This window comes from Stenella coeruleoalba (genome assembly GCF_951394435.1).
Source record: "Stenella coeruleoalba genome assembly, chromosome: 3".
In the NCBI taxonomy this organism is placed as follows: domain Eukaryota; kingdom Metazoa; phylum Chordata; class Mammalia; order Artiodactyla; family Delphinidae; genus Stenella; species Stenella coeruleoalba.
The window spans coordinates 126,634,215-126,695,162 of record NC_137148.1 but is presented as its reverse complement, the minus strand read 5'-3'; the positions used below and the strand labels follow the sequence as shown (position 1 = coordinate 126,695,162).

Below are 60,948 nucleotides of genomic sequence, written 5' to 3'. Positions count from 1 at the left end.
GGCTCCGGCCCCTGTGCCCCTCGGCGCAAGGAAAAGGTGGGTGGTCTCTTAGGCTCGTCTCTACTCTGAAATTCCGGCTTTCAGTGTGGCCCCAGCCTCATTCCGGCGCCCGGAGTTTCCGCAGCAGGGAGGGCGGCGAGGGACTGCCCGGACCTGCGGAGGTTGCAGCCCGAGGCAAAGGCTACCCAGGAACCGGCCTGCTCCGGCGGCGGCTGTTTACCTCTCTGCGTCCCACCCCGGTGGCTGCGGACCCGCCCAGATGGCGCAGCGTGATTGGGCGAGCGGCCTGTCAATCACTGGGGACTTTCCCAGGGGGTGGGGCGGCCCGGCCCCCAGCACTTCCTAGTCACCGGCCCTGTCCCCTTTCCCCGACCCGGGGTCCTGTGCAGTGCTGTGGGGCCAGAGACTGGCCCAGGCCTCTACCGCGTCCCTGGACTCGGGCTGGACGCGGAGAGCGGGGTGCTGTCTCCCCGGGTCCCCACCCTCAGGTAAGCCGGCCGGGCGGAGCGGGGATGGAAAGGAATGGAGTCTGGGACTGGGCCGGTCCCAGCCTCGGTAGTCCACCGGGCGTGGCAGGGGGGAGGTCAGGCCCGGACTGGTGGCCTGGGTTTCTTGTCTCCTGGGCTCCGGCGCCCGAGGTCCCCGGGCGCAGGGCACCTCCAGGGGCGGCCGGGTCCGGCCGAGTGGGGAATCCCTGACCTGCGCGGAGGGTGGTGGGCGCGCGTGCGCACTGAGTGGGCAAGCGTGTCTGGGAACTGCAGGCGGGCTGTGTGCTGGGTGTGCGGACCCGCGGGTTGCAGGGTGTGTGTGCGGGCGTGGGTCTGTTTATAGTGTGGGAGACCAGTTTTGGAAGCCGTGTGCACACGTAATGAAGAGGAAAATAACTCTTATTGGGCGCTTTCCAAGTGCTGAACTAAGCTCTTTACATGTATTAAACTCGTTTAATTGCCACTTCCATCCTCAAAACGAGTATGATTATTATTATCCGCATTTTACCGGTTAGGAAACCGAGGCACTTGGAGATTGGAGTCATACAGTTAGAGAGTTGCAAATTCAGGATTTGAACGCTGGCGTTTGACTCCAGACTCTGTGCTATATACTGTTTCTGTTGAACATATTTTGCCCACTGTGGGAGACAACATTTGGGTGCATTTGCAGGGTAGCTGTAGTGAATTTTGGGGAGCGATTTGGGGTGTGGAGTTTCTACATATGCGTGAGTTTTCCGCTGTAGAACATTTGTCTGCAAGAGTGTGTGAAGTTGTGTGTACATGGAAGTGACTGTATTATATATTCTTTAATTGTATGGGAATTTTGTGGGTGGGAATTTTGTTCCGCTGAGTGAGACTTCGTGTTTTGGTTGGAGGGGGGGACTTTTGTGGATGATGCAGAAGAATCAGCAACGTTTATCCCCACCCCCTTGCAGAATGACAGTGCAGAGAAATGTATGGATTCCTAATGCATCATTTTTATTTCACAGTGTTGTCAAAATAGAATTTAATCAGCTCTTACTCATTTTCCAAACAATGTGGTAGGGTAGAGGGGAATTCAGCACCTGATGAGAGATCCGGAAAGAGGACTCTCAATTTTTTTTTCATTCCTGACAATGGATATTGCATTAGGAGGCTGGAATGTTTATTAGCACAGACTCATAGCAATCCTATGATGTATTAATATCACTGTTTTACAGCAGAGAGAACTGAGGCAGTGAAAAACCAATAATGGTAATAATAACAGCTTACATTTATCAGCACATACTGTGTGCCAGGCACAGTGCTTTATGTTGAGTATCTCATTTACTCTTTTCAGCAACCCTAGGAGAGAGTCACTAGTAGTAGCCTCAATTTTGAGGTGAGGAAACTGAACCCCCAAAAGGTTAAGACTTGCCCAAGACTAGTAAGCCTTGAATCCTGGGCCCTGTTTCCTTTCCACTATCCTGGCTGTGTCCTGGGATCAGGGCCTGGCACTTCAGTGAAGCACTTGATCATGTCCCTCTGGAGGCTGCAGCCGTGAGTGTCCTGTGTTCTACATACTTATGTGACCCTGTTTTCTCCCACCCGTGTGTGTCCGTGGGTATGGCATGGCACTCACGCTGAGGGTTGCTGCCTGCCCCTATTCCCACATCAGGGCCTTTGGGGCCCCAGGAAGCCGTGGGGTCTGACTCATACCCTAACCCCCAGTGCTGCCTGTGACTTGGGCCCCGGATGTTCTGGGTTGGGTTGGCCGACCTGATTTGAACACCTCAGAATTGTAGGAGGTCGGCTGTCTGCCTCCCTCTCTGGGTGCTACTGGGTACTATTTTATTCTTGCACTCACTGTGATTTAACCGCAGCAGCCTGCTTTTTTTCCCCTCGGACAGGCCAAGCTTATTCTTGCCTTGAGGCCTTTGTATGTACTGTTCCTTCTGCCTGGAACACCTTTCCCCAGCTCTTTTCATGGCTGGTTCTTCCTTATCTGTCAAGTCTCAGCTCAAATGTCACCTCCTCAGAGGGGCCTTCCCTGACCTTTCTATGCAAAGTAACCCCTTTTTTCACTTTCTGTCATATTACTATTATATATATATTTTAATACATTCATCACGCCCTGAAATGATCTTGCTTATTTGCAATTGAGAAAGTATGTGTGTAGACACGGTATGTGTCAGGCATACAGTAATTTTTACTGTTTGCTTGTTTGTTGTCTTCCTCTTTTCCTAGAATAGAAGGGTGAGAGCAGGGACCTCTTTAGTCTTCACGTGTGCGTTCCTGATACTAGATAAAGAGTGTCTGGGGTAAGGCTTTGCTGGGTTTGTTCAGCAGATGAGTAGAATAGAAGAAACTAGAATAATGGTGCATTTCACAGATGAGAAAACTGAGTCCTAGAGATGGGAAGGCGCTTGTCCCAGAGAGGTAGTGGCAGAGTCAGGATGAGAGCCAGAACTTGCTTCCCAAGGCATTTTTCTTTTCTTCTGATAGTCAGCAAACATTTCCTGACAGCCCTCCGGCCTGGTGCTGTGTGGAGTGGCGTGGTACTCAGGTGAATAAGGTACTGGCTCTGCCCTCCAGGAACTCGTTGTGGACTGGGCAGAAATGTGCCATGAGCGCTAGCTGGAAGGCGTAGTGTGCCAGCACGTGCCCGGCAGTAAGTCTGACTGGGGTGTGGAGCAATTTGGGGGTGCCAGATGGTCAGGGGCCTTCTGGAAGGAGGCGACTTCAAGGCCGGGCCCAGGCAAGATGATGAGGTGCAGAGTGGGGCCTGAGCCCCTTCTGCAACTTAGGGTAAGAGGATTTGGGCTAAGGCTCTGCTGCACTGGGGGAGCTGACCACCTGGGCTAGGAAAAACCCAATGGTCTTGACTACCAGGCAGAGAAGTGTCAGTTTTTCCCCGTCAGCAGCACTGGGAAGTGATCAGAGCATTGGCAAGCCCAAGCGTGCATGAGTCCCCTGGGTGGCGTGTTAAACAGATTGCAGGGTTGCGCCCCCAAGGGTGTCTGATCCAGCTGGTGGCCGTGATGCTGATGCTGCCGGTCCAGCTGCTCTCTGAGAACCCGTGGTGTAGTGTGCCTGATTTAGAGTTCAGCACACCTGGGTGCGTGCTGTGTCTGCTTCCTCTTCTATAAGTTTATGTGACGTAAGTGCTACTTCCAGAGTGGTGTGAATTAATGAGACAGTGTGTGTCAAGCGCTCAGCACAGGGCTGGCATGGGGTAAGTGATCAATCGCTGCTGGCTGCCGAACATCATTAAATCTCATTAAATTAATGAGAAATCTCATTAAATCTCATTAATGAGGCTGATCATGAGGCTGTTGAAGGGATTTCAGTAGGAGACGATGCAGGTGGTCCGATTTTTCAGGCTTCGGGGTGACTTGCCTTTAATCCTCTGCCACCTCTGGACCATGCTGTGTCCTCTCTCGATGGGTCATCCTTTGTTTTGTCTCAGACGTCTTTCCATCCCTGTTTGGAATAGTGGCAGTAGACATGTGGGAGGGCCGCAGAGGACATCTGGCCCGAATTTCCTCAACAGCACCCAGCACCCCAGCAGGTGATTAGCCAGCCTCCGCTTGACCACCCCCAGTGCAGCGTCAGGAGTGAACTGCCTTGTAGGCGGGGCGGCCCCTTCCAGTGTTGTTACAGGTGGCTCCCCGGTGTGGGCCCACCTCCTTTCTCGTCCCTCTTTTTTCCCCTCACTGCTCACCTGACCACATGGAGGGAGGGGTGCAGGACGAGAGAGAGGGAGGGCAGTAGGAGGTGTGGTGAAAAGAGCGCGCAGCTGGCCACCAGAAGACTGGGTTTGCTTCCCCTCTGTGTCACCGCCGTCCCTGCAGCCTTGGGCAGGTCCTCCTCCCTTTGCTGGCTTTGGTGTCCCAGCTGCAAAATGAAGGGATTGCAGTGGCAGGCGTCTTAGGGCATTACTTCCAGAAAACTGTAGCCCAGTGACTGGGCTGCCCTCTATGGCTCCGGTAGTTGCGGAGTTCTTCCCACAGGGCCAGGCCTTTCTGTGCCCACCCTCCCGGCTTCTTGCTGCTGCCCACCCCCCACCTGCCCCTCCTCTTCCTGTTCCTCTTTGGAGAGTGTCTGGAGCCCCCTGGAGAGTGGCCAGAAGGAAGGCACAGGGAAGCAGGGAGAAGCGCCCCTCGTTCTGTGGGGAGCAAGGCTCCATGGCCCGCAGAGACAGACCTGGGCGGCCACTTGTGGGAGGAAGTCCTTGTTTTTCCCCGTGACCGGCCCGGGACAGTCGCTCTTCCGATAGGAACAGATGACTGGGCTGAGGGGCGGCTGGCTCTTTGTCTGGGGGCTGTCCCCAGGTGGGGCTGAACTCTCCTCTCCCCAAGGAGCCCACCCCCGAGGCTGTTGCCTGTGTCCTTGAGCACCTGTGGAGTGGAGAGACCCGGTGGCCCAGGCAGATGTGTGAGTGTGTGTGTGTGTGGTGGGGGGAGGGAGCTGGGGGCTGGGGTGTCGTGTCACCAGGGAGTCATCTACTCAGAGACCAGAGCTGGTGCTTTTAGGGCGGGCGTGGGGGTGTCCCATGAGTCAGGGGCCCTTGGTTTTGTCTCCACCCGCAGTGGAGGACGCCTGTACCGCTCTCAGCTGGCCAGCACACCCTGGTCCTGTGCCTTCCTCACGGCCAGCTTCATCTCAGTGGTCTGAGGGACTCCAGTTCCTGCCACACCCCCACTGCTGCCTCTGAGGTGCTGCCACTCCCCGCCCCAACCTCTGGGAAGAGGAGTGGGGGTCTGAGGACGGCAGACCTGACTTCTAGAAAACACGAAGGAATCTTTCAGACACAGAGGTAACATGCAGACACTTGGGCATCCACCCATCCAGCTTAAGAAAGAACGTATTTTCTGTTCATGTGAAATTTCTCCCCGATCATCTCCTTCCCCACCCCTCCAGAAGCAAACAAGTGTTCTGAATTTAGAGCTTATTCTCTTGTATTTCTCTACAGTTTTATTATAAACATATACATCTGTAAACAATATTTAGTATTGTTTTGTTTTAAAATGTTATTTAAATGCCATCATACTGCCTGTGTTCTTCTGCAACTTGCTTGTTTCGCTTAGTGTTATATCTGTGAGGTTCATCCTTGTTTGTGTCTCTAGCGGGTGCCGGTTTGTTTTGCACAGCTGTATAGTGTTAGCATTCCCTGGTGTGAAATGGCGTCGGTGTCTTTATTCCTTTTCTTCTTCATTAGGTTGTTTCCAGCCTTTGCTATTAAAATAGGCCCTCTCCAGCTTTTATCTGGCTAGTCTTGCCCCCGGAAGCTCTCTTCCTAACCACTGTGGCTCCTGTTGGGATAGTCTACAGAGTGTTCCCAGTTGGTCCTCACAGCATTTCCATAGGGGGAAGAAACCAGGAAAGTGAGGACTGCTCAGGGTCACTTGGTGAGGGAGCAGAACCAGGAGTTGAACCCATTAAACCCTCTTTACACCATATTTGGTATGAGGGGAATTCTCAAAAGTTGTCATCTTCTCCCTTGGAGGAGGGAGTTACAGGGCGGAGAAAGCCTTTGTTGGATAAACCAGCTTTGGGCATTTTGGGGTCAGGTAGACGGGAGGACAGTCGAGTCTCCCTTCCCTTTTTTTTTTTTTTTTTTTTTTTTTTTTTTGCGGTACGCGGGCCTCTCACTGTTGTGGCCTCTCCCGTTGCGGAGCACAGGCTCGGGACGCGCAGGCTTAGCGGCCATGGCTCAGGGGCCTAGCCGCTCCGTGGCATGTGGGAATCTTCCCAGACCGGGGCACGCACCTGCGTCCCCTGCACCGGCAGGTGGACTCTCAACCACTGCGCCACCAGGGAAGCCCTCCCTTCCCTTTTGTCCCAAGGTTGGGCCTAGTGCTCTTTGTCCCTGTGGCTGATAGTGGATGTGCTCCTCCTAGGTTAAGAGAGTCACAGCTGCTGGGAGGGAAGCCGGGCTTCTCGGCGCAGAGTATTTGTACCTGTGGATCCCAGGAACCCTGAGGAGGTGAAAGAAAGAGGGCTGGGGTTGCTTGGGCTGCCTTCTCAGCCCTTCTTAGGGGGCTGTTGGCAGTGGGGAGTACAGGTTGGGGACTGATGATCAGGTGGGGCTGTTCTCCTTTGTCCCTTGGGAACCGTGCCACCTTGAGCCCAGCTCTGCACCTGTTTTGACTCGGCTTCCTCTCCAGCAAAACAGGTATAAGTCCCCGTGTGAGGGCCCACAGGCAATGGGTGGGAAGCTTCGCCCTTGTTTCCAGCACCAAAGTCCGGTGCTTTTCTTCCCGCCTTTGTCACCTCAAGCCCAGCCCTGACCTTCCTGAAACCAGATCCTTTCTGGCGGGTTCCAGGTTGAAACTCTCCTTTACAGTTGCCAGGTCTCCATCTACCACATTCCTTGACTAGAAAACTTGTCCCTGGGCTTTCCCTCCTTATTTATGATTCAGTCCCTATAGCCTGTCTGTCCACGTGAAGCAGATTCATAATAAGGAGGCTCTCATCCCTGCCCGCAGCCCTCCAGCCTCATTTGGTGCCAGAACAGTAGCCCTTTCCTCTTGTTCTGGCCTTGTCAAGCCACTTAACTTAAAAACAAACAAAAAATTAAACTCTCCCTTTAAAAGTGTTACAAAATAACATGTATTCATTAGAGAAAAAACTCCAAAAACTCAAGCAATACCAAACGTATAACGTAAAAAATGAAAGTTGTGTTCTTTTCTCCTCTTTCTCTCCAGCCTGTATTTTAAAATTAATTTTAAAAATAGAACAGGACTAGATTCCATTGTAAAGAGTTAAAAAACTAGGTTAAAAAAAAAGTTTCTTTTGATTACAGTCCCCTAGCCCAAGTCCTTCTCTAGATCTGTCTACTAGCAGCAGTTCGGTGTGTATCTTTCCAGACCTTTATCTATGCACATTTAAGATTTCATACATATATGTATACATACACACACACACACATATATGCACATGTAGTTGTGTGTTGTTTAATAAATAGTATCCTATTATACATATAAATCTATACTTTGCTTTTTTCCTTAACAATTTTTTTCTTAATAAATAAATATTTATTTATTTATTTTTGGCTGCGTTGGGTCTTAGTTGCTGCGCACGGGCTTTCTCTGGTTGTGGCGAGCGGGGGCTACTCTTCATTGTGGTGTGCGGGCTTCTCATCGCAGTGGCTTCTCTTGTCGCGGAGCACGGGCTCTAGGCGCACGGAATTCAGTAGTTGTGGCACACGGGCTCAGTTGCTCCGCGGCATGTGGGATCTTCCCAGACCAGCGCTCGAACCCGTGTCCCCTGCATTGGCAGGCAGATTCTTAACCACTGCGCCACCAGGGAAGTCCCCTTAACAATATTTTATGGGCACCTTTCTGCCATTGCAAAGCAGTCTGCCCCATTCTTTTTGATGGCTGTATAAGTAGTACATTGAATGAATGCACCATAGTTTATTAAACTAGTCCTCACTTGATGAACATTCAGGACGTTTTTGCTGTTACAGAGTGTGTGGCAGTGCACATCTTTGTCCAGTCTCTGTGTATAGTGACACAGAGATTCCTGGCTTACTTAAATAGGCGATTACCCAGTCAGTTACCTCTGACCCTTTAGATAGTTGTAACCTCCTCAAGCTTACTTTTCTACAAGAGAACTTTCTTCTCAGCCAATCAGGCATACAAGCCTGATTGTTGACGTCATTGAGAAAGGACATTCTTTAGTGTGGGCAGCCAGCTATAGGAAAAGCAAATGTCCACAAGACGACATCAGTAGAAACATAATACCTGAAAGGGTGGAGGTGAAACTTGCTCTCTTTGGTCAGGCAAACCACACCTGGAGTGTTGTGTCCAGTTTCAAAGCCAGCTGCAGATAGGGTGGGGGTGGAGGGTTGAGGGGGTGGATGCGGAGGGATCTGGAAGCCAGTCCCTACAAAGGGCGATGCAGGGAACAAGGGCTAAACTGCTTTGACAGAATGCTGCAGGTTCCAAATCTCCTCAGGGCTGAGATGGAGAAGAGGGTCATCTTGTTCCTTATTCTAGGGAACCCCAGGAAGCAGAGCAAGGGTCAGTGGAAGCAGAACTGGGAGTAGCCTAACTACAGCCAATGCTGGCTGCCCAGGGGAGGCTCCTGGAGGAGGAAGTTGGTCTGGGTCACTAAAGATGGTCAACCAGAGTCCCCTGGCTCCCCTGGGGACCGGATAAGAACAGGACCGAATTTCCCCTGAGCTTCCTTTCATCCTGAGAGTCTAAGCCTTGTTGACTGCTGGCAATCAAGGGCAGACTGGTACCTGAGGCAAAGTTAGCAACACATAGAGGTAGGGACCTAGAACCTGGGGCATGTTCCTGATAGTGGGACAACAGGCAGGACTGGTGTCCTCCCCCTGAGACACAGAGCCCTGTGCCCCTCAGTCAGTGCAGGCTAGTGGAAAGGGCACCAATGTTGAAGTCTGATAGATCAAGGCTGGATTCTTTGTTCTGCCACTAACCGGCTGTGTGTCCTTAGGCAAGTGACTTAACCTCTCTGAGTCTGCTTCCTCATCTGAAAAATAGAGATTATGCCATCTAGCCGAGAGGATTGGTTTCCTTGCTGGAAAACAGGGATAAGAATTTTTATCTCTGTGTGGTGAGAAGAAAGTGAGGTAATAATGTTGGTAATGATGCCAGCCTAGTGCCTGGCATATGGTAGCACACAACTGTCAGGCCCTCTCCCAGGTTTAGTTACATGCTCTTTGGTCGACTTTTGCAGCGTTTCCAGCCAGCTGATGGCCCTGGTCCTCCCCACTGTCCCTAGGCTGATAGTGTAGAGCCTGGGTCTTGGAGGCTAAGTGGGGGCAGTGGGGCTCCCTCTGTGGGTGAGTCAGTGGAGGGGAGGAGGGGAAGAAGGACACAGAGACGTGTGCCATGTTTGAAGGACACAGTTCTCGGGCTGAGCTGGAGAGCCTGAGTGCAGGCCAGAGAGGAGGGCAGGACCTGGGAAAAGGCTGCAGACATCATCCAGGGGTTTCTCACTGCTCTTGGGGAGGCGACAGCACCCCTGATAGCACTGCAGGAGGATCGATGAGGCAGGGAAATCTGCTTGGGCATTGGGAGGGATTGGAGCTGGGGAGAGCAGGCTTTTTAAGGTCAAAAGGTTTTAGAAAGGGATGACAATAAACTGCAAGTTCTGGAAAGTTAGAACTAGAAGGGGCCTTAAAGTTTGTCTAGTCTTCCCCCTTTTGTTGTATTATTGCTATTGTTGCTAACCTCTCCTTTTAGAAAACTGAGGCTGGGTGATGGAAGATATTTGCCTTGGTGTACGTTGACTAGATCCTACGATTCCTGAGCCCCACCTGTTCCTCATATTACACCCCATGCCTGCAGCCTCTTTATTACTGAGTTGGTTGGAAAGACTGATTAAATCTTTGGCTCCTCACTGGGGAGGATGCTAAGGCGGGCTCCCTGGGTACAGACCATCTAAATAGGTGCTGTCTCTCTGCTGACAGCCATCAAGAGGGCACCGCCTGCTCTTTGATGGATGGACCTGGAGCCCCAGTTTCCCTGATTGTGAAATGGGTGAGGAGTACTGGAGGTCATCACGAAGTGCAGATGTGGACAGATTTTTGCTTTAGTTTGCGAGGTGCTTTCATGATGCCTCACTTCCCGTTAGCCCTTGGGGGACTTGGAAGATATTCCCATTTGCAATTGAGGAAAATGAGACTCAGATGATTCCTAATCTTTCATGAGCATCGCCTTGGTCCATGGGCTTCTTGTAGCTTCAGCTTCACCAGCTGTGGTGTTGTCCCAGTGTCCCTGCTTAACAGTTATTTGCAGTTCACAGAAATTAAGTGGATGCCATAACCAATCAGCTGGGCACAGTTATGGGGCTGCCTCAACCTTTTAGTAAGAACCTACTGAGTGCCAGGTACTTAGTGAGGTACTATTATTATTATTGTTTAGGAAATCTTATTACAAAATGAATACATTTCTTTGTTAAATAAACAATTGGGAAGTAGAAAGTGAGAACTCCCTTCCAATTATACATATATTATTTCATTTAACTTCCTTAATCTGACCTGCCGTGGATTCTGTTATTATTCCTATTTTGCAGATGAGGCAGCTGAGGCTCAGAAAAGGTGAGGGACTGGTCCAGTATCACACAGCCTGCAGGGGTGGGCAGAGCTGGACCAGGGGGAGGCAGGCGCAGGTGAGGCCGCAGGTGCAGTGTGTAAGGAGGGCTCCCGCTCAGGGTCTCTTGCGTGCACTTGGGCGCCCCTTTTGTTTTGCACCCTGCGTGCCTCACCTGCTTACCCCCAGATCCCACCCTACTGGGCCCCTTTCTTCCTGACTCCAAGGCTGTTTTATCTCCAGTGTGCTGGGTCCCGTCTCTTTCCTTGCCTTGTGGCTGGCTCCCAAGCCAGACTTGGGTCTCCGTGGATCCTTAGGCCAGTTTTAAGTCATCACCCAGTTTCCCTCTGGTCCAGGCTCCTCCCTGTGCCTGTGAGGGAACTGAGGTACAGAGAGTGGACAGCTTGCCCATGCCCATCAGAGCGGGCAAGAGAGTAGACATCAGGACCTCTGATTTCTTGTCCTGTGCCTTCCTCCTGAAGACCCCTTCCCTTCACCACGCTGTCACCCCCACCCACCAGCATCCCTGCCAGCCCCTGCCTTTGCCTGGGGATGAGGCTGCTGGCCACCGTGACCTCCCAACTCCCAGTACCAGAGATCTACTCAGGAGTTTTCCTCTGGTCCAGGGAGAACTTCACTTCCCCCAGAGCTGCAACATCTAACTGACCTCAGGATGCAGCCAGTGCCCAGTAGCATTAGATCAGACTAAGTTCCCAAGTGGTCCTCAGTTTCCTCATCTGTCGAACAGACATCAGCCATGCCTTCTTTCCAAGGCTGTTGTGACAGAAAAACAATGCTTGGGAAACTCTAGGTAGTTTGCAAATGTTACTGGCTATGCAAATTCGTATCATTCATTCATACCTAGGAGCTCCTACTTCTGGCACCAGCACGTGGCTGATCACAAGGCAGCTTCTGATGGGCTGAAGCATTTCAGTGCAGAAGCTGGAATGTAAATTTAATTCTGAATCTAGCCTTTTTCAACCGTCATCATCCTCTTGGGTGGCGGTTGTGATTTGGGCCCACGTTCCCACCCCCCCATCCCCTTAGCTGCTCACCTGTCGTTCTGTCACGCCGGCTCTTCCTCCTTTTTTGGGCTGGTGGCTCCTTCAGTTTCAACAGGATCGCCTCCGTCGTTTCACTCTGTCGTCGCTGTCTGGCCTGCCATCTCTCTGGGCCCTTTTTTGCCCCTAAATCTGGACTTTCTGGTTCCAGCGGGCACCCCCAGGCCTCTCAGGGTGGGCTGTGGGATCCCACCCCCCTGCCCTGAGCCAAGATCTTGTCTTGGAAGAAGGTCTGAGCTGGCTGCCTCTTCCCCACCGACGGTTTCTGTTTTCGGAAGGCAGGTTGGTGTCCACTGCTGGCGGGTCACCTGATCTGTAGCTTTAAATGTAAAGGAACCAGGCTCAGGTAGGTATGGAGTCCAGGCCAGACGTGGCAAGAATGTGGGTGGGGCCTCTGCTTTGCAGTGGGATTGCAGCACAGGAGCAGAAATGGAGGGTGGGAGCACTGGCAGACTGGAGAGAGAGCAGGCACCTTCCAGCTCCATCCTGACGTTTTGTGTGACCTTGGTCTTCCTGCTCTGGGGCCTGACTGCTGCCCTCACACCATGAGGGAGGGTCAGGTTAGCTCACGCCCCGGGATGCCTAGGCGCTGAGCTCCCGTACTGCCCCATGCAAGGCGTGTGGGTGGTCAGCGCTTCCTTCCCCTGTCCACACCCACTCCTGCGGTCTGTGACAGAGGGGAAATGTGCTGTCAGCCAGGGAGGCAGGACAGTGATGCAGCCCCGCATTCCGAGACCCCTGGGGCGCCTGGTAACGGGCTTGGCCTTGTTGCCCTTGGAGATTCCCGTCCAGCTCTGTCATCCTGGGAAAGAATCCCCTCTCCAGGAAAGGCCTAAAAACCACACAGACCAGGAGGAGAGTTCCCATCTGCCCGGCGGTCATCCTGGAACTGCCGCTGACCATCTGGGCATGAGGTCAGCAGGACGTGGAAATTCCCCATTCCTGTCTTTGTGTTTCTTTCCTCCAGAAGTCCAGACCCTCCCTTGGGCAGCTCCTCTGATCTCCAGAGAGGACTTTCTCACAGTAGACTGTTTGGTCTGGGCTCCCTCTGCCTGTAGCCTGTTTCTCCCCCTGCCCCCCAGCTGCCCAGGCTGGAGTCAGGAGAATAGCCCTGCCTGCCCCTCCGCTGCTTCCCGTGAGTCCGCTTCCCTGTCGGCTCCCCAGTGCTGAGGGAGAGCACGCGTGGTTTGGAGGATGTGGAGGTGGGGTTTCAATTCCTGTATCCTGCATCCTGCTCTGTCGCTTGGCCTTACATCTGGGCATCTCTGAGAGATCTTGGCTGTGCCAGCCTCGATTCTAGAAGTATATATGTATGGCTGTCCAGGTGCTTCTGGTCCGTGGATCACGGTTAGGCTCTCAGGATGTTTACACATGGCCTGTCAGGAGGCAGGCGTAGGGTCAAGGGTTCCTCTGGCCCTTTCTGTCTCTGTGTTCTGATCAGAGGTTTATTGGGGCTCTATTCTGGACCACTCTGAAGATACCCTGGTAGACCAGGTGATCTCGGCCCATGCTCTCGTGGAGCTTCTAATCTATTGGGCAAGCCAGATGTGGAGTAAAAACATTCCCAAATCATCACATAATGTCAGCTGTGAGTTCCATGTAGGGTGAGTGTGGAGTGGTGAGCAGGAACCCGGACACCTGCTGTCACTTATCACCAAAGGTGGCTACGGCCCCTCCGGCTCTTGGTCTCCCCATCTGTGAACTCCATTCAGCTCTTAATCACGGCTCACCTCCCAAGTGCCAGGCCTGTGCTGGCAACAGAGATGAGGAGAGCATGCCCCTGCCTCCAGGAGGTTCTCAGTCAGATGCACATAGGCTTACCTCAGTCATATATATTCCATACTGGGCGTAAGGGCTTGCTGGAGAGGCACACAGGAGAAAGGGGAGCATAGAGGAAGGATGCCCCCAACATCTACCAACATTTCAAGCTCCTTGCTATATGCTAGTCATTGTGTCAAGTGCCTTACCCACACTGTCTTTTAATTCAGTGACCACTTCAAAGCTTTATTGCTCTGCTGTGTAACATTGACCTTTCAAGTTAAAAATAAGTCCCCCCTAAGCTGGCTGGTGACTTTTGTGTTGGGTGTGTGGGCAGCTGTCCTTTGCCTCTGTGGGGCTCAGCAGGGCGTGGGTGCCTCTCAAGTGTGTGTTTCTCTTTTTCATTAGTCTTTGGGGGAAAGGTCCCTCTCACCAGAATTTTGTTTTTCCTCCTGGCTCATGGCATCCCATGGTAATGTGGACCCTCTGGGCAAAATCCTTGTTTATCTCTTGTGCTGCAAGGCAGGGGAAACAGCCCAGAAGGTACCCATGTTACCCTGCAAATAGGCTTGAACTTGCATTTTGCTCGTCTGGCCTGAGTCTTGGCAGCTGGGTGAGGACAGCAGGTGATCAGCTCGGCTTTCTTAGGTGGAGCTGGATTTTCATCTTGGCCCTCACTTGCTGGCTGTGTAATCCTGGCTGAGTTACTTAACCTCACCAAGCCTCCATTATAAAGTGAGGATAATTTCCTATGTACTTTAGGGTTGTTGTGCAGTTTGACTGAGATAATGCATCTGAAGGGCTTAATGCAGTGCCTGGCAAGTAGGTTAATGAATGGTGGCTGTTATTATTAGTCCCTTTTTACTCTTTTCTTGCAGTGAGCACTTGTGGGTGCTCAAAGGGCCTTTGAGGACTCGTGACTGAAATCGTTTTGGCCCTGGGGGTGGTGTGTCTTGGGAGGGAGGTTTCGGGGCCCCAAGTCCTTCTGAAGTCCCCGGTGGAGACCTTTGGAGCTCTTTCGTGGTTAGTAAGCTCTTTGTAGGGCTGGAGGCTGAATCAGTTTTTCAGCCTCAGGGCCTTTGCACTTACTGTTCTCTCTGCCTGAAATATTATTCCCCCAGATATCAGCATGGCTAGTTCCCTCACCTCCTTCTATAAAGTCCCTGCCTCAAACTTCCTGCTTAATTTTTGTCCGTAGATGTTTTTATCACCCCTAATACTATGTTCATCTCTCTCACTATGTATCTACTTGTCTACCTCCATCTCTAGAATGTAAGCTCCAAGAAGGATTTTTGTCTATTTTGTTTGCTGATAATTACCTAGCACCTAGACTAGCACCCAGCACAGAATAGATGCTCAGTAAATAATTGTGGAATGAATGAATGCAAGAAAGAAGTTTCTCTGCTAAGTCACAGAACTCGGATTCTGAAATCACTTTGCACAGTGGTTTCAAATGAAATAAAGCTGGTGAAATTGAACAGAGTAATGCAGAGCACTTGCTGCACAAGTAGATGGTGCTTTGATGGAAAATCCGTCTGTTCATTAGAACTGGAAGGAGGAGGTTGACAGTGTCAATTCATACAGTAAATATTAGTCAGGGGGTTTTCTTCTTGTTCTTTCTTTTAAAAAAGATAGTGCACATATAAATGGAAATTCAGATTGGATTGACTTGCTTATCCCTTTGGTCACAAACATTTCATTTTAGAGATCACTGATTTAGTGTAAGACTTTCATTTCCCCTCCTCCAAGAGGGGAAGGGACTGCCCACAATCCCACAGTGAGTTAATAGCTAGACTATTTATTCACTTGATAAGTGTTTATTGGGCATTCCTGTCATAGCTAACACCATGCTGGGTGCTGCGGATGCAGTGATGCAGGGTCCTCTTCTTCTGGACCCTGTCAACAGGACATGAGCTCAAGTGTTTTGACTCCAAGGCCAGTGCTCTTTCTTGTACTCCACATTGCACCTCACAGTTGACTGCAGTTCCAAATGAACTGGTGGTACAGTGAGGCTGCTGAAAGAAACTGATGCCATTCTTAGGTTGCATTAATAGAGGCAAAGTTTCCAGATCAAAGGAGGTGACTATTCTGCTCTGCTGTACTGTGGCCAGGCAGTCTGAAGTGCTGTGTTCTCTTCTGGGTTATGGTGACTGCCTTCTGGGGCACTGATTGACTAGGATGCCTCAGTGGCTTGGCCAGCCCCCTGACATACTGCTGTTGTCCTTACAGCCAGGCGGGCACCACGGCAGGGGCTGAGCCACCATCATGGAAGGGAGAGGACCATACCGGATCTACGACCCTGGGGGCGGCGTACCTCTGGGCGAGGTGTCCGCAGCTTTTGAGCGCCTAGTGGAGGAGAATTCCAGACTGAAGGAAAAAATGCAAGGGATAAAGATGTTAGGTAAAGCAGACCCTGCACTCTGCCTGCAAGCCTCCCCCCTGCAGCCTGCAGTGCCAGCTGGCATATGCTTCTGCCCAAGTCATCCCTCTCCCTCCTGCCCCACAGCTGTGTCTTTGTGTACTTCTGTAGCACGGTGGCAGTATTCCCAGCCCTGAGTCCCTAGCACCCCAGAACCATGATGACAAGACTCAGAATACCTTGAGGGACTGAGAAGGAGGCCTGGGGTGGCGGAGAGGGAGCTGGCAGGCCCAATTAGCAGACAGGGAAACAGAATGGCCCATCTTCCAGAAGCACCAGAAATGGGGAGAGCTGGCATCACCAGGGCAACCAGGGTACGGTCCCCAAGTGTTAGAGCAGGGAGCTGAGCTTGGCTTGAAGCAAGGCGGGAGGAGGCCCCTTGGTTTCTCTGTTCCTGGCTTTTCCTCAAGCTGTCGCCACTGCCCAGAACAAGCCTGCTTACCTCCACATGACTGACTGGTCCCCATCTGTCAGTACCCAGCTCAGATGCCGTCTTTTCCTCCATGAGAGGCTTTCATTGATTTCCCCATCCAGAGGGGACTCTCTTTCCTCCAAACTCCTCCTTTGCCTTGCTGCCACCTTCTCTGGGCTTAGGCTTTGGGGGTGAGCACAGCTCCCAATTTTCCAAATGCTTTCTCCTTGCTTGGCAGATCTCTCCTTGGAATGGCAGATTTGGGGAGGAGGGATGGAGTTTCCCTGTCTCCACTTACAAAAGAAGGCAAACGAGGCCTAGAGGGGTGGTTGATGTTATGGAGGGTCTCCTCCCTTCAGGCAGTCCCTGACTGCAGGCCGTAGGCTGTGGGTAGCCCCCCGGGACCATGATCGTGGGCCTAAAAGAGCCCCTGGCTTTGTGGAGTCCCCAGCCAGGTGCGGTGGGAGTGGGGCAGGAAGAGGGTGCCAGGGACCAGGAGTTTGTTCTAGATTCCCCTCTGCTCCTTTTCCCCTGGTTGCAGGGCTCTTCCTCATCAGGCCTCTTTCTGGTTGTGGACTAGAATGACGTGTGTCCCACTCAGCCCACAAGGTGATGCAGGGAGTGAAACCCAGGGCCTGCAGCTCCAGAACCCAGGTAGAAGCAGGCTTAGAGGCTAGGGATGGGAGAACGAGCGCACTGAACTGAGTAATTCCTTTTATTCCTCCTTCCCCCATTGTCTCCCCAGGGGAGCTTTTGGAAGAGTCCCAGATGGAAGCGTCCAGGCTGCGGCAGAAGGCAGAGGAGCTGGTCAAGGACAGTGAGCTGCTCCCACCGCCGTCTCCCTCTTTGGCCTCCTTCGACCACCTGGCTGAGCTCACAGGTACAAGAGGAGCCCAGGCGGTCCTCTGCCTTGCCCGTACTCCTTACTTTCTAATCCCTTAACCGTGGACTCCCTTCTTAATCAGAAATCCACCTCTCCTTCATTTATCCTTAGGCCGCAGGCCATCCTCCCAGTCATGTTCTGGCTATAGAATCCCCCAGAAGATCAGGTTTGGAAAGGACTTCAAAATAACCTTGTCCAAAGATAGCTGGTGACTCAGCAGTCCTGAGGCCCTGGCAGACATTAGAAATGGATCACAACAATCCACTGCACCCAGGATGTGGACTCAGGATCTTTATCAGCATAACTTATTCAGCAAATATTTAATGAGCAGCTACTATGTGCCCGGCATCATGCTCCAGGCAGCCACTTTGGGCCACTAGAGTTGGCATCTGAGTCAGAAGCTCTCTGGTCTGGCCCCCCTCCTTCCATTTTACAGGTGAGGAAGCTGAGGCTTGTGGAAGAACTAGATTTGCCTATCAGCCTGCTGCAGTGTCTTTCAGATGTCAGGTCCATATGCTACCTTTTTTTTTTTTTTTTTTTTTTTTTTTTTTGTGGTATGCGGGCCTCTCCCTGTTGTGGCCTCTCCTGTTGCGGAGCACAGGCTCTGGACGCGCAGGCTCAACGGCCATGGCTCACAGGCCCAGCTGCTCCGCGGCACGCAGGATCTTCCTGGACTGGGGCATGAACCCCGCGTCCCCTGCATCGGCAGGTGGACTTTCAACCACTGCGCCGCCAGGGAAGCCCCATATGCTACCTATTAAAGGAAAGCGTTGACTATGACTTAGGGTTAAAGTCCTGTGTGTGATCACCATGCATTCCCCTGGCATGTCTCCAAGTCCAGGACAAGGTCTGGGTCTAGGGAGGAAAAGGTGCCCCCCGACATGGGGCTTAGATGCCTCCTGCTGCAGCCCCACCTTACGGTCTCAGCCCATGCCAGTGTGCCAACCTTCCATTTGGCTGCTGGCTATATTTAGTGAATGGACACATGGAGGAAAGTGATGCTCACAGAGTCCACTGTTCTGCAGGCAATGGATGTTTCCAGCTTCCACTTGTCCATTCAGTAGCGCTTTCTGAGTCCTGGTTGGGTGCCGGGCCTATCCCTAGAGGGAGCCGTGCAACTCCCCTCAAGGGGCCCCCTGTGGCCAGAGTGCCAAGAATTCGGGGAAGGAGAGCTAAGTTTGAGTCCTGGTTCTGTCTGCAGTTGCCAACTGTGTGACCGTGGGCCAGTTGGTGACCTTTCCATGCCTCAGTTTTCTTACCTTTAAAATGGGGACACAGAGCCGTCTTGAGAATTGGCTGAGATAATAAATATAAAAACACTTTGTTAATTGTAAATTGTCATCCTTGTCATCATTGAGGCAGGTCCAGGGTAGCAAGGAGCAGTGGCCACCTTGGGATTTTCCCAGCAAATCCAGGGAAGATGGTCTCTCTGCCCAGGTTCTACCCCGTCATTCCAGAGCCAATCGTTCTCCCAGGCTACCGGGCCCTGCTGGGACCACCTCCCATTTTCCCAGACTCGTGTAGGGAACTCTGTCTGAGAACTTTCCTGGCCAAGGCTGTCCTTAAGGGGGCAGCATCTGGGCTTTTCCCCTTTCCCTGCTGCTCACCCATGTTTTCTCAATTGTCCAGGAAAGGATGCAGATGTTCCAGCAACCCCCGCTGACCCTGCACACCCCAGCGACAAGCCAGAGCCAGTCCCCAAACCTCCAGCAAGTGTAAGTTGCATTTGGAGTCACGGCTGAAAGTTGCCTGGATTTCAAGGTCCCATTGGCAGAACAGCAAGAGAGAGGTTTGGGGTCAGGAAACCTGGGTTCTGACTTGCTGGGTGATGTTGGCAAGTTGATCTCAATCTCTCTGGGGCCTCGGTTTACCCATTTTCAAATGAAGGTCAGAGTTAAATCTTACCAGGAAGACCCTGATATGTACAAGGAGTTCCTCCCATTTGCTAGGTTGCATAATGTTAAGCATGTATCGACTGCACGGTGCTCAGAAAGTAGGCGGATGTGACAGCGAACTCCCCTTCTCAACAGGGGCTCAGAAACTGTCTTCTGCAGATTTGCCTTGAGAAGTTTTGCTTGGTATCCTAGGACTGGAAGGGACCCAGGTGGTCGCATCATATATTTTTATTTTTAAATTTTTAAAAATATTTATTTATTTATTTATATTTGGCTGCATCTGGTCTTAGTTGCAGCACGCGGGCTCTTTCATTGGGGTGCACGGGCTTCTCTCTAGCTGTGATGCGTGGGCTCTGTAGGTGGCACGCGCGCGCGCACGGGGCCTTAGTTGCCCTGCGTCATGTGGGATCTTAGTTCCCCAACCAGGGATTGAACCCGCGTCCCCTGCATTGGAAGGCAGATTCTCAACCACTGGACTACCAGGGAAGTCCCAGTCGTATCAGTTAGAGTCTCCATCCCACAGATCAGATCAGATCCAGAGAGAGAAGGACATTTTGTGAGGTCATGCAGACAGCTGAGGAAACGGAGAGGTGAAAGGGAAACTGTCTAGGGTGGGGCCGAGATCCAAAGCTGGGCCCTTGGTGGCCATGGGGCTTCTGCTGTTCGACCAGGTTTAACAGCAATCCCAGAGCCAGTTGCTGGTCCAGAGGGACCATTGGCCCATCCTCTGGTGGCACAACCAGTACCTTCTACTTGGAGTGGCTGGGTGATGTGGGGGAGACTGGAGTCCTTGGCCTCCCTGGATTTAGGTGTGTCCTGAAAGTCTCTCCAAGTTTGTGGATGTCTTGTTGGGACTTGTCCCAGATCAGTCCACTCCCCTGGGATCTCTGGGGCTGGGTTGGCAAGGCTGGCACAGGACCACCATGGCTGTGGCCACACTAACTGTTGTCTGTGTTCTCCAGGTGACCAGTCAGAGACACCTAGGCCCAAGAGACAGCTCTGGTGCCATAGCAGGAATGTTAGATTTGCAGTCCTTAAATGCAGTCCTACTTTTGCATTTATTAATGATATGCCTTCAGTTTCCTCATCTGACAAATGGGGATATAACCTTCTGACCACTCCGTGGGTTGCTTTGAGAAAAAATGGAGTTCATGAAAACATTTTAAAAGTGCAAAGCCGTTAAGAAAGATACGATCCTAAAGTGCTAGCGGTTTAAAGTCAGCTAGTCCAGTATCCCTGTTCTACAGATGAGGAAACTGGCCACAGAGGGATGTGACCTTGAGTCACACAGTGGGTTGCGGGCTGACTTGCTGGGAGTCATTCCTGCTTCGTGGTCTGTGAGCTCATCCTGGGCCGGCTCTCCTCCTGCCCAGAGGACTTGGACGTGAGGAGGGGTTTCCTCCTTCCATTCTCTGACCCCGCTGTACTCTCAGCCATGGGGCCCCAGAGGACGGGCGAGGCGTTTTTCTCTCAGGCAGCCCCTGACCCCCTTTTTCTGCACAGAGCACCTCCTCTGAATTTGAAGTGGTCCCTGCCGAGGGGCATTCTTCACCAGAGAGCGGTGGCCACACCAGAAATACCATGGTGAGTGGACGGCAGGTCCCTGGGCATATCCCCCGTCTCCTCTCTGTTTCAGTCACCTGGCCCCGCGTGAGAGGCACAGGACCCGCTTATATCCCCTGGGCACCCCGGAGTCACTAGGGATACGCTCGAGGGGCCAGCACCAGGGGGTGCTTCTCGCTCACATATGCAAATCCGTGGCTGGTGACTTCCGTGTGAGCCACACAAGCACCCGACCATTGTGAAAGCCCGGGCACGTTGCCAGCCCCACTGGCCTCCGCCAAGCGCTGGGCACCTCCGCAGGCTCTGACTCAGCCTTTGGGCCTGTGGGCTCGTAGCCTGGGTCGAAAGGGTCAGAGAAACCCAGAGCAGCTTGAGGCAGATGTGGCCCTTCTGTGCAGGCTCTTGGCTGCTCCCAGGCTCCCCTTTGGGGCATGCAGGTAGGAGGTTAAACCTTGCACTTACACATACACGCACGCATGCGCGCACGCACACACACACACTCCCCTCCAGCTCTGGGGTGTCCACCTGGCATCCTCATTCTCTACTTTACCCTACTTGCTGCCTTTATTCCAACTGTGTTGTCCTGTTTTCTCTTAAAATGGCAGACTTATTGGAGAACCACTGAGAAAGGTGTGGAACGTTGTTCAAAAGTCTTCAAGTCCTGCCCTCTCCTCCTCCTTCCTCCTTCCTCACTTTGAGATTTTTTGATTGTTATACAGGCAATAAGTGGTATAACCCTTCCCGGATACCTTGGTCACCACTGCCTCATTCTACCAAGGATTTGGGGCACAAATGTTGCTCTTTGCATGTGAAGTGAATGGCTTTGGGAAGTGGTAACTGGGACGTGGAGGGAAGTGAGACAGGAAACTGCTGGTTTCCATTATAAACCTTGTAAAACAATTTGACTTTTTAAGCTACAAATAGTTGATTAAAATGTTAAAATTTTAAGTTAAAAGCCAAAAAATTAGTGAAAATGTAATTAAATTAAAAATATTGAATTAACAAGGCAAAAAAAAATGTTGCTCTTTAGTTCACTGATTGCATCTTGTGTCTGTCAGTCCCCAGTGCAAGGTCCTCATCAAGTTGTCATGCAGCTTACACTAGCATGCCTTCAGTGATGAGGGGCTGCTCTGAGTATCAGAAACGTTCTGTGTTTTGTCCCCTGGGAACTTCTGTCCCCTTGTCCTGTTCTATCCCCAAGGGCTCTGAGAAGCTGGCCAAGGAGGCAAGACCCCCCTGCTCAGAAAGCATTTCACTCTATGACCTCAGCCTTCACCTCGTTAATAGGTTCCTCCTTAGCCCCACCATGTGCCTAGTCTGTGCTGAGCAAAGACAAGACAGCCTCCCTGCTTTCTGGGAGCTTGTAGGCCAGTTGGAGAAGTCAGGGTGATGAAACAATTCACCAGCCTTCAACAGAGCACCGTTCACCACCTCATATCCTGTGTGGGAAGAGGCAGTGGGGGGATGAAGACAGAACTGAAGAGCCTCTGATAGAATAAGGTGCTAAGAGTGTTATGGAGGCATTCACTGGACGGCACGCTGTGGCTGTCAGGGCGTTCCCACTGCTGCAGAGTTCAGGTGAGGGAAGTGGCCATAGATGGAGAGTCAGGAAGCCCACGTTCCAGTCCTGGCTCTGCCACTGGCTCACTGGGCAACTTTGAGCAGCCTCCTTCTCCCCGAAGCTTCGTTTCCAAACTGGAACCCGGAGGCTCCCTGTAGCTCTGATGGCCTGCGACTGCCATAAGCGGTAGGGGAGGCCTGCTAGAGCAGCTGAGACACGGGGGTGCTGGGAAGGATGAACAGAGGGGACACCATAGGAATGAAGCCCGAAGAGGCGTGGGGCCTGATGGGTGGGGTCTCAGGCAGGGGAAGAGGGGGACTCGGACGCCTGGCAGGGGCTTGATGCAGTCAGCTGTCAGCTACCCCTGTGGGTCCTTGGACGTGGTGTTCGCATAGCTAAGGCATTGTCTTTGCCAAGAGTGTTCTAGACAGAGGAAAGAGATAAAGAGAGAGACAGGGAGTGATAGATTCTGAGATTGGACTATATTGCCCACAGTTTGCTTCCTATCTCAAATCTCTGCTAGATTGGGATTCTTTGAACTATCTATGATTCCTAACGTGTTTTGAGTCTTGGGTCCTCTGAAAAGTTGATGAATGCTTGGACCACTCCCAAGAAGACACATGTATAGACATAACAGTCAGACAGTTTTGATGTCTGCTGGCCAAGCCTTCCTAAGCTGAAGAAGCAGTGCTGTGTACTGAGTGACACCCCTTCCTGGGCTTGCTGTTTTTGTGTGTCATTTCACTTGCATAAGAACCCTATGGGGTAGAAGAGAAGAAGCGGGATGCGTACGTGTAGTAGTTGAGGATTCTGAGGCCCTGGGGACGAGGGATTTACCCACAGGCACTCAGCAAGGCCCAACGTGTGGGAGGAAGGTGGCTCCGGCACTGGTAAGCCAGCCAGTGGCCTGGGAGTCCCGGGTCCTGCCCTGTGAGTCAGCCCCAGACAGGGAACCTGCATAACTGGAGAATGTCCCTCGGCTGAGCTGGGATCAGAGGGGGAAACTGAGTCATGAGGAATGGGGAAGCAGAGGGAGGAAGGCTGGCGGCACCTACTCAGACTGTGGTGAAGAGCGGCCCGCATCCCCTCCCCCCACCAGGAGCTGGGCCCCCTGCCCCACGAGGACGGCAACCTGATGCTGCACCTGCAGCGTCTGGAGACCACCCTGAGCGTGTGCGCCGAGGAGCCTGACCACAGCCAGCTCTTCACGCACCTGGGCCGCATGGCCCTCGAGTTCAACCGGCTGGCTTCCAAGGTGCACAAGAATGAGCAGCGTACCTCCATCCTGCAGGTGAGGCCGGGCCCAGGGAAGGTGGCCGGGGGTCTGCCATGTGGTTCCCCCTCTGCTTCCTCCAGCTCTTCTGGGGAGTCCAGGGTACCACGGGGACTTCCGAGGGTGAGGATGGGGACCCGACTTGGGCTTCTTGTTCAAGGCAGTGAGCAGGGTAAGGAAGTTGTGAGAAGGGCCAAGGAAGAGGCAGGAAACCGGGAAATAATGGTGTGGGTGGCGCAGATTTCATGGTTGGGGTTACTCTCGAGGCTGGGGTGTGGTAGGTTGGCAGCAGCCTTGCCTTTGTTCTTCACATACAGGTGGGGAAAGGGAGGGGACAGAGGCCGGCCCCTTGTATGTTACTGTCCCTGCCCCCTGAGTCAGGACCATCATTATCCACACTTCACAGGTGGGGCCACAGCCCTTGAGAGGTGATTTTTTTTTTTTTGCCTAAGGTCCCCCAGTTAGTAGATGGTGCAGCTGGGATTTGAACCTCGGTCTGTGGTATTCCGAAGTCCATGCTCTTAACTCCCATCCCAACCTGCCTCCCCAATGGAGGAGGCTTCCTTTTATAACTCTTCCTGTGCTGTGGGAATGAAGTCAGATTTCCTTCCTAGGCCAGGCCAGGCCTTGGAACCATATGGTCCTTGGCCAGTAGACTCTTTATTGCTCTCTTACCTTGGGCAAGTGACTTATCCTCTCGGTCCCTCACTGTCCCCATTCGTAACATGGGGCTGGAAATGCCTCCCTCGTGGAATTGCTCTGAGTATTAAATGAAGCCCCTTGTACAGTCTAGAACATAGTAAGTGCTCAAAAAGTGGTCACTGTTAAGGTTTTGTGGTGATGGCTCATCCACACTGGGCTGGGGACCTGAGCCTTGAGGGCTTGGGGGTAGGGAAGGAATCACAGATGGTGAAACGGAGGCTCCGAGAAAACCTGCTCAGGACCTGAGTATCTGTCACCTTAGTGACAGAGCTGTAACTCCAAGGCTTCCTCCTTCCTAGACCCTCCTCTGGGCCAGTCACCGCCCTGTTGTCTCACTCATGTCAGCAAACATGCAAGTGCCCAGTTGACGGATGAGGTGCTGGGGTGTCCACTGTGTGCAGCTTTGGGAAGGGTCTGGGTTGACAAAAGCAGGAGGGGCGTCCAGGCTGGAGACAGGTGTGAGGAGAGATGGGGGGAGCAGAGGATTCCCACCCCCACCTTGGGTGAGGGGCCACACTGGGAGGCTGGAGGAGTGATTGGAGCCTGGAGGGCCAGGCCGAGGGAGACTGCCTTCAGGTGTCAGCAGGGCCCGGAGATGTCAAGTGTCAAGGCTGAGCCACTGGGGAGGCGAACCTGGTGCGTTGCTTGTGGTGGGATCACTTTGAGTGTCAACTTTTCAGCTTTGTTGTTGTTTTCAATTAATTAATTTTTGGCTGCATTAGGTCTTCGTTGCTGCGTGCGGGCTTTTCTCTGGTTGCAGAGAGCAGGGGTTACTCTTCGTTGCAGTGGTTTCTCTTGTTGTGGAGCACACGCTCTAGGCGTGTGCACGTGGACTTCAGTAGTTGTGGCTCGTGGGCTCTAGAGCGCAGGCTCAGTAGTTGTGGTGCACGGGCTTAGTTGCTCCGCGGCATGTGGGACCTTCCCGGACCAGGGCTCAAACCCGTGTCCCCTGCATTGATAGGTGGATTCTTAACCACTGCACCACCAGGGGAGTCCCAACTTTTCAGCTTTGAAATAAGGATTGATACTGGGCCTCATAAAAGGGGTCCTGCCAACCCTTGTTATTTAAAAAAAATTTTTTTTTATTGACGTATAGTTGATTTACAATGTTGTGTTAGTTTTAGGTATGCAACACAGTGATTCAGTTTTATATATAAATACATATACACACATATGCAAATATTCTTTTTCAGATTTTGTTGTTGTTGTTGGGCTGTGCTGCGCGGTGTGTGGGATCTTAGTTCTCTGACCAGGGATTGAACCCGTGCCCCCTGCAGTGGAAGCGCAGAGTCTTAACCACTGGACCACCAGGGAAGTGCCCCCGCTGTTATTTTTTTTTTTTTTTCCGGCACGCGGGCCTCTCACTGCTGTGGCCTCTCCCGTTGCGGAGCACAGGCTCCGGACGCGCAGGCTCAGCGGCCATGGCTCACGGGCCCAGCCGCTCCACGGCATGTGGGATCTTCCCGGACCGGGGCACAAACCCGTGTCCCCTGCATCGGCAGGTGGACTCTTAACCACTGCGCCACCAGGGAAGCCCCCCACTGTTATTTTTTATCAGGCTCTTGTTTGTTTCCCTCTTAACTCTTATCATAGTTTGTAATAATTTCATTAGTTGGTTTCTTTACTTTGTGTTTGGTTTTTTCCCTTGTGTTCCCTGCTAGAATGTAGGCCTCACAAGAGGGGCAGGTGCCTTGTCAGTCATATTCACCACTGCATCCCAGTGTCTGGCAGTTCGTAGGTACTGAATGTACATTTGGTGAATGAACAAATGAATGAATGAACTAATGAACTCACACATGAGCTCTATTAACCCCTTTAATGGAAGGTGATGACTTTTGTGACGACCTCTCTCCGTCTGCTTTGTGCCCAGAGCGTTTGCCTCTTGCTTAGAAGGACAGCACATGAGGCCTTGTCCTGGTCTTCCCTTAGAGACCACAGCAGGACGTTCTGTTCCCTGGAGGCCCCACTCAGGGCTGTTGCATCCTGGGTGTTTGCCCAGCCTGTGGGTGGAGGTAGATTAATCTGGTTCCTCCTCGTTCATTCACTGATTTGTTTCTCAGTTCACTCAGCATTTCCAAGGCCAGGTATGGCATGGGGCCTCTGCTGGGCATTGCAGCCAGTCATAATGGTGTTCTATTCCTCCATGTCTGACCACTCACCAGTTCCAGGCTCTGTTCTCCATCCAGCCTTCTCAAGTCTTTCCTGGGTTAGTCAGAAAGGGCTCGGTTTTGCTGTGGAAACAAACAAGTCTGAAATCTCCCTGGATAACATGAAAGTTTTCCCTCATATTCTGTGTGGCAGGGGCTTGTTTCTGCTCCACAATCACATTGAGGCCCCAGCCGTCTTGTGCCCTTCGGCAGCGACAGGGAAAAAGAGACCAGAGAATTGTGCATGAGCCAGCTCAGAAGTGGCACTTGTCACTACCACTCACCTTTCATTGGCCACAACTGGTCACATGGTCACAGCAAGTCTGGGAAATGGACATGGAAGGGAGCGGGTAGAAGGTCTGGTGAATATCGCTCACTGTCTCTGCCCTCAGCCCAGTTCACAGCCTGCCACCTCCCTTCTCTGCTCTTCCATCACAGGCGAAAGAGGTACCATTTAGGATCTGCCAGATGGAGTTTAATCCCCTTGGTGATTCCCAAGAGCTGTACAACCTCATGCACATTATTTCACGTGCACTAGCCTACATTTTTTTTTTTTTTTTTTTTGGCCACACCGTGCAACTTGCGGGGTCTTAGTTCCCTGACGGAGGATTGAACCCGGGGCCTCGGCAGTGGAAGCATCGAGTCCTAGCCACTGGACTGCTAGGGAATTCCCTAGCCTACATTTAAAATAGATAGAGATGAGTTACGTAGCTTTGGGGAAGCTGTGAGGCTCCACCGAGGTGGTGAGTGGAAGAGCACCTGGCCATTTACAGGTCATGGGTTAGGTGCTCACTATGGATTTGTTGAGAGATTGAGTCGCTTAGTACTGACGTGGTGCATCACCCTTACCAGTGAGAACCTCCCTTCCCTCCATCTGTGAGGCCCTGAGTCTGGCTTCCCATCTTCCATGCCCCCTCCACCTTGCAGCACTTCAAACACATGTCCTCAAAGGTTACCAAGCGCCTGGCAGCTCACGAGGCACTTGCACTCTCCCGGTCTCATTTGTCCTCATAGCAGCCCTATAAAGGAGGCAGGGGAGGAGCAGTTGCCCCACTTTGTGGGTGGGGGAACTAACTGTGTCTCAGAAGTGAGGGAATCCTGAGCCACACTGGGAATTGGTGAGGTCTTGACCCAATGCCTTGTCTTCTGACTTGCCGGCTGACAACCTTGCTCCCTGGCTGCCTTGAGTACTCTCCAGATTGCCTAAGCTCTAGGCCTACTGCGACTCAGGTTCATTCAGCCAATCAGTCCTGCATTCCTTCAACAAAGTGTCGAGCTGAGCTGGGCCGTGGGCTGAGGATCCCGCAGTGGACAAGAGAGCGGCAAGAGGATCCCAGCCGTCTGGGAATTCATGGACTAGTCGGGTGGGGGGGACATTAAGAAAGTAACGACCTGATGGTTCTTTAGCTGTAATTGTCAGGGTACCAGGAAGGTTGAGAGCAGGGGACTGTGAGTGAGGATAATGGAGGTGACCTAACTCACCTGAGATGTGGGAGTCGGGGAGGACTTCTTGGAGGAGGTGACGTTTAGGCTAAGACTTGAAGCAGGAGTAGAAGTCAGCCAGGGGAAGGCTGGTGGGGAAGAGCATTCTAGGCTGTGGGAACAGCAGTGAAGGAGGAGGAGGGATGGTGCTCTCTGCCTTGGAGGAACAGAAGGCGCTGTGGCTGATTCTTGGTCCGGCGTCCTCATGGCTGGCTCTTGAGGGAGAGGATGCAGAGAGGAGCCTGGGTGAGCCTTGTGGCTTGGCTCCTGCTATCCCAAGAGGGCTTGGGTGAGGCCATTGCAAAGGGGATACCGTGTCAGGACCTGGCGTGGCTATAGTGCCCCTCCCGCCCCCTAGCATCAACCTGTATTTGGGATGCACCCCTTCCCTTACCTTGCCCGCATCTCCCTCTCTGCCCTGCAGACCCTGTGTGAGCAGCTTCGGAAGGAGAATGAGGCCCTTAAGGCCAAGCTGGACAAGGGCCTGGAACAGCGGGATCAGGCTGCTGAGAGGCTCCGGTAAGTCCAGGCTCCTCAGAGGAAGGGTGAGGAGTCGGATGGGCAGGAGGAAGACGGTGGTGCATGGCACTGATTTCCGGGCTGAGTGCTCTGAGGCCTGTGCCCAGAGCCCTGCTTTGGATGTCAGGTCTCTTGGTCCTTCTCCTTGGGTGTTTCCTCTCTGGTCCTTTTAATACCTTGGGGAGTGTTTGTGTATAAAGTGCCTTGAGAGCTTCAGAAGAAGGTCTGTACAAAGTGTACTCCTTCCTTGGGAACTTACCCCCTCCGCCTGTTAACAGCAGCTAGCTGGCTCTTGGAGAGAGGGCTCTGGACTTTGCTGCCCCCTGCTGGTCACCATCCTGACCTGCTCTGTTTCCTGAGAACAGTCAGGGGTTGCTCACCTGGGCTATACTACTGGGTCTCAGACTTAACTGTGCATCAGAATCACTGAGGGTCAGGAAAGGCATTGCAAGTTGACACTCCTGTGCTGAGATTCTGATTCATTGGGTCTGGGGTGAGACCTAGGCATCTGCATTTTCCAGTAGGCCTCTGTGATTACGATGTAGGTAGACCCAGGATCACACCTGAGAGGCACTGATCTTGACTGTCAGAGCTTGAAGGGCCCTTTGAGATCATGTGGGCCAAACCCCTCACCCTGCAGAGGGAAACTGAGGTCCAGGGAGAGGCCTGTGAGGCCCAGAGGGAGTCAGGTGTGACTGCTGATCCACTGTGCTGTTTTGAATCAGCATGTATTTATTGACTTCTGGATGGCCAAGCAGTTGGAATTTTATAGTCATAATGACTCCATCCATGGATCCAAAAACCCAGGCTGGAGGAAAGAGCCATGATTAGAAGGTGAGGATGCAAGTCCCCACTGTGTGACCTTGGGAAAGCCAGTTTACTTCTCTGTTTTCCTATTATCACATGGAAACCAGCTGGCAAATAGAATACAAAGAAATAGTTTCCATATCTCAGTCATACCTGAGTCCACATCACCATTTTTCTTATGTCCTGTATCACCTAGCTTATTATTTACTTAAGAATTTAATTTGCATCATGTTTTTGCTTAAGATTATTATAATGAAAACTTGCACTAGAGTAACTGGAAAACAGCATGACCTGGAATAAGTAGAAGATACCTCCAATAATGAACACAACAAAAACGGAAGGATGTTAATTCGTTTTGGCGAATTGCCCGCTCAAGGCTCTGAGGCTGAAGGCTGCTCTTTCTCTGTTAACACGGGAGACTAGCAAGCACTAGAGAGACACTCAGGACCTATCAGCACCAAACTGAGACTTTCCCCATGCTCCGCACAGGACGTCTGAGGATAATTGGAAAGGGTGGAATTTTCTCAGAGAGTGTGATCCAGGGTTCTTTAATGCAGTGTGGATGTATCCTGGAGGTCTCATGTATACAGACGTCTCACAGTTGGGGAAACCCTGTTGGTGAGCATCAGAGACTTCTAGGGAAGCTGCGCAAAGTGGCGTAAGGATGCCCTTTTTGGTTGCACCTGAGGGCAGGTCTCAGGGACTCGCCTTACTCCCCACGTCTCAGCTGCAACTCAGATGAGTAGCAGGTCTGAGGTCCCCAGGATCCTCGACCCAGGGCCAGCAATATGACCTTTCTCTTTGCCTCCAACCAGGGAGGAAAACCTGGAGCTCAGGAAGTTGTTGATGAGCAGCGGCAAAGATGATGCCTCCAGATGGCCAGGCTCACCAAAGACGGAAGGCACGGGCAAGAAGGGGGCAGCCGCACAGCAGCAGGTATGTGGTCAGAAACTCCTTCCCCAGCACTGCAGTGGCTGGTGCCCAGCCTCCAGAGGCAGTGAGCCAGCCCCGCTGCTGGAAGGTTCTAGTTGTTAGACGGCGTTTCCTTGGCTTGTCCTGAGAGTCCACCTCCCTGTAGCTTCCACTCCTCAGCCCTTATTCCGCTACCAGCCACATGGAGCATCCCATTCCCTGGGACACACGCTCAGCCTGCTGGCTGTGACTCTGGCTCCCTGGCCCCCACATACCTTCTCTTCCCCAGGCTGAATAGCTGCAGTTCCTTGGGTCATTTCTTATAAAGGTGGTGTCGTGTCATTTGTGCAGTCTGGGCGTATCCCCTAAACACATTTCAGTTTGTCAAGGTCTCTCTTACAGGGTGGCTCCGAAAAATCAGTTTAATGTCTCAGATACCCCTGGTGGTATTAGGGTGTTAGGTTGAGAAAGCCCCTGAAGGGACTCTGTTAAGCTCCTGCCTGGGAGCCTCTGACATACAGAGAACAGGGTGTGGGCTGACTCAGCAAGGCCTGCTAATGCCCTGGGCTGGCCCACCTGCCCCCTTCCCACCACAGCTCCCAGCGCTGGCTCACATCCAGTTCCCAGCTAGGAGCTGGCTGGCCCCTCGCCTGGTCTGTGCTGTGCTGCAGAGCTGAGTCCCAACTTTTTACTGACATGTTTTTCCTCTTTAATGGGGTTTAATGGCCGTACAGCAGGACTCCATGTCTTTAACAAACCCCACACTTGTGTAATAGTAATAATTATCCTAATAACTTAATTCCTTATTACTCTGTGGCAATGTAGAGTTTACCTGGGATTTGCAAACTCATTATGTGATTTGGACGTCCTCTCTACATGTCAGGGAGGCAGGGCTGGGACTCTTACTCCGTGAGACAGCTATGGCAGGAGGTTTGGAGAGGTCCTGTGACATCACATCTTCTAGATTCCTGCATCCACCTGCTATTAGGCAGATGTGGGGTGTGAGAGGGCAACATGCCGATGAATGGCCTTCTGAATCCCAACCCATGAAGCCCCTCTCTGCTTCCGTTTACCCCTCAAGTCAGAGCCTGCCTTGTCTGCCCTCTTGAGGAAGTGACCTGATCTCCCCTGGGTTCTCGGAAGTCTGTGGGCAGGCCTCTTCATTTTTCCAAAGCCCTTAACATCACTGACTTCTCGAAAGGCCAGATGCCCTTATTGCCCTGCCGGGGAGGAAGTTCCCGTAGGAGACGTGCGTTCTGGGCAGTGGTGAAGCCTGTGCCCTGGAGTTGCATGTGGGTTGAATGCTGACTCTACCTCTGGTCAGTGCTGCCACCTTGGACAAGTTGCATAACCTCTCTGACCTCAGTTTCCTCCTCTGTGAAATGGAGATAATGACACCTACCTCAGAAGGTCATTGGAGGATTCAGTGATGTGATGCCTGTACAGTAGGTTTAGCACTTGGCACGTGGTAAACAGTGAACATTGGCTATTGCTCTTAATGGCAGATTTGATGCCTCTCTTCTCTGTGGAGGTTAAGGGTGCACCCAGGAGCACGGCACCCCCCTTCCTCCTTCCCCAGTGAGGGCAGACCCATCCCTCACTTTTCCTAAAGGAGGTGAGACCGTCCCTGGAGGGTCCCCCCCGCCCCTTCTCTCCTTACTCCCGGGCTCTATGGTGTACTTACAGACCTCAGCCTGTAGGGGCGCTTGAGCCTCACAAGTTCACTCAGCACCGTGCCCGCCCCGCCACCAGCCACAGGGGAGTGTGGACGGGAATGGGAAGGCAAGGAACAAAGAGAATGTGGGCAACGACTCCAGGACAAATGCTGTCGGACCCACAGGATGTCAGAGGTTGGGGCCCATCCTGTTTGATCTCTTTGTACCGAGGCCCAGAAAGGGTGTGGGTCTTGGCCTATATCAAGCAGGGCCTTGGAGATAGAGCTGGTGTTCAATTTCTGAATTGCTAGCATCATGCGGCACGTGGGATCCTAGTTACCCGACCAGGGATCGAACCCGCACCCCCTGCAGTGGAAGCGCACAGTCCTAACCACTGGACCGCCAGGGAATTGCCAACACTTCCTATGTATAAAAAAAATTTTTTTTTAACTTTTTATTTTGAGATAATTTTAGACTTACAGAAGAGTAGCAAAGTAGCCCAGAGAGTGCCCATCTCCCCATCGCCTTAACATCTCACCTAACCGTGGTTCAGTGATCAAAACCAGGAAATGAACATTGGCACAATACTATTAACTAAACTACAGTCTTTGTTCAGATTTCACCAGTTTTTCGCTCATGTCCTTTTATTGTACCAGGATCGAATCCAGGATCCCACATTGCATTTATCAACAGTTGTCCTGTCTCCTTAGTTTCCTCTGTCTGTGACAGCGCCCAGTGGTTCTTTCATGAGCTTGAGGCTTTTGAGTTATACTGGCCAGTTATTTTGTAGAATGTCCCTCAACTTGGGTTCCTCTGATGTTTTCTTATGATTAGACTGATGTTACGGATTTTGACAAGAAGATCACTGGAGTGACATCTTGCATCATGTCAAGGGTACATGATATCGATGTGTCTGTTTACATTCAATCTTGATCATTTGGCTAAAGGGGTGTCTGTCAGCTTTCTCCATAATAAAGGGACTAGTTTTCCCTTTGTAGTTAATAAATATTTACTTTTGAGGAGACACTTTGAGACTGCAGATGTCCTGTTTCTCCTTATACTAATTTTAGTATCCACTGGCGGATCTCACCTGCAGTGATTATTAATATAGTCTTCTAATGGTGATTTTGTGCTTCCCTCATTCCTTCTCTATTTACTAATTGGAATTTTTCTTCTCCCCCATCTATTTATTCATTTATTTTTTTCTATTAATAGGGACTCAAGGATATTTATTTTATTCTTTGGCTTATAATCCAGCACTATTGCAATTTGTTTTCTTGTTCAAATTGTTCCAGCTTTGGTCATAGGAAGCTCTTTCAAGTTGTCTCCTATGCCCATTTGATATGCCCTTCTTCTTATTATTATTATGATTGAGCACTTCCTTACTTTCTGGCACCACAAGTCTCTCCATAATCACCTTATATTTTCCCTGCCCCAGGCCTGAAATTAACCACTTCTCCAAGGAGTCCTGTTTCTTTTTGTTAGAGAATGGTATTTAGAAACCAAGATCTGTGCTCATTGCTATTGGAGTGACGCTGCTTTAGGCCCTCTCAGAGGTCAGAGCTAGGAAATACATGTACTAATCACACATGCACACATATCTTTATTTGTGTATCTTTTTAAAAACATTTTAAAAATAAACATTTTATAAAATGTGTAACTCTTGCCTTCCACGCTGGAGCATTTTTGGCTGATGGGTGGGGGAGGAGAGGGCAGCTGGCAATGCCTTAGAGATAGAGCCTGAGCAGGGAAAGAAGTGGCCATGGAGGGGCGGGGGAGGGAGAGGGAAGGGTCTGGGAGCCCCTGAGGGTCAGGGAGGGGGAATAATGATCTCCATGGACTTCCCGAAGGGACTCAGTCATATATGGGACGAGTATCAGTGTCCTGGTGGGTGGGAGGGTAGAGAGACAAGAGACGGAGGGCTGGGTCTCATGGGTGAGCAGCCTTAGAGGGGCACTGAGTAGGGCAGAGAATTGTTACTTGAGGCTCTGCTGAAGGCCCCTCTGTGTTTCTCCTCAGGCTGGTGTGACAGCAGGTAAAGTCCCAGAGGTGGGAGCCTTGGGTGCTGCTGAGAAGAAGGTGAGGATGCTGGAGCAGCAGCGCACGGAGGTAGGTGGCTGGAGGGAGTGGTGGTGGTCGGGGAAGACCCTTCCTCACTCCTGGGACCAGCAGGACAAAGACCCTCCCTGGCCCTCTGGCTCCGGCTAGGCCCGGGTCTCTGTGATGCGTTGCCATGGTGACTACTGAACCATCTGCCCATGGGTGAGAGATGCTGCTTTTCCCTGGCTCTTGTCTCCTGATCAGTTCCCCTACCCACAGGAGTCACTCTGAGGAGGTGGCATTTGGGGTATGGCCTAAAATTGCTGCGGGGGGTAGTTTAGGAAGGCTCCCATGGTAAACCCTGGATGGTGGAGAGAGGTTGTGATAAGAGGCAAGTTTTAGCATCAGGAATGGGGAGTCTGGGATTCATCTGTCACCATGCAGCTGGTTCAGGGAGGAACTGTCACAGAAAGAGAGATCCCATACCTGCTTGCAGCACCGCTTCTAATCAGTTGAGAGTCTCCAGAAGTTGAGGCTCTTTCCTTGTGTCTCGTGCATAGTCTTCCTCCGTCCCCCACCCCCGGTATTTCTGGACCAGAGGTGGGAGCTCCATCCTCTCTATTCTCTGAGCCCCTCCTCTCCACACAGCCCCGTCCTTGTCCCAGTCCCTGGGCCTTTCTGCCCTCCCTGGTCCTCCAGCACATCTGAAAGTCATGTTCTCTTAGTCTTTTGTTTATATGCATATTCATTTTAGTTTTCTTTTTGTATTACTGTAAGTTTTTTTTTTTTTTCATTTTAAAAAGTTCGAGAATCTCACCTCCTGGAGATGACCACAGTTGATAACAGTTCATTGCATATTCCTCAGTTTTGTCTGTATACTTACTAATGTATGATGTTTGTAAAAATGTCATACATACCACATTGCAGATTGCTTTTTTCCTTTCTTTCCTTAAAATTAACTATATCTTTGAGGGTATTTATTTATATGTAAAACATACCCTGTGTTTCTTTAATTCTGAGTACTTTTTGTCATATTTTAATGTTTTTGAACTTGGGATGCCCTTTCCATTGTTAATTTAATGATGTTAGGTTGTTTTTCTTCCTCGAATTATTGTTATATCAAGATTATGGCAAATAATTAGTATCATCTCAGAACGGAGGCAATGTACTAGGCACCGGAATTTCTGAAGAGCTGTGCTCCATTTTCTGTTTATTCTATCATTTCCTTAACCTGTTTCTGATGCTCAGGTTGACCTCTGGATTTTTTTGCAATATAAATATTGTTGAGATGATCAGCAGTACACATATTTTTTACACACTTGTACAAGTGCTTCCTTTGGTTACATTTTTCAGAGTGGAATTATTTGGTTAAAGAGAACGAGAATTTGAAATTTAAATACGGAGTCCCAAATTGCCCTCCACATGGGTGTGTGTTCATAATTCTACAATAAAAATTATATACTCTTTCTGTGTCTTGGTGTTAGTCTTGCCTTCCCGGCAAGGGTAAAATGTGGCGGTTGATAAAGGTGATTTGCCCTGAGGAACGTTTTTGAGAAGCGCAGGATCGAGGCAGTGTGTGTAGCTGCTGTCCACGCACGCCGCACACGCCTGCGAAGCTGGTGTTGGAGGAGTTGGCTCTCTTTGGTCGTTCTCTGCTTATCTCCTGCCCACCCCAATCTCTCCCCCGCAGCTGCTGGAAGTGAACAAGCAATGGGACCAGCATTTCCGGTCCATGAAGCAGCAGTATGAGCAGAAGGTACTGTGGGGGTGATGGGAACTCAAGGCTGGAGCCCTGCTTCACAGCTGGGCTCTCTGGGCAGCATGCTGCTTCCCTCGCAGCAGCCTTGAATCTTGGACGTTCACCCCGGCCCTCACACACTCCCTTTCTCTGCCTCTGATCTCAGATCACTGAGCTGCGCCAGAAGCTGGCGGACCTGCAGAAGCAGGTGACTGACCTGGAGGCCGAGCGGGAGCAGAAGCAGCGCGACTTTGACCGCAAGCTCCTCCTGGCCAAGTCCAAGATAGAAATGGAGGAGGCAAGTGTGACTGTTGGTCCCACAGGTTCAGCTCCGGGAGGCCAGCCCTCTCCTCCCCAGCAGTCTGGAGCTAGGGGAGTAAACAGTCAGGGGTGGGACTCAGGAGACGCGGGTTCCATCTCTGACTCCCGTACTCAAGGGCTGTGTGGCCGGAGGCAAAAGCACTTTCCTTCCCCGTGCCTCAGTTTCCCATCTGAAAATTGAGATTGGATTAGTTATTCTTTTCATTTTTTTTCTTGTTTTTATACCAAAGAGCTTTGGTTCAGTTAAAATCTTATGATCTAGGGAACTGCACAGGGAAGCACAGAATGTAAGAGATTCCGCAGGCCTGCTCCAGTACACTTGATGAGCTGGGCGCTGCTGAATGTGTACAGTGGTGAGGGCTCTTTGTGGGCGAGGGGCTCCAGCATTAGACAGAGCTTCCTTCAGTCCTTCTTCTGGTCACTGTTCAACAGATCATGCCCTGGGCACTGTGCTGGGCACACAGACTCAGCAGTGAACAGTCAACCCCGCCCTCAGGGGAAGAGACGTGGGACATCTAATTACAGAAGCAAATGAGTAGACGTGTGTTAAACACGACACAGAAGTTACAGGGATCAGGGCGAGAGCATAAAGGGGGCCTGGATTCATTCTGGGGGGGGCCCAGGAACAGGTCCCCTGAAGAAGTAGCATCTGATCTGTCACGTGTGTGACTGACACCGGCCAAGGCCCTTCAGGATCCTGGAGCAGCTTAAAGAGGAAGGGCCATTGGACCCCCAGGCTCTCTGGAGATTTTATTTCTGTCACCATGCCTTCTCCTTCATGAGAACTGTGTACGGGCTGCTTTTGCCTGACTTAGAAATGGCCATTTCCAGCAGAGTTCCTTCCCATCAGTATGCAACACCCAGGGGCCTTCTCCGAGCGGTCAGCCTGCCTTGGCGACCGCCCCGTACCTTGGAGATGTGTGTTAGGGAGGACACTGCCTGTCTTTTCTGGTGAGTGTACAGTCACAGCTTGGGATTGTCAGCCAGACCCTGGCTCATGTTAGTGGGTGGGATAAGTTTCTGGCATCTGACACTCTTCGCTGTCAGCTGGGGGAAAGGCGGGATGTTTCAAGACAAAAGCGTGGCCCTGTGGGTAGGGACACATGGCCATAGAGGCCGTGCTGACCCGGGAGCCTCTTAAGCAGGGAGTCCGCGACAACTCCCACAAGATCCAGCCAAGGCTGCCCTTGGCCATCTTTGGCTGAAAGCAGCTCACCAGCTAGTTTGTAGGATATTGACATGTTCACACGATACAGATACAGTGCGAGTTTCCCTGGACCATCTCCCCTCACCACCCCCACCACCCCAATTCCAGGCTCTTCCCAGTGGTAACCATGGTTACCATTTGGGTGCATCTTTCCAGGCCTCTTATCACAAATAAACATACAGAAATAGACAGTTTAATATGGGCGTGTCTGGTCTTTCCTCTGCACTGTGCTGCCCTCTTCTATTTTAAACACTCGCTTTGACTTGCAAGGGGACAGAGAACACCAGAATTAGGAGACCTGGGTTCTAGTCTAGCCCCAGCTCACAGCGTGGCCTTGGGTAAGTCACCTCCCCTCTCTGGATAGTCATTTCCTGTCGTGTAAAGGGGCTAGGACTTGATGCTCTCTGAGGGCCATTCCAGATGTGGCTCTTTGCGATGAAGAACCTGGATTGTTCCATAGTAGGTATGGAAGCAGTGCTTCCACCTTGAAGCCTTCCCTGGTTTCTTTTCAGCTGTAGTATTCTTTCTTTTAACCTCACAGAAGTACTTTGTTTCTCCGTGGAGGAACCCTTTCTGCCTTGTGCTGCATTTATTTCTGTGAGGGTCTTATCTCCTTTGGGCTCAGAGACTGTAAGAGCTGAAAGCTCCTTTGGAGACTTTCGGTGGCTTACCGCTTTCTGTGCGTCATAGAAGACCCCTGTGCGAATCTGGTGAAAACTGTGGCTTTTCTCCCTAGAAAGTTGCACAGTCAAAATTGTGTGCTTGGGGGCTTCCCTGGTGGCGCAGTGGTTGAGAGTCTGCCTGCCGATGCAGGGGACACGGGTTCGTGCCCCGGTCCAGGAAGATCCCACATGCCGCGGAGCGGCTAGGCCCGTGAGCCATGGCCGCTGGGGCTGCGCGTCCGGAGCCTGTGGAGGCCACAACAGTGACAGGCCCGCGTACCGCAAAAAAAAAAAAAAAAAAAAAAAAAGTGTGCTCGGTTTAGGGGCTCACAGACCTCCTGAAGCCCACCTGTGACTCCTGTTACAAACCCCTTACCTATGGCAGATAGGAGAGCTTAGACCAGAGAGGGCTGGGACAGTGCCCAAGGGCTCAGCTCACTGTTGGAGGAGCTGGTGGCAGAACCCGGGGCCTTTCATTCAACTGAGCCCCCCCTTCCTTGAGGACAGGACCATGTAGACCTTACCGCTCTCACCCGGGTGCGTCGCCTGGGGCCTTGTGCGTGAGCATAGTGGGGCAGCAGAGTGAGAGCGAGAGGGGAGGCATGGCCGCGCAGGGCAGGGCGGGCAGTCAGGGAGTCTAGGCCTCCTGGAGAGGCTCCCTGCTTACCAGTCCTGTGTTCCCTGCAGACCGACAAGGAGCAGCTGACAGCAGAGGCCAAGGAGCTGCGCCAGAAGGTCAAATACCTACAGGATCAGCTAAGCCCGCTCACCCGGCAGCGGGAGTACCAGGAAAAGGAGATTCAGCGGCTCAACAAGGTGGGCGCATCAGCTATGATCCGTTGGGCGGGCAGGGCTTCCCTGAGCCAGCCGCAGTGCCCACCCTGTGGTCGGTGCCTCAGACCCTCAGCTCAGGAGGGGCGACTCCTGGGTCAGGGCGAAGGCGCTGAGGCTCTCGGAGCTGCCCCGTGATTTCCGCCACCTCTGCCTTCCCCTCCCCGCACGCTGAGTGCCAGGCTGGGACTCCATGCTTGCTCCCCTGCAGGCCCTTGGACGTGCTGTTCGCTCACACAGTGCCACCCCCTCATCGTTCAGGTTTAGCTTTAACACTGCCTCCTCATTGAGGCCTTCCCAACCCAAGTCTCCTTTGAGCTCCCTATTCTGTCTGTCTAAAGTACCGGCAGCTTCTTTCACACTCCTTCTGGCATTTTCTTGTGATTACTTATCGATGACCTGTCTTCCCATCTGACTGTGGGAGGTGTGCGTCTTCACCAGAGTACGTATCCCCCAGCACCTGGCGCCAAGCCCGTACATGCTTAGGAAAAACTCACTGAAGGGAATGGATGGTCGCTGGCCTGAGGTTCCTGCCCTCGAGAAGGGGGATCCAGGGAGATATGGGGCTCGGGGTGGGGGTGGGAGAGCCCAGGTTAAACGGGAACGCTTTGCTCTGAGCCAAGGTGAGAGGCAGTGGGCTGGGTTGGGCTGGGGGCTGTTTCTGGTCCCGGGCTATAGCCCCTGCCCACCTTCCAGTGCAGGGGCTCAAGGAACAAGCTGACAGGAGGGGCTTTGAAAGGAAACTTTCTCCTAAGGCTCAGCTTTTCCTGCTGTGGAGCCTGTGCTCAGCGTTTCCTCCCGTCCTGTCTGTCTGCCTTTCCCTTCTGCCTGCTTTTCCTGCTCACAGCGGGCTCTGCTGTGAGTTTGCATTCACTAGGCCCCGGGGGTGACCTTTTCTGTTTGGTTTTGGTGTTTGGTAAGCGCTGATGATGCTGAGTGTGGGGCCCTGGGACCTGTTCTCAGGGAAAAGAGTGATCTGTCCTGAGCTGGGGGAATTGGGGGTCTAAATCCAGGCAGAAGGTTGTACACGCTGCTGGTTGTAGGGATGACTCAGACAGGGTCGCTGCCCTCCAGGTTTCTGTGGCATAGCTGGGGACAGACACTGGTAGGGATGATTAACGCAAGGCTCTCCCTGTCTCTGGACCTCAGCCTGCTCATCTGAAAGATGGGGCAGACGGAGGAGGAGGGTGCGGTGCAGCCATAGCCGCCCCTTGAGCATCCGGAATTTACTCTTGGCTCAGCAGTTTCCTCATGTTTCTGGGGGAGTCTTGGAGACCAAGTGGGGCCCAAGTCCAAGTTGGGGAAGGTTTCCTTTATCTCCCCAAGGTCCAGGGAGGCACTGTGAGCAGTGCTGACGCATGGCCAGCAGAGGCCCTGCTGTCCAGGGAGCTAAAGTCCAGGTGGTGATGAGGATGTTCAGTCTTGAGCGGTGTTCCAAAGTTCTCAAGCAACACGTTAACAGGGTTGAAGGAGAAAATCAGTCAATGGAAAACTTTTAAGAGAATGTAAGCACGCTGTTTGCGTAAGGAAAGGTATCTTGCGGACATGGTAAAATAGGGGTGCTTTTAAAATTTTCAAAATGCTATTTGGTGATGTTTCAGCCCATTTTCAGGGTTGGAAAGGTAAAATATTAATTAAGTCAAAATTAAAATCCAGGCTAATCTAATACAGAAGAGCTGGGGATGGAGAGGTTGGCTTGGTGGGAATGGGTTACGGAAGCTGAAGAATCACAGGGCAGGCAGTTGTCGAGGGGACTGAAATTTCTTTCCCCAAGGGACTTAGTATTCTTTCTAGGTCTGGGTGCTAAGAATTGAGCCACTCGTCCTCAGGAAAGGAGATTTCTCCCTTCTACATAAAGACCACAGGTTAGGCTGCTGGTTAAGAGCACACGCTGGCTTTGAATCCCTGCTTTGCCACTTACTAGCTGTGTGACTTTGGACAAATCACTTCAGGTCTCTGAACCTCAGTTTTCACATCCATAAAATGGGAATGATGGTCACAATCTTTTCTTCATAGGACTGTGGCGAGGATTCAGTGAAATGATGTGTGTATAGTGTTCATAAATAAGATAGCACTTATTAAATAGTGGTGGTTATTATTATTGTTATCAGGAAAGGGGCCTTTCAAGGGGGCCTGACCCTTCCAATGAGGCCTGACTTCCAGGGCCTTTCTGCTGATGGGCCCGTCTCCTCTGTTCCTGATTCCAGGCCCTGGAGGAAGCACTGAGTATCCAGGCCTCCCCATCATCTCCAGCAGCAGCATTCGGGAACCCGGAAGGAGCTGGAGGCCTGCTAAGGAAACAGGAGCTGGTCACGCAGAATGAATTGCTGAAACAGCAGGTGAGTCTAGGGGGAAGAGGTCAGGTAGGCGGTGCCCAGTGGGAGCTGGAGCATTCCTGAGGGCCCAGGCTGGGCCTTGAACCATGTGGGAGCTGTAATCTGTCATCCACTTTCTGGCCATTGGCCAGGACCCCTGTCTGGATATAGGCTTATCCTCACTACCAGTGTATCCCTATCTAGGTCATTCCTCTACCACCATCATGGCTTAAACATTTCTGTGCCCCAGCTGTGCTATTATTTACCTAATATTTTGAAAACAAATTTTAAAATAAATTCAATAAATATATTTAAAAGGGAACTTAAATTTCTACTATAAGTGGGAAAACCTGTTTATTATTTGCCATAAATAGAAAGTAACTATAAGCAATAAATACAGTAAAAGGTAAAATAGTGTGGTTGAACTCTAGCTAGACACTGTTGCCTGATGAAGACTCTGAGCTTGAGTCGTCTCTCCCTTTGTTTAAGGGAAGTTAAGTACTAGAAATCTGTTAAAGACACAATAGCATAAAATGCAGACTTTCTTCTTGAGGGACACAGAGAATTGAAAGGAAGTTGAAAAGGTTTTGGTTCTCCCACGTGTTTCTGTGGTGTTTGGTGCCATGCTTTCGATCCTTCTCAATCATTTTGAGCCTGGTCAGCTTCTCACTGATCTGCAGTAAGGATGTGAAACTGCAGAGGCAGAGACAGGGCCCCACCCCGTCCCTTCCTTGCCAGGGCACCCCAAAGCCTTGGGAGAGTTTGTAGGCCCTCTGCTCTGGGAGCCAGGAGACTGGAACTCCAGGCCTCCACTCATATGCTTTTTCTGTGGCCTCCACCTCTCTGTGGGCCTCAGCAGAAGGAGAGGATGGGACTGGTTGATGGCTGTCGACCTGTTGTTTTCTTTTTTGGCATGGATCCTTTTTTCAAATAAAGCCCTATGTTGAAGCCCAGAATATAAGATAGACAGACCCAGAACTACTCTCTTTGAACTTGGGGGTGGGGGGCCAGAGGACAGAAGAGGCCAAGTAAGGGAGTGGGCCCAGAAGGAGGGCTTTCTCCCGCCCACCAGGCCAGGGGTACTGGAGTTTGGGTTTGACCTTCTTTACAACCTCTGCATGGAACCAGGTACCAGATCCTCAGAGGTACACCTGTTCCCCTCTCCACGGGGATTTTTGAGATGCGGTGAAACCAGTTTTGATGTCTGACTCCCATCAGGAGGCCCAGGGTTCTAGGCCCGAGCAGGTCTGAGCCTCCACTCAGAACTGCCCCTCCTGCCTCATCCCTTTCTCCCCACCTCCCCACCCCTTCCCACCCCTTCAGGTGAAGATTTTTGAGGAGGACTTCCAGAGGGAGCGCAGCGACCGGGAGCGCATGAATGAGGAGAAGGAAGAGCTGAAGAAGCAGGTGGAGAAACTGCAAGCCCAGGTCACCCTGTCACATGCCCAGGTGACAAGAGCTGGACCAAGGAGGGGGCAGCTGGCTGTCCTCACGGGGAGGGGGCATGGATTGGAGGGTCCCTGGTGAGACTGGATGTCAGGACACTCACTGATCCTCCTTTCAGCTCTGCTGCCACATTTCTGTGGCCCTCAGTAAGGCCCTTCCCTTCTCTGACCTGTAGCTCTGATTTTCCACAATCAGTTTTCATGCCTTAAAAGAGCAAATTTAGGAGTTAGCTCTGAGCCATCCACTCTCTCCCACACTGGAACTAAAAGGTGTTAATGCGAAAGCACGGAAGCAGTGAGGCTCACGCAGCCCTCCTGACCTGTGTTCAGACCACCCGCAGTGATGGGTGAGCAGGACTTACCTGCAGCCGGCAGCCTGGGCTGTGCTGTGTCTCACAGGGCCCTTTCCCGGGGCTGGGCCAGGCAGGACAGCCCAGAGTGGTGCCTCACGCGTTGGCTGGTCAACCCTGCGGTTGGTTAGGCCCTGGATCCAGGCCTGGCCAGGAAACACCTAGGCTAACGGTCTTCTCTCCTTCCCTCCTTCTCTCAGCTAAAAGCCTTCAAAGATGAGGAAAGGGCGAAAGATGCCCTGAGACAGCAGAAGAGGAAAGCAAAGGTGAGGAGGCTTGAGGGAGGAAGCAGCACTGACTGCATTTTACCCCTTCAGGGTGCTGCAGTCACTGGGCGGGGGCGGCATCGTTTGCTCAGGTGCCCAGCTAACTAATGAGGTAATGCGGGTGGAGCATTCATAACAGTACTTGGTACAGAATACGTGCTCAGGACACACTAACTGTTATCGTAGCTGATATTCGGTGCCCATGTACCAGTTTTCCATGCCCATGTGCCACTCTTGTGTGCATGTGCCAGCCTTCCGTGGCCACGTGCCAGTCTTTAGAGAACTGAGATTCTAAGTAGAGAACGGGAGACGGGATGGGTGTCGCTGGGACGGCCCATGCAGCCTGTCACAGGCCAGAGCCAGATGTCAGCCTTTCTTGCAGACCTCGGCAGACCGCTACCACCTGGAGCCCCACCTGGAGCATCTCTACGGGGCCTACCCCTACGCCTACCCGCCCGTGCCCCAAGTTGTGCCGCACCGTGGCTTTGAGGACTGGTCCCAGATCCGCTACCCGCCTCCCCCCACGGCCATGGAGCACCCACCCCAGCTTCCCAACTCGCGCCTCTTCCACCTGGTGGGTCTGTGCCCCTCTTTCACTCCAGGACACACACACAGGCCACCCAGACACTTTCCAGAGGGCAAGGTCAAGTGAGGGAGTCAGAAGCTGCATCCTCGGCCCCTTCTGAACAGCACTGTGGTGTGCGGCCTGCTGTCCCAGGGGCAGGACCTTCCAGCCCAGGGCTGCTCAGGGTCACTGGTGTAGGACAGAAAAGGCCAAGTAAGGGAGTGGGCCCAGAAGGAGGGCTTTCTCCCGCCCACCAGGCCAGGGGTACTGGAGTTTGGGTTTGACCTTCTTTATAACCTCCGCACGGAACCAGGTACCAGATCCTCACCATGCATTCGCTCCCTTTGCTTTTCTTTCTCTTTTCCCTTTTCAGTTTCCTTTCCTTTTCTCTTTTCTTCCATGTTTTTGGCTGCTTTTTTCTTCTCTTGCTTATCATTCTGTCTCCGAAGAGCTGCTGTCACCTGTCCCATCCTCTGCAGTGCCTCTGCCACAGCCCCCTCAGGTACCCCCGCTCTCACCTGGTGACAGCTGCCTTCCATCCAGCTTCTCCCCCATGACCGTCCCTCACATGCATCTTTAAACACTGGAGTGTACTGCGGGGCTTAAGAGATTAGCTCCAGGATTATAGAGACCTGGACTCAAATCAAAGCTTGGCCACTTGCCTAACTGGACGACCTTCAACAAGTTGCTTAACCCATCTGAGCCTCAGTTTGCTAACCTGTAAAATGGGGGTGGCAACCTGGGTAGTTGTAAGGATTCAGTTATACTCGATTAATATGAACTTAGTACTGTTCCGGCACACTATCTGCTACTGTGATTTTCAAGTATGGTAATTGCTTACTAAGCACCATTGTTGTTGCAGCCAGAATACACCTGGCGGCTGCCCTGTGGAGGGGTACACAATCAGAGCTCCCAAGTGATGGGCTCACCCACGGCCAGGCCTACGGAACCAGGTGAGCATGATCCCCTGGTACGGGGCCTTGTCTTCCATGGGGGGAGATAACTTCTTATCTGCCAGTATCACCCCCGTTTGGGGACGACGATGTTGCTACCTTCTGATCTAGGTGGAGGAGGAGGCCCAGCTTTCTGAAATAGTGTTGAGAAGAAAGGGACGGTGACTGCATCATGAGGGGGTTGAAACCATTCCTTCCTTCATTACGGTTCAGGGTCTAAATGCTGTGTGCTGTACGAGGTTCTGGGGAAGCTCGGATATGGTCCCAGCCCTTATGGCCTTACTGTCTAGTGAGGCGGGCAGAAATGAATGGTTAAAATCACACCAATGGGCATACAGCTACACTCAAGTGCCCTGAAGGAAGAGGAGCAGGTTTCTATGAGAGCAGACAGCAGAGGGACCTGACCCAGCCTGGGGGCCGTGGTGTTTGAGTTGAGACCCTCAGAATGAGTGGCATTAACGAGGTAAAGAGGCAGAAGCCAAGGGTGTTCTTGCAGAGAAAGGACAAATGCAAAGGCCTTGCTGGGAGGGGATGAAGAACTGTGGCCAACCTGAGGATTGAGAGAAGGCCGGCGTGGCTGGAGCCAGGAACAAGGTGGGGAAGGGGGGGATGGGCAAGGCAAGGTCAGGGAGGTTGGCGGGTCCTGGCCGAGAGGGCCTTGCAGGCCACGGCAGGAGGGCTGGGCTTTATCCTACGGATGATGTGCAGTCCTTGGACATTTTAAAATCAGAGTGGCATGGGAATTCCCTGGCAGTCCAGTGGTTAGGACTCTGTGCTTCCACTGCAGGGGGCCCAGGTTCGATCCCTGGTCGGGGAACTAAGATCCCACAAGCCCTGCCGTGCGGCCAAAAAAATAAAAAAATAAAAAATAAAATAAAATCAGAGCGGCATGAGAGATTAGATTTGCATTTTTTAAAGCTCCCTCTGGCCACGGTGTCTGCCACAAACAGTTGGGGACTGGAGGTCTGTTCGCTAGTCACAGGAGCACCCCGGGCCCTTGGTCACTCCCTCACTTTCTGCGAGGCTCTCATGGGGCAGAAGACACTGCCTTGCCTGTGGGGCTTCTGGGAGCAGAACTGCAACTAAGGGGAGCAATAGAGAGGCCAAGTCCATCTCAGCAGGAAGAGGAGTTTTCTAAGGGTCGCAGCTGTGCCAGGAGGTCAAGTGCCCCTCTGCAGAAGGAGTGGGAGCAGAGACTGCAGGGGGACTTAGAGGGCTGTGGTGTGGAGGATCTCGTGGCTGGAAGGAGGAGGTATTGGGCTGGTCATTTTCTGATGTTTCCCTGCGGAGCCCTAGAGGTTCTGTGGAGCCCCTCAGAACCTGCTTTGATGAGGGCAGAGGGTGGCCAAGTGGGCGGGACTGTCCCCTCCCCCAGAACTACTCCGTTTCTGGGATCTGAAACCAGACTGACTTAGGTGCCAGCACCTCCTAGACCTGGGACTTTGAGCAAGTTTTTAAAAACCTCTCTGTGCCCCAGTTCCCTCCCCCCCACCCCATAAAGGGATAATAATGTGTCTGCTTCATAGGGCTGGGCAAGGACTGAATGACAGATATCCCTAAGGCACTTAGCCCAGGGCCTGGCACTTGGTGATACCCAACAACCCTCACTGGTCTCTTTCCACTCTTACTATATTGGTTTCCATAGGACTTTGAAACCTGCTGTACCACCTCATCTTCAAATCCTCAAAATTTTTGTTTATTTAGAGCCCACCAAAAATGACCGTGAGGGACCTCAGTGAGACCAGTCCCTTGGCTCCACCTTCGTCTTGCAGAGCCAGCTGACTTCAGCTTACTGGAAAACTAGAGGCCACGGGCTCTCCGAGCCTCAGCCACTCGGGAGGCGGAGATGGATGGCCAGCTTGAGCCCTGGCCCCAACCTGAACTGTTGAGAGACTGGGGAGGCTCCATCCGGAAGGCGTCCGTCTGGGCCTTTCCTTTGGCGTGACTGGGAAGAACTCACTACTCTGCCACTGGGTGGAGAGAGGTGTCATCCGGCCTTGACCTACCATCCTCTGCAGAAACTGCTGGCAGATGTTAATCTCAAGTGGGGTGCAGTCAAGGCCCCTTCCTTTCACAACTTCCCCAGAAGTGGTTCAGCAGCCCCTCTGGGGACCACATTCAGTTCATGTGTGTGTTTAGTTTTTGCTTCAAGCTCTGCGGTAGCAGGACCTGCCCCATGCACATCCCCTCCCGCTCTGAGGAGCTGCGGGAAGAACGGGTTTGCCTCTGGGAGCAGAAGAGACGGGATGCTCTACTCCTGGGCCCTCCACTTCCGCCCATGGCAGCCTTGCCAGCACCACTGCAGCCTGGGATGAAGCCCATGCCGGCCACATCGGCTGAGGGGCCCCAGCCTGAAGCTGCCAGGCCCTCAGCTGGAGGCCTGTGGTGATGGAGGCCCGGTTTGGGGTGGCTGTTGATCCCCGGGCAGCTGTTTGCACGAATCTTGGACATAAATCCAAGTTGAAGATTAACATTTTGTGACTGGTATTCTTTTATGCCCTGATTAATGTTCCCCTCCTAGTCAACCAGCATGCTGCTTTCCTGGCCCCCTCCCTCCGTACCCCATTCCTCCCAGACACCCCCAGAAGCATCACCGTTACTCTTGGCAGATATCCCCTGGGGCCCTGCTCAGAGCCTCCGTGAGGGTCATCCAGGGGCTGAGGGTCAAACAACCTGGGTTTACATTCTAGTCCTGCCCCTCACTTGTCAGGAGACATTGGGCAAGGCCTGGACCTCCTGCGAGCCTGTTTCTTCACCTGTCAAATGAACACCTCACCCGAGCCCTAGCTGCCGTGGAGAACTGTGGGATGAGAGTAGATGTGAGCTGGTTTTATAAACTCCAAATGCCGAGTGAGGAAGCAGAGTGGGCCTAGGTGGAAACCAAAAGGCAAGGGCCCAAAGGTCTCCCTTCATTCCTTTTCTCTTCCCCTTCCTCTTCTCCCTTCCCGCCGGTGAGGGTGGCCCCATTGAGGAAGCATCACAGTAGGCTCAGCTGCTGCAGAAAGGCCTTTACTAGGCAGACAGGGGTGAGTCTAATGCCAGTGGGTCGGGGTGTAGGCAGACGGGGGAGTCTAATGCCAGTGGGTCGGGGTGAGAGGAGAGGGCACATCCCTCAAAGGAGCGGGGGTGGCATCCCTGCCTGGGGGTCTCAGCCTGAATGCACTAAGGGCTGGCCCTTCAGACAGGCTCAAGGGAGGTCCGCCCACAAGGGCTTTGGGCCCCTCCTTCATGGAGATGCCACCCCTGACACGGGGAACGTGGCCCTTGCTCTCACATCTGCCTTGGCTACTCTCGGAACACTGCGGGGCGGGGTAGGGGGCTTGGCAGGGCCCTCAGGAAGGAGGGAGGCTGTGTGATGGAGAGGACGGAGGTCGGGCAGTGTGACAGCCCCAGAAGCTTCTGGGCACTTCAGGGGTGATGTTTGGAGGCAGTGGGAGGTACCAGCTCCAAGGGTTGAGGTCCAGGTTAGAGCAGAACGGTTGAATCTAGAGCTGGTTTTTTTCTTTGGGCTCAGAAGGAAGTGAATTGTCATTGGAACAGAGAACTGGAAAGAGGGGAGTTACTCTCTGGCACTCTCCACGGCACACAGCTGTCGCCACACACATGGTACCCGTTCCTGGGTATTCATGCAGGTCAGCCCACGTGGCCGTACACTTAAGTGTGTGCACATGCCTGGTCACACACAGCTGTAGGACTGCATGCAGACACCCATGTGCACAGCAGTACAGACACAATTGTATGCACACGTTCGTGTCAAGCCGAGGCCTTGCGTAATCATAAGGGGTCTAGCGTGGGAGTATGGTGTGGGTGGAGAAATGGATTCCTTCCTGAACAGAGTCCTCCCCAGCCCCTGCGTGGTGGACGTGGGGTGGGGTGGGCCTCAGTTACTTCCCCCTGGCCTCCAGGGTGGCCCGGCGCCGCATGTAGGTCAGGATGTCCATCTTGACAGTGTTGACCGTGGTGCGGTGGTGCCAGCGCATGATGGGAACACCGTCTGGCCCCACCAGGAACTTCTCAAAGTTCCAGCGGATGTCATGGACCTTCATGGGGTCCCAGAAGAGGCGGTCCGGGGAGCCCAGCAGCTCCGAGGTAGGAGGACAGGAGTTCTGGAGCAGAGATGAGAATAGAGTCAACCCTGCTTGGGACCCCTCCCACCCTCTTATCCCGCCTCCTTCCCAGGGCTTCTTGGAGGAAGGAGAATAGCCTGGCACTGAGAAAAGAGCACCAGTTTGGGAGTTAGAAAACTGAATCCCAGAACCAGTTTTGGCTCTAGCAGATTGTGAGACCCTAATCTTGTCCCTTCTGGGGCCCATCTGTAAAATGGGCTGATGAGACCCTAGGGTTTGCAAAGCCCTCTAGTTGGAATAATAACCAGATGCCAAGAAATTCCTCAAGAGCGCAGGAGCAGAGGAGGGTTGCACAGGCCTTGTCTTTATGTGGGCTGGAGACAGGAGCGGCTGCAGCCTGGTCCAGAGCCAGCATCAGCTGGGCAGAGAGGCTCTGATAGAGGTGGCTGTGTACTCACCTTCAGGAATGTGTAGAACTTCTGTTCTTTCTCCCCGTTCACATCCCCTTTCTCAAAGAGCTGGAAATTGGGGACGAAGCCCCCACCTGGTCGGACATACCTAAGAGCAATGTTTTTATGTAGGTCCCAGGGAAATGGGCACAGGGCTCAGAAATGAGAGGAAGGGACAGAACAGGGGAGGGGGTGTTGGGAGTCTGGATGTTATTCTACGGTGGGCAGTGGGAGCCAGTGAATATTGAATGGGCACAGGCATAATGTGGGTCTACAGTCTTTTTCCAGTTCGGTACCTTCTCAATAACCCCTGCCCTCCACCTGTACTCCCCTTCCCCCTCCCCGGTCATGCGCTCACAACCATCGTCCTTGTCTCTGTCCCTCTCCTGGCCCCTCTTCCACTCGTTCCACTAAACAGGGTTCCTGGGAGGGGAGAGTAGTTCTTGGAGGCTGATAAATACCCATCATGAGCAGGGGCCGCTGCAAGAGATGCCCGGAGGCTAGGCTGGGGCGCTTTCTCAGGACACTGAGTGAGCACTCACTTGAGAGTGGGTAGGATCTCCGAGTTCATTCCTGGTTCCTGTTTTCCGAATTGGTTGCAGGGGAAGCCCAGAATGACCAGACCAAATGGTGCAAGTTCTTCCTGTAGTGCATTCAGTTCTGGGCCAGGGAGAGAGAGAGAGAAGAGACTGGGCTAGCCCGAGGAGAAGCCCTCCCGCCTGTGTACCACTCCACCCGCTCACCCACTGTACAGCTGAAATCACTGAGGCCTGACAGGGGAAGGGACTTGCCCAAGATCATCCGCTGAGTGCGGCAATGCTGGGATGCAAGTCCCATGCTATGGATTCCAATCTGGATAGGTTGGAGGTTTGGGGAAAAAGAGAGCAATATGGTTCATCCAATGAGTCATCAGTCACCCACTGCCCAGGTCCAATGATTCCCAGGCAGGACATTCTAGGTCAGGTTGCCCATGCCTCCTTCTCACACCCCACCCCAGCCCCCAAAGCATTTTCTTGTGGGTGCTGTCAGATGCCTTTCGCCTGCCTGTTCCTTCAGGCTCTTGACTCTGACCCAGCTAAGGAGAAAGAAGTGAGGATACAAGGGATCATGAAACCTGGGTGCAACACCTGGTTCTGTCACTAACACCCATACTCTGGGGACTCAGGCCAGTTGCCTGCTTTCCAGGGGCCGAGAGAAGCACTAAGGCAGATGGGGCTGAGGACAGGTGGGGAATTCTCAGCAAGACAAAGCTATTATTTCTTACTCCAATGAAAGGACACTCCAGGCACAAACCCAATCTCCTCCCTCCTCCTGCTTTCAGAGCAATTGAGGTGCCCAGGGATGAAGGATAACTGAGAATCTTCCAGAACACGTTTGAAGGTGATCAGACCTCAGGCTTATATAATCATTTTCAAAGAACCATGGAACACAGTAGGATTAAGATACGGAGTTTGGAATCTCATGATCACCGTCGCCCCTTCCCCCTTGCACGGGGAAGGCTCCTGTGATTGGAATGTGCCCAACTGGCAGAAACAGCCCCAAATAAAGCAGGGGAAGAGGGATGGGCTCTTACCAAGGTACTGGCTTGTCAGGCCTCAGTAGCTGGCCACGTTGACAAAGAGGAGGTATTTGCCAGCGTACTGCTTGAAGGGGATGTACTCCTGCCCGTCAATGGCGAGGGCTCCGTACTCATAGATGCTGCTGCCCACCCCAGCATGGCAGTCCATCTGGAAGAGAAGACCAGTGCCGGGGAGTGGTTAGAGCTGGAAGGGAACTTGGACTCCACCATCTGCAAGATAACAGGGAGGAGGTGGAACTGATCTGCCCAAGTGGTCTTGACTTGCCCAAGACCACTCCAAGAATTAGAACCAGACTAGAAGTGAGGTCTCCTAATTCCTTGTACAAGACAATAATTTTGAAAGTGCTTCATGAGCTGGTGGGTGCTGTGGAGACTTGGAGAAATACTTACTTTGGTCATTACTTCTGCATCACGTGTCAATTTATAAACAGTCACTGGGCAGGCTCTGAGGGAGACTCCCCCCAATGCTGGTGTTATGTTATTGGATGGGCTGGTGGAGACGGGGAGGCTATTGCAATAATGCAGGCAAGTGGTGATGAGAGCCTGAACTAGACCATCGTGAAGGACGAACTGAACAGAAATGAGGAGGCAGCAGTATGGACAGTGGTGATTCAGAGGTTCCCAATCTGGGGGACTGGAAAACTGAGGCTGTTAGAAAATAGGGAAGTAGGATAGTAGCCAGGAATGGGGCAAGGCCTGCCATGAGGATTAAATGGGATGGTCAGGGTAATGCCCCACTGCCTGGCATAGATTCAATGTTCCCTGGGGGCGAGCAGCTGTGACGATGACCATTATACCTTCCTCTGCCCAGGCTGTTCCACGGTCAGCCTCCAGAACTAGTAGAGAGAACATTAAATGAGCTGCAAGCTGGGGAGCCTGGATTCCATGACCAACTCCGCCACTAACTCCCCGTGTGGTCTTGGACTAGCCCTTGCTCTTCTGTGGGCCTCAGTTTCCTCATTTATAAAATGAGAACCTTGAACTTGATCAGCTGTTCTCCACCACCATGGCTTGAGAGCGTCACTCTCGGGAAGAGGAGGGAATGGATTACTGCCGGCAAGCGGGATGCTCCATTTACCCCACTCTGCCCCATCTCATCTCTGCCAATTTTTGGTACAGACTACAAAAATCTGGGTCTACTCTTGAAAGAGTGTCATGGCATCACTACCATAATTAGCAGCTGGGCAGGTAGTCCTGGCCTGGACATCTGAGAAGAGGTGAGAAGACAATAAACAAATCGAATGCAAACTAGCATTATAGACCAGAGAGACAGAGCCAGGTGGTTGGAGTTAGAGAAGCAAATTCACGCCCTCTCTTCCCACCAATCCTGGAAAACTTGCTGTTGCAGCCAGTTACACCTCTGCCCAACTGCGTGAAGAGAGCCATCTGGGCTGGCAGGGCGTGGCCCCAGCAGGGTGTAAAAAAGCAGGCTCTGTCTTGAAGACTCCGTAGCCTGCTGAACCAGGGGAGCCGGAACTCCCTTCACGCGGCCATTCCCTGACAGCTACAAGCTCTCTTCTTGGCTCCAGTACGAATTCCCTGCTACACGTGAGTCTAATATTCCATGCCCCGTGACTTCTAGTGGCTGCTGGAGGCCGGCCTGAGACCTAAGCTTGACGTTCCTTCAGCCCCTGGGCTTCGTGGGCCCCAGCTGGGGTCAGCTCCACCTCAAATACAAACAGCCAGGGCACAACAAACACGCCCTAGCTGGCCACAGAGGTCTAGCAGCCAGAAGGAAAGGCCTCCCGCCTGCCTCTCTACTCCACCCCGGTCTGAAAACAAACTGTGAAATGGGGAGAAAAACAGCCAAGAGGTTGTCTAAATAATGGAAGCTTGTAAACAGCGGGAGGATCAGCTTCTGAAACCAGTTTCAGGGTGGGAATCTCCTCTCATTAGATTTGAGTCTTTGCTGGCTGTGTGGCCCTGGGCAAGTCACATTCAGTCTGAGCCTGGGCAAGTCACATTCAGTCTGAGCCTCCGTCTGCTGACGGGAGGATACCACCTGCCTCCCAAAATGGCTGCGAGAATTTACTAGCAGGTCAAAACTGTCTTGCAAGCCTCTTAGAGAGAAATCTGTACCCGCCCCTGCCCCACCCACCCATCAAGGGATAGGGTAAAGGGTGCTGACGTTCCTACCTTATTGTGAAGAGGGCTTTGATGTTCCCCAGCCAGTGTGAAGAAGATGATGCACTGGGCAGGGTGTTTCCAGGAGAAGGGATGTGTGACAAAGCCTCCATCCTTTCTACTGGGCCAATGAAGCCAGTGCTGTGAGTTCCGACCGAGAGGGGTCAGAGAGCGCCTATGGTGGGGGAAGCCATGGCCTGCGTTCACCACTGAGCACACGTCCAGTCCTTACGGAAGCCCCCTCCCCTTTTCTGGGCCCATGGAGTCCCAGACCCCTGCACCTTAACCCGGATGTCAGAGGAGCTGTGGGTGGAGTGGGGGAGAGGGAGTGAGGGTGCCTCTATCCTCCCACAATTGCACAAGACAGGAGAGTTTCGATGGCTTGAGAGTTGGAGGGGGGACCCCGCCAGGACCCTAGCTGGCTTGGGTTGCTGGTCCTGTGTCTTTCTCCTCACCCATCTGCCCACTCCCATCAGTGTGAAAGTGTGAGAGGAGAGCTAGACTGGGGGCAGGAGACCTGAGTTCTGGGCCTGGCTGGGCCTCTGATTCTGTGTGAGGACTCCTGTCCCTTCTCTGGGGCTCTGGCTCCACAGCTGTGAGGTGGGGTCAGATTCAGTGCTGTCTTGAGGGCTCTTCAGCCCTGACTGTCAGCCGGTGGTTCCATGATTCCCTCTGCCTGGTTTAGTCACCTAGAAACCAGCGGTTACTAGGATCCCACGCACGTCAGCGGTTGTTATTCTCTCTAGTCTCTGCAAAGTCCTTTTGTAGAGGAAGGACAGGGAGGCTGGGCAGTCTTAAACCGGACTGGAGAGGGGACACGGCAAGGAAAGGAGGATTCCCTTTGTTACCCAGCCCCTCCCTTTGAATTGGGAGGAGGCAAACATCCCTTTGGGGCTCTCATCCTTTGCCCATCCCATTCTCCACCTGCCCCTTGCCCCATTGCTTGGCCCTGGAGTTGGGGTAGGATAAGTGGTTGAGTCCTAGAACCAAGGGCTATGACATTTCAGCTCTCTCAGGACCTGGAGGAGAAATAGGCATGCCCAGACTGTCATTAGCTAGCAAGTCCTAGCTGGTTGTATCTGATATGATCACACCTCACCCTAAGACTTTTCTAGACCATACCCATCCTGTTTTCTCTGAATCCATCTACTCCCCAGAGTTCTACAGAGAACACATGGCTATGATGAGTTATCCATGGGATCCATGTTCTTACCTCCAGCCTTCTTGAAGCAGGGCCCATCTTCCCTTCTCTGCTTCTCCCCACACTGAGGTTATAGGACTCCAAGATACTGCCCTACACATGGTTTACCCTCACTTCTACTCCACACCCCAATATTGAAATTCAGTACCATCCCTGCCCTGGAAAATACCTTCTGAGTTGGAGATTATGAACAGGACTGGATACAAAGCCAGAGGCTTAGAGGAAGTGGCCCCATAACCATCCAGTCTCAAGGCTGACTCCAAGCAGGACCAGACTGATTGGCATTTAGGCTGAGGACAGGACAGGGGATAGAAACAGACGGAAGAAACCTTGTGTTTGGAATGGGCTTCCTGAACAGTAGATACGATTTTGGAAACAGAATCATGGAGTCATAAGATCTTAGAATTAAGATCTGGAAGATTTGAGAAACACAGCAAGTGCAAAGCTTCTTCTTCAGCTTATACAAGTGGTGTGTGTGTGTGTGTGTGTGTGTGTGTGTGTGTGTGTGTGTGTGTGTTTGTGTGTGTGTGTGTACTGGGATGCTGAAGACATAAATCTCTCTCTTTGGGTCTATGCCTGGCTTCTGCCTCCCCACCCTGGGGAAGAGGAGAGATCTACAGCGCCCACTTTGGCATATACTGTCCGAAGAGATAAGCATGTGTGGTCACCCCTGCTCCCGGCCTCAGCATCTCCAGTCTAGCTAAGGGCCACACACTCTGCTGGGGATAGACTGAGGCTCAGGAGAATTCTGCCTCTCCTATCGAGCTGGCAGTCCCCAGCTTTCTCCAACTACTAGGTTTGCTCAGGCCAAGATGGGCAGTGGGTGGTGAGTAGTGAGGCTGCCCCCAAACAGGAGACACTTCAGAGAACAGCGTGTGGATTTTGCAGCTTCTCCAAGCATCCCCTCTGAAATCATCAGCCTCATTGTGCCCTGTCCTCCCACCTGCTACAGGTGGAGAAACTGAGGTCCACAAAGGAAAAGCGAATCTAGTCAGCATCCTGGGCATTCTGTGCTGCCAGCTCAGAGCTCCTTCTGTCACAGACCTCTGCGTCTTCTACCAGTATCCCAGAATTCTACCTGCGTTTATGCTTGGGCTAGACGGGGACCACACAGCCGCGTGTTCCTTCCCTTTCACCTTGCCAGCCATTCTCCCTGGGAACCTCTGCAGCCAACCCAGACCCTGAGTCTCCAGGCCATTTTCTGTGCCCCCCACCCCCTTCAGGCCCCACTGGAGGGGAACATCTCAGAAACAGACGGTGGCTTGGAGGTAGCAAGGCGACCCGCAGGTAGCCGTGGGTTTGAAAGTGTGGACCGGGAGAGAAGACCCTTCCTCCCTCATTCATTCTGCCCACCCGGGGCACCCAGGTCTCCAACAGATGGAACCGCGAAGAGTCTGACGACGGTCTGGGTATGCTGAAGAGGGAGGCAACGGGAGCTAGGGCGTCTCTCGCACCTAGGTGTCACCCTACTGGTGGGGAGCCCGGGAAGAAGGGTGCCTCACCACCGAGAGATGGACACCTGCGGACCACGTTCGATCCCCCGGCCACCCATCCCCGAGGCTCACTCACCATCGACTTCTCCTGTCCTCGGCTCGGCGGAACGAAGCCGGCCAGGAGCAGGGAGAGAAGGCAGGATGCCCGGAAGAGCCGGGCCATGGTGGGAGGGGGCCGCGTCTCGGACTCGCCGGAGACGCTGTCTGATCCCGGGCCACAGTCCGTCTGAGGTGTCGTCCGCTCTCATCCACCTTTCAAGCCCTCAGCGATGACCAATCCGCGGCCGGGCCGGAGTCCTTGTAGCCAATCGCAGGGCGTCTGGCATTTCAGGGGCGGACACAACTTACCCTCCGCTTCTCCCCTCCCCAGGCCCTGGGCGACAGTGACATAAGCAAGTCTGGACAGAGAGATGGGAGCCAGTTCCTTGTGAACCCGTGAGGCGGGACCCTCTTCTTCTTTAGACTCTAAAGTGCTGGAAGAGGCAGGCGCAGTGTCCTCAGCACAGCCGGGGAAAGGGCTTTGAAAAGCACCGAAGAGTTGATGACACCCGCAAGGTGTTCCCTGTTCCCTCCTGCCTCCATTCTGGTTGAAGGGATGGATATTAAGGACCTAAAATGTCAGCAAGATCTGAAGTGAGACTTCCAGGAACAATTTATTTACTCTATGTAGGTTTAGTGCTTAAAAAGCAAAGGGTGAATGCCCTAGGATTTTGAATGCAGCCCTCTCCTGGGAAGAACATTGGGATCCCTCAGCTGGTTTGAGAGCAGAAAATACATTTGCTCCCTGTGTAGCCTTGAACATGTTGCTTTCCCTCTCTGGGCCTCAGTTTCCCCAACTGTGTAATGATGGGATTGGCCGATGCTCTCTAAGTCCCTTCTGGTTCTGGCTAGATGACTTGTTTCTAAAAATAAGTGACAGACCTAGACCAGGAGTCGCTTGAGAGTAGGGACCATAATCACCCTGGCACAGGGCCTAGAACACAACACGTGCTTAATATTTGCAGCATTAATCAATCCATGACTTCGTTTCTCTGCTTCGAGATGCTGATGATCAGTTCAGGGAGCTCTAGGTCTGTGCTGTCTAGGTATGATTCTCTCCACCGATAGGGGACTGCGTTGGGATCAGTGCTTCCCAAATCAGACTACCAGCCACCTGAGAAGATTTTCATACAGATTCCCAGGTCCCTCTTCAGAATCAGTGCATTAGAATCTCTAGCGGCAGAGGCTGAGGCTCCACCTTCAGACGTGTTCCAAAGGTGATTCTGAGGCAGATGATTCTCTGTCTTCTGATGGAGAAGTGCCTTGAGATACCATGCCTCTACGATGATTTAAGATAGTATTGTCCCCGTGGGAATTTGGAAGGTCTGTCTCAATCCCACATTCTCTGGGAAGCCTTCCTTACCTCAAACCACAGCCTGTTGAAGTGAAGGGAGTGTTGAAGGCCAGGAATTCTTTAAATGAGTTAAAGCACAGAAGCATTTGAACAGGGGCTGACACAGAGTATGTAGTCAATAAATGCTATTTATTCAACCACCTCATTTTGCTGAAGCCTAGAGACGGGGAACAATTTACCCAAGTTCCCAAAGCAAACTGATGGCAGAGAGGGGACCAGAATCCAGGTCTAGACTCCATTCTCAGGCCCTCTTTACTTTGTTCTGGTGTCTCCTGAAGGTCATATTTAACCAAAGATACAAACATCTGTATACATATCAGTTTGTCAGAAATCCACTGTTCATTAGCATCAGCAGGCATCTAGGATCCCTCAAAATATGTGCCTAGGAGCTTCTCTGGTGGCGCAGTGGTTGAGAGTCCGCCTGCCGATGCAGGGGACACGGGTTCGTGCCCCAGTCCGGGAAGATCCCACATGCCGCGGAGCGGCTGGGCCCGTGAGCCATGGTTGCTGAGCCTGCGCGTCCGGAGCCTGTGCCCCACAACGGGAGAGGCCACAACAGTGAGAGGCCTGCGTACCGCAAAAAAAAATGTGCCTAGCATCATGTCAACTCGATGAAAGATGTCAAAAAGGTTTCTGAAAGTTACAGTCCCTGCCTTCAAAGTGTGTCCAACAGAGCCAGGACAAGGGTAAGGCAAGTGCAGAGCTGGCACCCGCGAGCGAGTGCCTCTTTAAATGGTGCACCCTGAGTGCCTGACTTGCCTCACCCTAGTCCTAGACCTGCTGTTTGGTTTCCCCGGGGGAGACAAGAAGGAGTCAGAGCCTGAGGCTTGCAGTGGGGCCACAGACAAGTTACCTTCTTTCTCTGGGCCTCAGTTGGTCAATCTGTTAGATAAGAGTCTTCGACAATCTCTCCGTGGTGGTCTCTGTGGCTCTACAGTTCCAAGGGTCTAAGGAAGACCTGTGCTGCCCCAGACTCGGGAGTACTGATCGCATGGACAGTGGGCTGGGAGTTTGAGGGAGCATGACCTGCCGTTGGGTTGGGCCTTCATGCTGCAGACTACTTTCAAAGGAGGTCTGAGCCTCAGTACAAAGACCATGAAGACAAGGTTGAAAACAACACTTGCCAGTCTTTTCACCATAAGCCTTTCTAGCACATTTGGTTGATTTGTTCCCAGGAACCCTATGTTTTGAAAGATGTTATTCTCCGCCAGGATGTTTCCCCTTGCCCTCAGGTTAAAGTCCAAATTCCTTAGCGCTTCAGACAGTATCGTCCAAATCCAGCCACTTCCTCATCTTTTGCCACACTCCTCTTATTCTCTCTACCCAGCTGTACTGGACTGTTCTCCAGTTCTTCCACCATGCCGTTCTCTCTCACCTCCAGGTCTTGTCTATGTTGTTGAGTTCTGTCTGGAACTCTCCATGTTCTCTCTCTTTTACTGCTTCTCTCCCACCATTTTCAGGTTTCAGCATCCTGTCAACACCGTGGAAAGAGTTTTATTCAGGTCCCCTTGCTTTATTCTATTATAGTTCCTAGAGTATTTGACATTTTCTACATCAAGCCTTTGTTGTACTTTACCATCATTTCTTCTTTTTCTGTTTTCTACAACAAATCATAAGGTCCACAAAGGCTTCATTCTCACCACTTTGCAGAGGGCTTAATACACAGTAGATGCTCAGTAACTATCTATTAAATAAACAAATGCCAAATAAAACACTGTTTGGCAAATGGAATAAACAGATCTTGAGGTCAGCATGTGCTATCAAGTTTGAGCCCACGAAACTGGTCTGATTACAGCTGCTAGTAAGATTTGAGATGTGTGAGTTTGTCAGAGGAGAGCAGATGATTTCATCTGGGTCTCAGGAAAGGAAGGGTGGAGACAGATACTCTAGAGGAATCATAAGCCAGTTTTGTTCCCAGCCTGAGAACATGCCCTACTGCATCCCAGATAAGTGGGCACCCAGTACCCCTTCACTCTCTCTTTTTTAGACGTATTTGGGGAGCTCCCTATCTACCTGCTTGGTGGGTGGATGGGGACTGTAGATGATTAAAAGGCTTTTTAAAAAGTGCTGATGCTCTGCGTCTTTGAGGCAGATAGAGCATGAGTTAATAAATAAGAAGGGCGTAAAAAGTGAAAACAATGGAAGCCAGCCCTATGGGTGCTGAGTAAGCACTGGACTCAGTGACGGAGTCAGCCAGCCCAACTGATGGGTCCAGATGGCAGTGGCAGAAGGGAGGCCCAGCCCCACCACTTCAGTGCCAACTCAAATGGTGGCACTGTTTTGCAATCAAGACAGGATTGCAGAACCTAGGTGGGGCCCTGAAGCTGCTGGTTTCCTAAATAATTGGCAGGTGCTGTCTTAGAGCTAGCCAGGGGACAGGAAGAGAGGTGGCTAGAGCCTTTGCTTTTCAGACCAATGCCTTCCAAACTCTGGGCCTCAGTTTCCTCATCTATGGAATAAAGAGTTGGACAAGTTGACCTCAAAGGCCAACCTTTTGGATAATAAGAGGAGCAGCCAGCATTCACCCAACATCCTGTATGTACCAGGTACTGCCTTAGATTTATTGACTTTTGGAAAAATCCCTGTAACTTCATGAGGTAGCTAACATTATTATCCCCATTTTAGAGATGAAGAAACTAACACATAGGTTAAATCACTTCGCTTAAGGTCATGCGGCTGGTAGGTGGCACAACCAAGATTCTGACCCAGATGTCCTGTTTCCAGAGTCCTTGTCATTATCTGTAAGCCTGTGCTGTTCAACATGGCAGCCAATAGCTGGATGTGGCATGTGAGCACTTGGAATGTGGCTAGTCCAAACTGAGATGTGCTGTGAATGTAAAATACACACTGGTTTGTGAAGACTTAGTAAGAAAAAAAGAATGTAAAAACATCTCGATAAATTTTTATATCATTACGTGTTGAAACGTTAATATTTTTATATATTGGATTAAAGAAACTATATTCTTGAAGTTAATTCCACCTCTCTCTTTTTACTTTGCAAAATGTGACCAATAGAAAAATTTAAATTACATACACAACTGACATTATGTTTCTATTGGATCGTGCTGGGTTTGAGCTGTATATTCATACAACATTGCTATAGGATTATAGTTGTCTCTGTGAAATCTAGGCTTATCCCCTGTCTGAGGTCCCCAAGACCACCTCCCGGTTCAATGATTTGCCATCAGCACTCACAGAACTCAACATATAATCATGCTCACACTATGACTTAGTACAGTAATAGGTTACAGAACAAATCAACCAAGGGAAAAGGTACACGAGACAAAGACTGGGTGAAATCAGGCACAAGCTTCTAAGAGGCCTCTCCCAGCTGAGTCACACAGGCTGTACTGAATTCCTCTAGCAACAAAGTGTGACAACACATGTAAAGCGTCCACCAGGGAGGCCCCTTAGACTCAGTGCTCAGTTTTTATTGGGGGCTGGCCATGTAGGCATCCTCTGCCTAGCACGTACCAAGATGCCAGACTCCCAGAAGGAGAGCAGGAATTCAGCACAAGCCGCATTGTTTGTCCAAATAGTTTAGGCCTAGTGAGCCACGCTTATCAGTTCTGGGAATGGTGGAAATCCTCCTGAAATCAAAGTCGCTGAACATCAACCCAGGGCCAGTTGTGCAAGCAGATCTTTCTAAGCATAGCAATTTCAGGCTTGCATGTTAACTCTTTTCCTCAGATCTTGCAATTAAACTTCAGCAGGACCTGGCCTGGCAAATACTAGGTTTATTGGATTTACCTGAAATGGAGTTAATGACTCTCATTTCCTCTAATGCCCACTTCATTGGAGGGAGGATTATAAAAAACGGGAAGAGTCCCTAGAAACGATCTCATTCAACCCTCTGATTTGAGAGGCTGAGGTTCCAAGAGGCTGAGTGATTTGTCCAGGGACCCACAGCAAAGACAGGCATCTGCAAGTGTCACACCTATGCTGGATACCATTCCAAGCTTTCAGACAAAATGTCCCTTCCCTTCTCTTGGAACCTAAAATGTGTACCCTTTTCCCCATTTCTTAGTAGTAGGGAGCCCTACCTATGTCTCTGCTGGCCTCATTTTTCCTGCCCTCCATCCTCTCTATGTTGTTGTTTGGCTGGGAGACTACTGTGCTGGAGTAGCAATAATGACCTTCATAAACAGTCACTAAACAGTGGACAACCCGTATTCTACTTCCTCTGGTTAACTGACAATGCACAAAACCAATGAGGACTAGTGGGAACTAATAAACTCTAGAGTAGGACAAGCAGATGGAGTGGGTAGCCCATCACCCCTCCTCCCTCACTTCTCCCAACATGACCGCAGATAACAAATGGCCAGGTCTGGTCCACATCATCGTCACCCCTTCCCCAACTCAGAGGTTCATGTCAGGGGTGTAC

The 60,948-nt window shown here is 52.0% G+C and overlaps 2 protein-coding genes across 4 annotated transcripts; one reads left to right on the top strand and one right to left on the bottom strand.

The window, feature by feature from the left end:
* Window positions 1-304: 304 nt before the first annotated feature.
* Window positions 305-46,718, top strand: TNIP1 (TNFAIP3 interacting protein 1). Of its 3 annotated transcripts, XM_079916541.1 has the most exons (18): window positions 305-488; window positions 15,565-15,736; window positions 16,912-17,046; window positions 18,679-18,764; window positions 20,448-20,528; window positions 23,168-23,359; window positions 28,097-28,191; window positions 29,814-29,934; window positions 33,585-33,674; window positions 35,296-35,361; window positions 35,510-35,641; window positions 38,221-38,349; window positions 40,572-40,703; window positions 42,003-42,128; window positions 42,675-42,740; window positions 43,123-43,314; window positions 44,168-44,258; window positions 45,963-46,718. In XM_079916541.1, exons 2-18 carry the CDS (start codon window positions 15,601-15,603, stop codon window positions 45,995-45,997), a joined length of 1,905 nt encoding a protein of 634 aa, XP_079772667.1. In that variant the 5' UTR covers window positions 305-488; window positions 15,565-15,600; the 3' UTR covers window positions 45,998-46,718. The 3 variants fall into 3 exon arrangements, with proteins under 3 accessions (XP_079772667.1, XP_079772669.1, XP_079772668.1); XM_079916543.1 differs by lacking the exon at window positions 15,565-15,736; XM_079916542.1 differs by lacking the exon at window positions 20,448-20,528.
* A 541-nt stretch (window positions 46,719-47,259) lies between these two features.
* On the bottom strand, window positions 47,260-55,412 carry GPX3 (glutathione peroxidase 3). Its single transcript, XM_079916923.1, has 5 exons — window positions 55,248-55,412; window positions 50,348-50,501; window positions 49,317-49,434; window positions 48,784-48,883; window positions 47,260-48,364 (listed from the first exon to the last, which is right to left on the bottom strand). The coding sequence occupies exons 1-5, from the start codon at window positions 55,332-55,334 to the stop codon at window positions 48,143-48,145; spliced, it is 681 nt and encodes a 226-aa protein (XP_079773049.1). The 5' UTR covers window positions 55,335-55,412; the 3' UTR covers window positions 47,260-48,142.
* Window positions 55,413-60,948: the final 5,536 nt, after the last annotated feature.

Bases quoted from the DNA above. Each gene is read 5' to 3' on its own strand.
- TNIP1 (XM_079916541.1), top strand. From the start codon at position 15,601: ATGGAAGGGAGAGGACCATACCGGATCTACGACCCTGGGGGCGGCGTA. The intron at 15,737-16,911 runs GTAAAGCAGACC...TTGTCTCCCCAG, and splicing joins GCAAGGGATAAAGATGTTAG to GGGAGCTTTTGGAAGAGTCC. The intron at 35,642-38,220 runs GCAAGTGTGACT...TGTTCCCTGCAG, and splicing joins CCAAGATAGAAATGGAGGAG to ACCGACAAGGAGCAGCTGAC.